Below are 72,089 nucleotides of genomic sequence, written 5' to 3'. Positions count from 1 at the left end.
TAGTTATATCATCTATAGTCCCTATAGTTATATCATCTATAGTTATATCATCTATAGTCCCTATAGTTATATCATCTATAGTCTCAATAGTTATATCATCTATAATCTATAGTTATATCATCTATAGTCCCTATAGTTATATCATCTATAGTCCTAGTTATATCATCTATAGTCCCTATAGTTATATCATCTATAGTCACTATAGTTATATCATCTATAGTTATATCATCTATAGTCTCTATAGTTATATCATCTATAGTTATATCATCTATAGTCCCTATAGTTATATCATCTATAGTCCCTATAGTTATATCATCTATAGTCTCTATAGTTATATCATCTATAGTTATATCATCTATAGTCTCTATAGTTATATCATCTATAGTCCCTATAGTTATATCATCTATAGTTTATATAATCTATAGTCCCTATAGTTATATAATCTAGAGTTGCTATAGTTATATCATCTATAATCCCTATAGTTGATATAGTCATGAATGCTATGGTGTCTATAGTCTCTATGGACTCTATGGTCTCTATAGGCTCTTTAATCTCTATAGTCTCTATAATCTCTATGGTCTCTATAGTGTCTATACTCTCTATGGTCTCTATAATCTCTATAGGCTCTAATCTCTATGGACTCTATAGTGTCTATAATCTCTATAGTCTCTATAATCTCTATGGACTCTATAGTTTCTATAATCTCTATAGTCTCTATGATCTCTATAGTGTCTATAATCTCTATGGACTCTATAATCTCTATGGCCTCTTATCTCTATGGTCTCTATAATCTCTATGGTCTCTACAATCTCTATAGTTATATCATCTATAGTTATATCATCTATAATCTCTATAGTTATATCATCTATAGTTATATAATCTATAGTCTCTATAGTTATATCATCTATAGTTATATCATCTATAGTCCCTATAGTTATATAATCTATAGTCCCTAGTTATATCATCTATAGTCTCTATAGTTATATCATCTATAGTCCCTATAGTTATATCATCTATAGTTATATCATCTATAGTTATATCATCTATAGTCCCTCTATATCTCTATAGTCTCTGGTCTCTATAATCTCCATGGTCTCTATAATCTCTATGGTCTCTAGTCTCTATAATCTCTATGGTCTCTATATCATCTATAGTCTCTATAGTTATATCATCTATAGTCCCTATAGTTATATCATCTATAGTTATATCATCTATAGTTATATCATCTATAGTCTCTATAGTTATATCATCTATAGTCCCTATAGTTATATCATCTATAGTTATATCATCTATAGTTATATCATCTATAGTCTCTATAGTTATATCATCTATAGTCCCTATAGTTATATCATCTATAGTCCCTATAGTTATATCATCTATAGTCTCTATAGTTATATCATCTATAGTCTCTATAGTTATATCATCTATAGTCTCTATAGTTATATAATCTATAGTCCCTATAGTTATATCATCTATAGTTATATCATCTATAGTTATATCATCTATAGTCCCTATAGTTATATCATCTATAGTCTCTATAGTTATATAATCTATAGTTATATCATCTATAGTCCCTATAGTTATATCATCTATAGTCTCTATAGTTATATCATCTATAATCTCTATAGTTATATCATCTATAGTCCCTATAGTTATATCATCTATAGTCCCTATAGTTATATCATCTATAGTTATATCATCTATAGTCCCTATAGTTATATCATCTATAGTCACTATAGTTATATCATCTTTAGTTATATCATCTATAGTCTCTATAGTTATATCATCTATAGTTATATCATCTATAGTCCCTATAGTTATATCATCTATAGTCTCTATAGTTATATCATCTATAGTTATATCATCTATAGTCCCTATAGTTATATCATCTATAGTCTCTATAGTTATATCATCTATAATCTCTATAGTTATATCATCTATAGTCCCTATAGTTATATCATCTATAGTCCCTATAGTTATATCATCTATAGTCCCTATAGTTATATCATCTATAGTCACTATAGTTATATCATCTATAGTTATATCATCTATAGTCTCTATAGTTATATCATCTATAGTTATATCATCTATAGTCCCTATAGTTATATCATCTATAGTCCCTATAGTTATATCATCTATAGTCTCTATAGTTATATCATCTATAGTTATATCATCTATAGTCTCTATAGTTATATCATCTATAGTCCCTATAGTTATATCATCTATAGTTATATAATCTATAGTCCCTATAGTTATATAATCTAGAGTTGCTATAGTTATATCATCTATAATCCCTATAGTTGATATAGTCATGAATGCTATGGTGTCTATAGTCTCTATGGACTCTATGGTCTCTATAGGCTCTTTAATCTCTATAGTCTCTATAATCTCTATGGTCTCTATAGTGTCTATACTCTCTATGGTCTCTATAATCTCTATAGGCTCTAATCTCTATGGACTCTATAGTGTCTATAATCTCTATGGACTCTATAGTTTCTATAATCTCTATAGTCTCTATGATCTCTATAGTGTCTATAATCTCTATGGACTCTATAATCTCTATGGCCTCTTATCTCTATGGTCTCTATAATCTCTATGGTCTCTACAATCTCTATAGTTATATCATCTATAGTTATATCATCTATAATCTCTATAGTTATATCATCTATAGTTATATAATCTATAGTCTCTATAGTTATATCATCTATAGTTATATCATCTATAGTCCCTATAGTTATATAATCTATAGTCCCTAGTTATATCATCTATAGTCTCTATAGTTATATCATCTATAGTCCCTATAGTTATATCATCTATAGTTATATCATCTATAGTTATATCATCTATAGTCCCTCTATAATCTCTATAGTCTCTGGTCTCTATAATCTCCATGGTCTCTATAATCTCTATGGTCTCTAGTCTCTATAATCTCTATGGTCTCTATATCATCTATAGTCTCTATAGTTATATCATCTATAGTCCCTATAGTTATATCATCTATAGTTATATCATCTATAGTTATATCATCTATAGTCTCTATAGTTATATCATCTATAGTCCCTATAGTTATATCATCTATAGTTATATCATCTATAGTTATATCATCTATAGTCTCTATAGTTATATCATCTATAGTCCCTATAGTTATATCATCTATAGTCCCTATAGTTATATCATCTATAGTCTCTATAGTTATATCATCTATAGTCTCTATAGTTATATCATCTATAGTCTCTATAGTTATATAATCTATAGTCCCTATAGTTATATCATCTATAGTTATATCATCTATAGTTATATCATCTATAGTCCCTATAGTTATATCATCTATAGTCTCTATAGTTATATAATCTATAGTTATATCATCTATAGTCCCTATAGTTATATCATCTATAGTCTCTATAGTTATATCATCTATAATCTCTATAGTTATATCATCTATAGTCCCTATAGTTATATCATCTATAGTCCCTATAGTTATATCATCTATAGTTATATCATCTATAGTCCCTATAGTTATATCATCTATAGTCACTATAGTTATATCATCTTTAGTTATATCATCTATAGTCTCTATAGTTATATCATCTATAGTTATATCATCTATAGTCCCTATAGTTATATCATCTATAGTCTCTATAGTTATATCATCTATAGTTATATCATCTATAGTCCCTATAGTTATATCATCTATAGTCTCTATAGTTATATCATCTATAGTTATATCATCTATAGTCCCTATAGTTATATCATCTATAGTCTCTATAGTTATATCATCTATAATCTCTATAGTTATATCATCTATAGTCCCTATAGTTATATCATCTATAGTCCCTATAGTTATATAATCTATAGTTATATCATCTATAGTCCCTATAGTTATATCATCTATAGTCACTATAGTTATATCATCTATAGTTATATCATCTATAGTCTCTATAGTTATATCATCTATAGTTATATCATCTATAGTCCCTATAGTTATATCATCTATAGTCCCTATAGTTATATCATCTATAGTCTCTATAGTTATATCATCTATAGTTATATCATCTATAGTCTCTATAGTTATATCATCTATAGTCCCTATAGTTATATCATCTATAGTTATATAATCTATAGTCCCTATAGTTATATAATCTAGAGTTGCTATAGTTATATCATCTATAATCCCTATAGTTGATATAGTCATGAATGCTATGGTGTCTATAGTCTCTATGGACTCTATGGTCTCTATAGGCTCTTTAGTCTCTATAATCTCTATGGTCTCTATAGTGTCTATACTCTCTATGGTCTCTATAATCTCTATAGGCTCTAATCTCTATGGACTCTATAGTGTCTATAATCTCTATAGTCTCTATAATCTCTATGGACTCTATAGTTTCTATAATCTCTATAGTCTCTATGATCTCTATAGTGTCTATAATCTCTATGGACTCTATAATCTCTATGGCCTCTTATCTCTATGGTCTCTATAATCTCTATGGTCTCTACAATCTCTATAGTTATATCATCTATAGTTATATCATCTATAATCTCTATAGTTATATCATCTATAGTTATATAATCTATAGTCTCTATAGTTATATCATCTATAGTTATATCATCTATAGTCCCTAAAGTTATATAATCTATAGTCCCTAGTTATATCATCTATAGTCTCTATAGTTATATCATCTATAGTCCCTATAGTTATATCATCTATAGTTATATCATCTATAGTTATATCATCTATAGTCCCTCTATAATCTCTATAGTCTCTGGTCTCTATAATCTCCATGGTCTCTATAATCTCTATGGTCTCTAGTCTCTATAATCTCTATGGTCTCTATATCATCTATAGTCTCTATAGTTATATCATCTATAGTCCCTATAGTTATATCATCTATAGTTATATCATCTATAGTTATATCATCTATAGTCTCTATAGTTATATCATCTATAGTCCCTATAGTTATATCATCTATAGTTATATCATCTATAGTCTCTATAGTTATATCATCTATAGTCCCTATAGTTATATCATCTATAGTCCCTATAGTTATATCATCTATAGTCTCTATAGTTATATCATCTATAGTCTCTATAGTTATATCATCTATAGTCTCTATAGTTATATAATCTATAGTCCCTATAGTTATATCATCTATAGTTATATCATCTATAGTTATATCATCTATAGTCCCTATAGTTATATCATCTATAGTCTCTATAGTTATATCATCTATAGTTATATCATCTATAGTCCCTATAGTTATATCATCTATAGTCTCTATAGTTATATCATCTATAGTTATATCATCTATAGTCCCTATAGTTATATCATCTATAGTTATATCATCTATAGTCCCTATAGTTATATCATCTATAGTCCCTATAGTTATATCATCTATAGTCCCTATAGTTATATCATCTATAGTCTCTATAGTTATATCATCTATAATCTCTATAGTTATATCATCTATAGTCCCTATAGTTATATCATCTATAGTCCCTATAGTTATATCATCTATAGTCCCTATAGTTATATCATCTATAGTTATATCATCTATAGTCCCTATAGTTATATCATCTATAGTTATATCATCTATAGTCCCTATAGTTATATCATCTATAGTCTCTATAGTTATATCATCTATAGTCACTATAGTTATATCATCTTTAGTTATATAATCTATAGTCTCTATAGTTATATCATCTATAGTTATATCATCTATAGTCCCTATAGTTATACCATCTATAGTCTCTATAGTTATATTATCTATAGTTATATCATCTATAGTCTCTATAGTTATATCATCTATAGTCCCTATAGTTATATCATCTATAGTCTCTATAGTTATATAATCTATAATCCCTATAGTTATATCATCTATAGTCCCTATAGTTATATAATCTATAGTCCCTATAGTTATATCATCTAGAGTTGCTATAGTTATATCATCTATAATCCCTATAGTTGATATAGTCATGAATGCTATGGTGTCTATAGTCTCTATGGACTCTATGGTCTCTATAGTCTCTATGGTCTCTATAGGCTCTTTAATCTCTATAGTCTCTATAATCTCTATGGTCTCTATAGTGTCTATAATCTCTATGGTCTCTATAATCTCTATGGACTCTATAGTGTCTATAATCTCTATAGTCTCTATAATCTCTATGATCTCTATAGTGTCTATAATCTCTATGGACTCTATAATCTCTATGACCTCTTATCTCTATGGTCTCTATAATCTCTATGTCTCTACAATCTCTATGGTCTCTATAATCTCCATAGTCTATAATCTCTATAGTCTCTAATCTCTATAGTCTCTATAATCTCTATAGTCTCTATAATCTCTACGGTCTCTATAATCTCTATAGGCTCTAATCTCTATGGACTCCATAGTGTCTATAATCTCTATAGTCTCTGGTCTCTATAATCTCCATGGTCTCTATAATCTCTATGGTCTCTATGGTCTCTATAGTCTCTATAATCTCTATAGTGTCGATAGTCTCTATGGTCTATAGTCTGTATAATCTCTATAGTCTCTATAGTCTCTATAATCTCTATAGTCTCTATAGTCTCTATAGTGTCTATGGTCTCTATGGTCTCTATAGTCTCTATGGTCTCTATAGTGTCTATAGTCTCTATAGTCTCTATAGTGTCTATAATCTCTATAGTCTCTATAGTCTCTATAGGCTCTATAGTGTCTATAATCTCTATAGTCTCTATAGTCTCTATAGGCTCTATAGTCTCTATAGGCTCTATAGTCTCTATAGGCTCTATAGTCTCTATAGTGTCTATAGTCTCTATAATCTCTATAGTCTCTATAGTGTCTATAGTCTCTATAGTGTCTATAATCTCTATAGTCTCTATAGTGTCTATAGTGTCTATAATCACTATGGTCTCTATAGTGTCTATAATCTCTATGGTCTCTATAATCTCTATGGTCTCTATAGTGTCTATAATCTCTATGGTCTCTATAATCTCTATGGTCTCTCTAGTGTCTATAATCTCTATGGTCTCTATAATCTCTATGGTCTCTATAGTGTCTATGGTCTCTATAGTGTCTATAATCTCTATGGTCTCTATATCTGCGCCAACGGTTTTCCTCGCAGACTCCCACTGGAAAGCTCCGCAGGCAGAATCAATCATGTTGTTTGTTGACGCCAAATTGTCGTGGAAATTCGTACACGGGTACACTCGAAGTCGATCTTCGACGGATCATTTGTTTATTTGTCAGCGTCCAACCAACATGCACCATAGAAAACGTGTCATCAGGAGCTCTTCCTGGGCAGTCCCAGCAGTTGTTTTATATACGGCTATACACAGACAACTTATTTTTGTTTGATTTAGCATAATTCGTTAATCATTAACGTTTTGCTTCATTCATGTGACCAACCAATACTGGGTCATAACATGTAACAGACCAATACTGGTTCATAACAGACCAATACTGGTTCATAACAGACCAATACTGGTTCATAACAGACCAATACTGGGTCATAACAGACCAATACTGGGTCATAACAGACCAATACTGGGTCATAACAGACCAATACTGGGTCATAACAGACCAATACTGGGTCATAACAGACCCAGACTGGGTCATAACAGACCAATACTGGGTCATAACAGACCAATACTGGGTCATAACAGACCCAGACTGGGTCATAACAGACCAATACTGGTTCATAACAGACCAATACTGGTTCATAACATGTAACAGACCAATACTGGGTCATAACAGACCAATACTGGGTCATAACAGACCAATACTGGTTCATAACATGTAACAGACCAATACTGGGTCATAACAGACCAATACTGGGTCATAACAGACCCAGACTGGGTCATAACAGACCCAGACTGGGTCATAACAGACCAATACTGGTTCATAACAGACCAATACTGGGTCATAACAGACCAATACTGGGTCATAACAGACCAATACTGGGTCATAACAGACCAATACTGGGTCATAACAGACCAATACTGGGTCATAACAGACCCAGACTGGGTCATAACAGACCAATACTGGTTCATAACAGACCAATACTGGGTCATAACAGACCCAGACTGGGTCATAACATGTAACAGACCAATACTGGGTCATAACAGACCAATACTGGGTCATAACAGACCAATACTGGGTCATAACATGTAACAGACCAACACCTCACCCTTGTTGCCCAGGGTTAAAGGCGCTGCGTGGTCAATCCGACGTCTGCATTGGTCGTACAGTATTTACGGTGATAGGGCCTCTGCAGAAGTCGGGGCGTTGATATTTTTTGCGCTTCGCGGAGCAGAGCTGTTGTGAAGGAAGTGAGTGTGTGTTTTTATACAGGACCTCCCCCACCTACTGTCAACCAATCAAAGCCCTCCGCATTGTTACAAAATTTGGGAGCTGCACGACAATGAGGTACGGAGCTCAATTTGGGCCTCTGCATTCCCTCCGGAGGATCCAAAGCATAAATTGGCTCTTAAGAACATTATATTTATTTTATTTCACCTTTATTTAACCAGGTAGGCAAGTTGAGAACAAGTTCTCATTTAGAATTGCGACCTGGCCAAGATAAAGCAAAGCAGTTCGACAACATACAACAACACAGAGTTACACATGGAGTAAAACAAACATACAGTCAATAATACAGTAGAAAAAAAAGTCTATATACAATGTGAGCAAATGAGGTGAGATAAGGGAGGTAAAGGCAAAAAAGGCCAACATAACTTGTAGATTCATAACACTACATCAATCTCTAAACTTATTCCACGGATCCTTTGGCCAAAATTTTATCAAATCTGTTGTCAGAAACATTCATATGAATATCTGGCTGCTGCCCCCCTTGCAGTACAGACCCCACTTTGAGAACCCCTGGTATAGGGTATAGGGTGCCATTTGGTGATGTACCCCCTTATATCTTGTAAGGGTTGTGGGTAATATCGCTCTGAGCAATGCTTCTACTGAACTGGGGTGAGTTTCTCCAGAAAACTAGCTATATTTAGCATTTAAAATCATTGTATACCACTGGATTTAAGATGGTCTTTATGTTCTTAAGAAACACACCTCTGAAATTTCCCGGACCCACATTTAGATTACTGTAGTCCAGGACTACAACATCAATTTGATAGATTACTGTAGTCCAGGACTACAACATCAATTTGATAGATTACTGTCGTCCAGGACTACAATATCAATTTGACTGTTCTTTTTAGTTGCAGATTTTAAACTTGAGGCAAGGATTCAATTCGATCGCGGGTAATATGGATTTAAATTTAAGGTAATGTTCCTGCATTCTTGGAAAACGCTACATAAACTCAGCAAAAAAAGAAATGTTCTCTCACTGTCAACTGCGTTTATTTTCAGCAAACTTGACATGTGTAAATATTTGTATGAATATAACAAGATTCAACAACTGAGACATAAACTGAACAAGTTCCACAGACGTAACTAACAGAAATGGAATAATGTGTCCCTGAACAAAGGGGGGGTCAAAATCAAAAGTAACAGTCAGTATCTGGTGTGGCCACCAGCTGCATTAAGTATTGCAGTACATCTTCTACTCATGGACTGCACCAGATTTGCCAGTTCTTGCTGTGAGATGTTACCCCACTCTTCCACCAAGGCACCTGCAAGTTCCCAGACATTTCTGGGTGGAATGGCCCTAGCCCTCACCCTCCGATCCAAAAAGGTCCCAAATGCGCTTAATGGGAATGAGATCCTGGCTCTTTGCTGGCCATGGCAGAACACTGACATTTCTGTCTTGCAGGAAATCACACACAGAACGAGCAGTATGGCTGGTGGCATTGTCATGCTGGAGGGTCATGTCAGGATGAGCCTGCAGGAAGGGTACCACATGAGGGAGGAGGATGTCTTCACTGTAACGCACAGCGCTGAGATTGCCTACAATGACAACAAGCTCAGTCCGATGATGCTGTGACACACCGCCCCAGACCATGACGGACCCTCCACCTCCAAATCGATCCCGCTCCAGAGTACAGGCCTCGGTGTAACGCTCATTCCTTCGATGATAAATGTGAATCCGACCATCACCCCTGGTGAGACAAAACCGCGACTCGTCAGAGAAGAGCACTTTTTGCCAGTCCTGTCTGGTCCAGCGACGGTGGGTTTGTGCCCATAGGTGACGTTGTTGCCGGTGATGTCTGGTGAGGACCTGCCTTACAACAGGCCTACAAGCCCTCAGTCCAGCCTCTCTCAGCCTATTGCGGAGAGTCTGAGCACTGATGGAGGGATTGTGCGTTCCTGGTGTAACTCGGGCAGTTGTTGTTGCCATCCTGTACCTGTCCTGCAGGTGTGATGTTCGGATGTACTGATTCTGTGTATGTGTTGTTACTCGTGGTCTGCCACTGCGAGGATGATCAGCTGTCCGTCCTGTCTTCCTGTAGCGCTGTCTTAGGCGTCTCACAGTACGGACATTGCAATTTATTGCCCTGGCCACATCTGCATGCCTAAGGCACGTTCACGCAGATGAGCAGGGACCCTGGGCATCTTTCTTTTGGTGTTTTTCAGAGTCAGTAGAAAGGCCTCTTTAGTGTCCTAAGTTTTCATTACAGTGACCTTAATTGCCTACAGTCTGTAAGTCTTAACGACCGTTCCACAGGTGCATGTTCATAATTTTTTTGATGGTTCATTGAACAAGCATGGGGAAACTGTGTTTAAACCCTTTACAATGAAAATCTGTTAAGTTACATGAATTATCTTTGAAAGACAGGGTCTTGAAAAAGGGACGTTTCTTTTTTTGCTGCGTTTATGTCGGCTCAATCGTAAATTGACTTTAAAAGTTGTAATGCCTACAGTATAACCTGCGTCAAGGAAACCACAATGTTTGTACATCTTTAACCTACCTAGTAAATTGTAACAGACTTTGTGCTTCATGAGTTTAACGGTTGTTTGAACAATTGATGTTTGGCAGAAATTATGGAACTCATACGAAATGCAGTAGTCTTTGCCGAGTGTCCATAAGGGGTGATCTTTGCTTAGTGTCCATAAGGGGTGGTCTTTGCTAAGTGTTCATAAGGGGTGCTTTAATGAATCTTTTGCAAACATTTGATTGACAATTGCTAGTATGAACTTCAATCCATTACTCAGTATTTGGGCTCCTGAGTAGCGCAGCGGTCGAAGGCACCACTACAGACCCTGGTTCGATTCCAGGCTGTATCACAACTGGCCATGATAAGGAGTCCCATAGGGCGGTGCGCAATTGGCCCAGCGTTGTCCGGGTTTGGCCCGGGTAGGCAGTCATTGTAAAAAATAATTTGTTCTTAACTGACTTGCCTAGTTAAAGGTTAAATAAATAAATAAAAATCTTGATTATACATGCAATAGACACCACCATGTTAGGAAAGTAGTACATGTTTGGGCAAAAAGCATTATTTTGACATGTAATGCAGTACTTGCAGCCTTGGATGCCAGGCTTAGTCAATGAACCAGATTTGGAAGGATGGCTCTGCGAGACTAATGCAACGGTCTTACAAGTACCTGTATACTAAAACTCAACTAAACTCACTGTGGATTTGATCCTGTTAGGTGACTGACTACCTGCCTTCAGGATGTTACCCACTGAGGTGCGCTGACTGACTACCTGCCTTCAGGATGTTACCCACTGAGGTGCGCTGACTGACTACCTGCCTTCAGGATGTTACCCACTGAGGTGTGCTGACTGACTACCTGCCTTCAGGATGTTTATACCTCAACAAAATGTATATCTGAAGGCACTCACCAGTCTTCCTCTTGTCCCAGTACCATTTTTATACTACGATATGTACGCCTTTTGTATGAATAAATATCTAATACTAATCACTTCCTTGTTATTCAAGGTACTATGAGATTATTTGAGGAAAACAAATGAAATAAAAAGACACATAACATAAAATATTTATTGTTATTCATCAATAAGCCGATACTGTTGCTCAAACAAAGCACATTAATTTATTTATTTTTTATATATAAGAAATTCTCCAGTACTTTTGTATACTTTTCAGCCAGTGGTTTTAAAAGTAGCACTCACAAGCCAAAAGTGGTCCCCGAATATTGTGTACTACATCACGTGTGTGCAGATGTGCACCATGTCATTGCTCCCTCTCTCGTTCTGCTGTGTTTGCATCTCGCTAGCTGTCACTCAAAAATGTCAAGGGGCTGAAGCTTACTGACTACAACTAATTGCTTGAGGGCTGGCCCATGTGACGGAAAAGGGTTAGAAACTAAGGATTTCGTGGCTAATTGAGGTAAGACAGTAATTCTACTCATAGAGATTATGCATGTTTATAAACTGGGTGGTTCAAGCCCTGAATGAGGATTGGCTGACAGCTGTGGAATACCATGGATATGACAAAACATTATTTTTGTTACTGCTCTAATTACAATTGGTAATCAGTTTATAATAGCAATAAGGCACCTCTGCATTTGTTGTATATGACCACTCCACATTGGGTTGTGGCTTAAGAACAGCCCTGAGCTGTGGTATTTAGGCCATGTGCCTTATTGATTAAACTACAGACACATACAACCTAAAGTGGGAGGTTGAACAAATAAACTCACATCCAGGATGTCTTTAAAATGTCATTTACAACTTTCAATTTGACTCACTTTCTGGAGCTAATTTCTACAAAGCATACAACGTCAAGAGATGGGTTCACTTTCAAGCAACGACAATAACGTGGACCCTCTCATCACACTAGTAACAACTTTCTAGGGAGTTTTTCCTAGCCACCGTGCTTCTTTCACATGCATTGCTTGCTGTTTGGGGTTTTAGGCTGGGTTTCTGTACAGCACTTTGAGATATCAGCTGATGTACGAAGGGCTATATAAATACATTTGATTTGATTTGAATTTTGAAGCAATTAAATATTCTGAATCAACAAAAAAAAATTATGAAATGAAACCGCCATAACTGAAATCAATGAATATATAGCGAAAAGGGATTTCTTTTGAGATTTGCTTTTTGAGCAGTTTAGCTCGCAGAAACAAAAGATTTGATTCTGAAATGAAAACAAATAGTAAGGCTAAAACACAAAATGTAGATGAAGATATGTAGTCATTCTCATCTACAGTGTGAGAAACAAAACTATATGAAGGTAAAGGAATTACAACCGACAGAAGAACACAACAGGTTAAAGAGAAGAGCACCGAGGCTGGCTCAGTCCCAAAATGGCACCCTATTCCCTATTCAGGGCACTACTTTATATCAGGGTCTATAGGTCTCTGGTCAAAACTCTTCAGTGCCTATGGGGCTCTGGTTAAAAGTAGTACACTATATAGGGAGGGAATAAGGTGTCATTTGGGATGCGGCCTGGGAATGGTGAGTAGACCTACAGGTCTAGGATCAACTTCCTCCAATCCTAACCGTAGCCACTAGTGGGGAAAATACTAAACTGACCCAATATCAGCGTCTATGAAAACAGCTTCACCCAACTGTGTGGAACTCCATCATCATCATCATCATGGCGGTAAGACCCCAATAAGACTATGAAAGTATTGAGTTGGTCACAACAACAACAAAAATACAGCAAGATGGAAACCTAAACAAGTCATTTCTGGAGACATGAACCAGTCTCTTGTACTCGCTCCAAAGGACAAGACCGACGTCGTCCCGTGCACAGTAGATCACCTGCTGGGTGGGACTGGTGTTGGGCTGTCCCTAATGCTGCCGCATACCACCAACAATAAGATCAATCTAGTTACTCAAGTTTACATTCTGTGACGTACGATACATCTGTAGTGGCCGTACAGCGTTTTTCTGCGTTGCAGCCTCTGCAGAAGTCATAGCAAAATTTACTTTTTTTGGGGGGGGGGGCGCTTCGCAGAGCTGCTGTGAAGGAAGTTGTCAAGGAAGTGAGTTTGTGTTAATACAGGACCCCGCCCCCCTCCCCTGCTTACCGTCAACCAATCATGTCAATGCGGAGATATACAGAGCACTCTGTATCGTTACAACATTTGAGAGGCGCATGGCGATGCGGTACAGTTTGATTTAGACTCCGGAGGCGCCGTAATTGCGTCACACCCTCCGACCACATTTTCCAAACGATCTTTAACTGTAAATGGTCCATTCCCTTAGCTCAGTCGCACCTAGTGTAGCAACATTACCAAAGCATTTACAAAAGTTCCAGAAATGTTCTATATTACCTCTTGTTCCCCGGGAATCTTCTAGAAAAAAATTACCCGGAATTTTGCAACCCTAATCACAGATCTGGGATCAGATTCCCCTACCTCCAAATGTAATCATTAGGAGGGGAGTGAATAAGATCTGACTCGGGCCAAACAGATCTGGGATCAGATTCCCCTCCAAATGTAATCATTAGGAGGGGCGTGAATAAGATCTGACTCTGGACAAGCCGTTAGGGCCAAACAGGTCTGGGATCAGATTCCCCTCCAAATGTAATCATTAGAGGGGGGTGAATAAGATCTGACTCGGACCAAACAGGTCTGGGATCAGATTCCCCTCCAAATGTAATCATTAGGGGGGTTAATAAGATCTGACTCTGGACAAGCCGTTGGGTTCAAATACTAGTCAACATTATTTTAATTTTTTAAAACTTTTTGTAATTGTTTGAGCCTGCCTGGAGTGCCAGATGAGCAAGGATTTTCAGTATTTTATTGGTTCAATTGTGCCAGGAATACTTCAAATCGATCCCAGATAAAGTACTTGAAATTATTCCTAAATAGTCTTTGAATCCAGGCAGGTCTGAAAGGGGCCAATGTCTACTTCCTCCCACTGGCACCTCGGGCTCCAGGATAAAGTTTCTAGGAAGACCAATCCCAATCCTAACCATATCAGCATCTAGGGGAAACTTCACCCTGCACTGGCAGCTCAGACATACTGTTGTTTCTTGTGAGCCTGTGAGGCAAGGTCTTTGGCTTTCTCTTTAGCTGCCAGAGCCGTCTCCCTGGCCCTCTCTGTAGCATGTTCAGCCAGGGTCCTGGACGGGGACTCACCTAGAGGAGAGAGGAAACGCGGTGGTTAGAGGAGAGAGAGAGAGAGAGGGGAAACGGTGGTGGTTAGAAGAGAGAGAAGGAAACGTGGTGGTTAGAGGAGAGAGAGAGAGAGAGGAAACGTGGTGGTTAGAGGAGAGAGAGAGAGAGGGGAAACGTGGTGGTTAGAGGAGAGAGAGAGAGAGAGGGGAAACGTGGTGGTTAGAGGAGAGAGAGAGAGAGAGAGGGAAACGTGGTGGTTAGAGGAGAGAGAGAGAGAGAGAGGGGAAACGTGGTGGTTAGAGGAGAGAGAGAGAGAGAGAGAGGGGGAAACGTGGTGGTTAGAGGAGAGAGAGAGAGAGAGAGAGAGAGAGGGGAAACGTGGTGGTTAGAGGAGAGAGAGAGAGAGAGAGAGAGAGAGAGAGAGGGGGGAAACGTGGTGGTAAGAGGAGAGAGAGAGAGAGGGGGAAACGGTGGTGGTTAGAGGAGAGAGAGAGAGAGGGGGGAAACGGTGGTGGTTAGAGGAGAGAGAGAGAGAGAGAGAGAGAGAGAGGGAAACGTGGTGGTTAGAGGAGAGAGAGAGAGAGAGAGAGGGGAAACGTGGTGGTTAGAGGAGAGAGAGGGGAAGAGGGAAACGTGGTGGTTAGAGGAGAGAGAGAGAGAGAGAGAGAGGGGAAACGTGGTGGTTAGAGGAGAGAGAGAGAGAGAGAGAGAGGGGAAACGTGGTGGTTAGAGGAGAGAGAGAGAGAGAGAGAGAGAGGGGAAACGTGGTGGTTAGAGGAGAGAGAGAGAGAGAGAGAGAGAGAGAGGGGGAAACGTGGTGGTTAGAGGAGAGAGAGAGAGAGAGAGAGAGAGAGGGGAAACGTGGTGGTTAGAGGAGAGAGAGAGAGAGAGGGGAAACGTGGTGGTTAGAGGAGAGAGAGAGAGAGAGAGGGGAAACGTGGTGGTTAGAGGAGAGAGAGAGAGGGGAAACGGTGGTGGTAAGAGGAGAGAGAGAGGAAACGGTGGTGGTTAGAGGAGAGAGAGAGGAAAACGGTGGTGGTTAGAGGAGAGAGAGAGAGAGAGAGAGGAAACGTGGTGGTTAGAGGAGAGAGAGAGAGAGAGAGGAAACGGTGGTGGTTAGAGGAGAGAGAGAGAGGGAAACGTGGTGGTTAGAGGAGAGAGAGGGGAAACGTGGTGGTTAGAGGAGAGAGAGAGAGAGAGAGAGAGAGGAAACGTGGTGGTTAGAGGAGAGAGAGAGAGAGAGAGAGAGAGGGGAAACGTGGTGGTTAGAGGAGAGAGAGAGAGAGAGAGAGGGGAAACGTGGTGGTTAGAGGAGAGAGAGAGAGGAGGAAACGTGGTGGTTAGAGGAGAGAGAGAGAGAGAGAGAGGAAACGTGGTGGTTAGAGGAGAGAGAGAGAGAGAGAGGAAACGTGGTGGTTAGAGGAGAGAGAGAGAGGGAAACGTGGTGGTTAGAGGAGAGAGAGAGAGAGGGAAACGTGGTGGTTAGAGGAGAGAGAGAGAGAGGAGGAAACGTGGTGGTTAGAGGAGAGAGAGAGAGGGAAACGTGGTGGTTAGAGGAGAGAGAGGAGAGGGGAAACGTGGTGGTTAGAGGAGAGAGAGAGAGGGGGGAAACGTGGTGGTTAGAGGAGAGAGAGAGAGGAAACGTGGTGGTTAGAGGAGAGAGAGAGAGAGGGGAAACGTGGTGGTTAGAGGAGAGAGAGGGGAAACGTGGTGGTTAGAGGAGAGAGAGAGAGAGAGAGAGGAGGGAAACGTGGTGGTTAGAGGAGAGAGAGAGAGAGAGGGAAACGTGGTGGTTAGAGGAGAGAGAGAGAGAGGGAAACGTGGTGGTTAGAGGAGAGAGAGAGAGAGAGAGGAGGGGAAACGTGGTGGTTAGAGGAGAGAGAGAGAGAGAGAGAGAGGGAAACGTGGTGGTTAGAGGAGAGAGAGAGAGAGAGAGGGGAAACGTGGTGGTTAGAGGAGAGAGAGAGAGAGAGAGAGAGAGAGAGAGAGGGGAAACGTGGTGGTTAGAGGAGAGAGAGAGAGAGAGAGAGGGGAAACGTGGTGGTTAGAGGAGAGAGAGAGAGGGGAAACGTGGTGGTTAGAGGAGAGAGAGAGAGAGTTAGAGGAGAGAGAGAGAGAGGGGAAACGTGGTGGTTAGAGGAGAGAGAGAGAGAGAGAGAGAGAGAGAGAGAGAGAGAGGAAACGTGGTGGTTAGAGGAGAGAGAGAGAGAGGGGGGGAAACGTGGTGGTTAGAGGAGAGAGAGAGAGAGAGGGGAAACGTGGTGGTTAGAGGAGAGAGAGAGAGAGAGGGAAACGTGGTGGTTAGAGGAGAGAGAGAGAGAGAGAGAGAGGGAAACGTGGTGGTTAGAGGAGAGAGAGAGAGAGAGAGAGGGAAACGTGGTGGTTAGAGGAGAGAGAGAGAGAGAGAGAGAGAGGGGAAACGTGGTGGTTAGAGGAGAGAGAGAGAGAGAGGGGAAACGTGGTGGTTAGAGGAGAGAGAGAGAGAGAGAGGAAACGTGGTGGTTAGAGGAGAGAGAGAGAGAGAGAGAGAGGGAAACGTGGTGGTTAGAGGAGAGAGAGGAAACGTGGTGGTTAGAGGAGAGAGAGAGAGAGAGAGAGAGGGAAACGTGGTGGTTAGAGGAGAGAGAGAGAGAGAGAGGAAACGTGGTGGTTAGAGGAGAGAGAGAGAGAGAGAGGAAACGTGGTGGTTAGAGGAGAGAGAGAGAGAGAGAGGAAACGTGGTGGTTAGAGGAGAGAGAGAGAGAGAGAGGAAACGTGGTGGTTAGAGGAGAGAGAGAGAGAGAGAGAGAGAGAGGAAACGTGGTGGTTAGAGGAGAGAGAGAGAGAGAGAGAGAGAGGGGAAACGTGGTGGTTAGAGGAGAGAGAGAGAGAGAGAGAGGGGGGAAACGTGGTGGTTAGAGGAGAGAGAGAGAGAGAGAGAGGAAACGTGGTGGTTAGAGGAGAGAGAGAGAGAGAGAGAGAGGGGAAACGTGGTGGTTAGAGGAGAGAGAGAGAGAGAGAGAGAGGGGGGAAACGTGGTGGTTAGAGGAGAGAGAGAGAGAGGGAGGAAACGTGGTGGTTAGAGGAGAGAGAGAGAGAGAGAGAGGGGGAAACGTGGTGGTTAGAGGAGAGAGAGAGAGAGAGAGAGAGAGAGGGGGGAAACGTGGTGGTTAGAGGAGAGAGAGAGAGAGAGAGAGGAGGAAACGTGGTGGTTAGAGGAGAGAGAGAGAGAGAGAGAGAGAGGGGAAACGTGGTGGTTAGAGGAGAGAGAGAGAGAGAGAGAGGGGGAAACGTGGTGGTTAGAGGAGAGAGAGAGAGAGAGAGAGAGGGGGAAACGTGGTGGTTAGAGGAGAGAGAGAGAGAGAGAGAGGGGGAAACGTGGTGGTTAGAGGAGAGAGAGAGAGAGAGAGAGAGAGAGAGAGAGAGAGAGGGGAAACGTGGTGGTTAGAGGAGAGAGAGAGAGAGAGAGGGAGGAAACGTGGTGGTTAGAGGAGAGAGAGAGAGAGAGAGAGAGAGGGAAACGTGGTGGTTAGAGGAGAGAGAGAGAGAGAGAGGGGAAACGTGGTGGTTAGAGGAGAGAGAGAGAGAGAGAGGGGGAAACGTGGTGGTTAGAGGAGAGAGAGAGAGAGAGAGGGGAAACGTGGTGGTTAGAGGAGAGAGAGAGAGAGAGAGAGGGGAAACGTGGTGGTTAGAGGAGAGAGAGAGAGAGAGAGGGGGGGAAACGTGGTGGTTAGAGGAGAGAGAGAGAGAGAGAGAGGGGAAACGTGGTGGTTAGAGGAGAGAGAGAGAGAGAGAGAGAGGGGAAACGTGGTGGTTAGAGGAGAGAGAGAGAGAGAGAGAGAGGGGAAACGTGGTGGTTAGAGGAGAGAGAGGAGAGAGAGGGAAACGTGGTGGTTAGAGGAGAGAGAGAGAGAGGGGAAACGTGGTGGTTAGAGGAGAGAGAGAGAGAGGGGAAACGTGGTGGTTAGAGGAAAGAGAGAGAGAGAGAGAGAGAGGGGAAACGTTGTGGTTAGAGGTGAGAGAGAGAGAGAGGAAACGTGGTGGTTAGAGGAGAGAGAGAGAGAGAGGGGAAACGTGGTGGTTAGAGGAGAGAGGAAACGTGGTGGTTAGAACATGGTTGGAGTCAAGGAGTCTAAATCCCTCAAATTCAAACGCGACCTGGAAGCCAGTTCCACTGCTTTGTTCCATTGTTCCCCTGTAATCAGGGACTGATTTAGACCTGGGACACCGGTCATTCTACCCCAACACAGTACCGTTTCCACCGCCCCACGGTACCGTTAATAATAAGGAACTGAACTGATCGCCCCACCTTATTTTACAGCGTAATAAAAACAACTGGCCTCCATCTTACCTTGCATTTTGGCCAGGACGTATTCAAACCCTTTCATGGTCTTTGCAACACTGGTCTTGAACCGGGCAAGGCCGAACTCCTGTAAAGTGAAGCCAGAGATTAGTGATGGTTAGGGTATGACAGACAGGGAACGCTGGTCTTGTTGTGTGGTTCCTGCCAAGGCAGCAGCTACTCTTCCTGGGGTTTATTATGGATCCCCATTAGTTCCTGCCAAGGCAGCAGCTACTCTTCCTGGGGTTTATTATGGATCCCCATTAGTTCCTGCCAAGGCAGCGGCTACTCTTCCTGTGATCCAGCAAAATTAAGGCAGTTATGAATGTAATGTTTTTAAAATTGTATAGCAGAATTCACTACAATCTGACAGCACAGTTGCAGTCATCAACGCTCTGGATAACATGAAAACAGCCTAACCAGCTCTGCTAGGGCGAGTAATATGGTCAGTGAGCTGTTCTCTCATTTGTGTCTGGAAGTAGCTAGCAAGTTAGCCAACGTTAGCAAGTTAGCTTGGGTGCTTGAACGCTCGGATCAACCCTTAAAGAGATGGGTGTGAACGATGCTGAATGGGTGGGCTCTCCAGTAGTAGCAAAAACATTTAAAGGGCAATTTTTTTCTTCAAAAGTGAGTTCACAAGTTTGTCAACTTTGAAAGCAGAATTACTTTCCCATTGTTCCTCAACTGTAGTGCATAATGTACCATTTCATACCTCTTGAGTCTTGACTTTTATCCAATGTAATTTTGCTACATAAGACCGTTTTTTTTTTAGCCGGTCTGTCACATTATAGCAGGGCGTGTAAAGCCATAACACATATGTAAGTTAACAAGACAGGGCCCCCCCCCCCCCCAATAATTTTATCATCAATTTCTCTTAGCCAATCATCAGTCATTTGTGTAAGTGCTGTGCTTGTTGTTCACTGTAAAATAGCATTGTATCTGGTCAAACACCAAACTTTACTATGGGTTGGTAACAGCTATTTGAGTCAGTCAAGTTTTATTTTTACTATTGTTAGGTAGCGGAATGACTTTTAGGAGTGGTAATATCGTCCGCTTTTATCCTCAGTAATTTTCCATCTAGATGGTCCCGTGTGGCTCAGTTGGTAGAGCATGGTGTTTGCAACGCCAGGGTTGTGGGTTCGATTCCCACGGGGGACCAGTACGGAGAAGAAAAAAAAATAAAAATGTACGAAATGTATGCATTCACTACCGTAAGTCGCTCTGGATAAGAGCGACTACTAAATTACTAAAATGTAAATTGTTAGACCCCGGTGGCTTGTCATCGTTAATAGACAATCATTTTTTCACCTCTTCCACACTCACTTTACGGAACTCAAAAGTACAATTATTGTCTTTCATAATTTGGTCAGATCTACTTGGATGTGTAGTGTCAGCGTTTGTTGCTGGCATCTCATGTCTAAATTTGCTAATCTTGCCAATTAAAAAAAAATCATTAAAAGTAGTTGGCAATGTCAGTGGGTTTTGTAATGAATGTGCTGAGTTTTTCCCCCAACATTTAAGGCGCTCTAAAGCTTTTTACTATCATTCTTTGTCATTTATTTGTTTCATAGTCTAGTTTGTTATTATTCAGTTTAGTCACATGAATTCTCAATTTGCAGTACGTTTGCCAATCGGTTGGGCAGCCAGACTTATTTGCCGTTCCTTTTGCCTCATCCCTCTCAAACATACAATTTTTCAATTCCTCATCAATCCACTGGGATTTAACAGTTTTTACTGTCATTTTCTTAAATGGGTGCTTGTTTATTGGTAACTGAAATAAGCAATTTCATAAATAAATGTGTCAAGTGCAACATTGGTTTGCTCCTCATTACACACCATGGACCAATAAATATTCTTTACATCATCAACATATGAATCACTACAAAACTTATTGTATGACCTCTTTTACACTATATTAGGCCCAGCCTTTGGTTTTCCTAGATATGGCTACTATGTTGTGATCACTACATCCGATGGATCTGGATACTGCTTTCAAGCACTTTTCTGCAGCGTTAGTAAAGATGTGATCAATACATGTTGATGATTTCATTCCTGTGCTGTTTGTAACTACCTTGGTAGGTTGACTGATAACCTGAACCAGGTTGCAGGCACTGGTTACAGTTTGAAGCTTTTTCTTGAGTGGGCAGCTTGATGAAAGCCAGTCAATATTTAAAAATCACCCAGAAAATACACCTCTCTCTGTTGATATCACATACATTATCAAGCATTTCACACATTATCCAGATACTGACTGTTAGCACTTGGTGGCCTATAGCAGCTTCCCACCAGAATCACCACCACTAGCATTTCTGTAAATGTTATAACCTTTTATTGCCCCAACTGTATCAAAAATGTATTATCTAAGTGAGTTTCAGAGATAGTAACAGATTACATTCATATTCTGACTAACAAGTTTTTTAATTTCATGAAACCTCGTTTCTTAAGCTACGCATGTTAACGTGGGCTGTTTTAAGCACTTTTCAGGGATGCTTGCTTGTTTTTAAAAATCGCTTTACTGGGAAGCTTAGCAGAAGTAGATATTTTTCATATTAGTGCAGTGATGTTAAGTTGTTGTTGTGTGGTATGACTGGCAGTGATAGTTAGTATAGACATGTCTAAACAGATTCATGTTGTCACTAACTTTCACACGGCTCAGTAAACCCAACTGGGTAGTTTAATAGCAGCTGAGGGTTTTTTTTTTATCAAAGTCAGATACCAGACAGTGAATCATTCAACAACTTCTACACAGGCTGAACAGGCAAACTGCCAGCTTGTGGTTCTTTTACAACAGTCTTTCTGTAACTCATAGATGGCAACATATCTACATACTATAGATGGCGGTAGAAAGATTGTCAAGTCAGGGACTTTCTAGGGATCCCACCCTTCCAGTAGACACTTAGTTCCCCACTGGCCTTTAACCCCACTGACCTGTATAAAACACACATACACACACCTGTATAGCTCTGGAAAGCCCGTAGAGGTTAGACGAGATCCAGGCCTCTCTGTTAATCTCCGTCCAGCTGGTGTTGTCAGGGTTAATTCTGTACTCACAACGCTCCTCCACAGACTGACAGGGGAATCAAAACATAGACCTTATTATGACTACAGTATGGTGAATATAGTGCATTCGGAAAGTATAACGTTACAGCCTTATTCTAATGGATTAAATTAATTGTTTTCCCTCATCAATCTACACACAATACCCCATAATAACAAAGCGAAAAACAGGTTTAGACATTTTTGCAAATGTATTAAAAATAGAAATACCTTTACATAAATATTCAGACCCTTTGGTATGAGACTCGAAATTGACCTTAGGTGCATCCTGTTTCCATTGATCATCCTTGAGATGTTTCTACAACTTGATTGGAATCCACCTGTGGTAAAATCAATTGATTGGACATGATTTGGAAAGGCACACACCTGTCTGTATAAGGTCCCACATTTGACAGTTCATGTCAGAGCTAAAACCAAACCATGAGGTCGAAGGAATTGTCCGTAGAGCTCCGAGACAGGATTGTGTCGAGGTACAGATCTGTGGAAGGGTACCAAAACATTTCTGCAGCATTGAAGGTCCCCAAAAACATAGTGGCCTCCATCATTCTTAAATGGAAGAAGTTTGGAACCACCAAGACTCTTCCTAAGAGCTGGCCGCCCGGCCAAACTGAGCAATCGGGGGAGAAGGGCCTTGGTTAGGGAGGTGACCAAGAACCTGATGGTGACTCTGACAGAGCTCCAGACTTCCTCTGTGGAGATGGGAGAACCTTCCAGAAGGACAACCATCTCAGCAGCACTCCACCAATCAGGCCTTTATGGTAGAGCGGCCAGACGGAAGCTACTCCTCAGTAAAAAGTACATGACAGCCCGCTTGGAGTTTGCCAAAAGGCACCTAAAGGACTCAGACCATGAGAAACAAGATTCTCTGGTCTGAAGAAACCAAGATTGAACTTTGGCCTGAATGCCAAGCGTCACTTCTGGAGGAAATCTGGCACCATCCCTAAAGTGAAGCATGGTGGTGGCAGCATCATGCTGTGGGGATGTTTTTCAGCGGCAGGTACTGGGAGACAGGATCAGCATCGAGGGAAAGATGAACGGAGCAAAGTACTGAGAGATCCTTGATGAAAACCTGCTCCATAGCGCTCAGGACCTCAGACTGGGGCGAAGGTTCACCTTCCAACAGGACAACAACCTTATGCGCACAACCGGGACAAGTCTCAATGTCCTTGAGTGGCCCGGACTTGAACACCATCGAACATCTCTGGAGACCTGAAAATGGCTGTGCAGAGACTCTCCCCATCCAACCTGACAGAGCTTGAGAGGATCTGCAGAGAAGAATGGGGAGAAATTCCCCAAATACAGATGTGCCAAGCTTGTAGCGTCATACCCAAGAACACTCGAGGCTGTAATCGCTGCCAAAGGTGATTCAACAAAGTACTGAGTAAAGGGTCTGAATACTTATGTAAATGTGATAGTTTATTTGTAATACATTTGTAACAATTTCTAAAAACCTGTTTTTGCTTTGTCATTATAGGATATTGTGTGTAGATTGATGTGAGGGGGGGGGAAAAAACAATTTAATCCATTTTAGAATAAGGCTGTAACAAAATGTGGTAAATGTCAAGGGGCCTGAATACTTTTCGAATGCTGGATGTATACAGTAATCAGTCATTTTTATTAGTCATTTTTTTAAGGATCCCCATTCGCTAACGCCAGCTAATCTTCCTGGGGTCCTTCCTGGTTTACAGTGTAGATTAGTATTAAGAGCTGGTTCATGTCTTCATAGTGACTTCAGGTGAACTCCCACCAGAGAAATACTACTCAAATTCAAATACACTAGCCAAAAGTATGTGGACACTCCTTCAAATTAGTAGATTTGGCTATTTCAGCCAAACATGTTGCTGACAGGTGTATATTTTTTAAATAATAAATACATTTAAAATCGAGCTCACAGCCATGCAATCTCCATAGACAAACATTGTCAGTCAAATGTCCTTACTGAAGAGCTCAGTGACTTTCAACGTGGCACCGTCATAGGATGCCAACTTTCCAACAAGTCAGTTCGTCAAGTTTCTACCCTGATAGAGCTCCGGTCAACTGTAAGGGCCGTTATTGTGCAGTGAAAACGTCTAGGAGCAACAACGGCTCAGCCACGTAGTGGTAGGCCACACAAGTTCACATAACAGGATCGCCGAGTGCTGAATCGCGTAAAAATTGTCTGTCCTCGTTTTGCAACACTCACTACTGAGTTCCAACCTGCCTCTTGAAGCAACGCCAGCACAATAACTGTTCATCGGGAGCTTCATGAAATGGGTTTCCACGACCGAGCAGCCGCACACAAGCCTAAGATCACCATGCACAATGCCAAGCATCGAGTAGTGTAAAGCTCGCCGCCATTGGACTCTCGAGCAGTGTTTCTCTGGAGTGATGAATCACGCTTCACCATCTGGCAGTCCGATGGACAAATCTGGGTTTGGTGGATGCCAGGAGAACGCTACCTGCCCCAATGCATAGTGCCAACTGTAAAGTTTGGTGGAGGAGGAATAATGGTCTGGGGCTGTTTTTCATTGTTCAGGCCCCTTAGTTCCTGTGAAGGGAAATCTTAACGCTACAGAATACAATGACATTCTAGATGATTCTGTCCTTCCAACTTTGTGGCAACAGTTTGAGGAAGGCCCTTTCCTGTTTCAGCATGACAATGCCCCCGTGCACAAAGCGAGGTCCATACAGAAATGGTTTGTCAAGTTCGGTGTGGAAGAACTTGACTGGCCTGCACAGAGCCCTGACCTCAACCCCATTGAACACCTTTGGAATGAATTGGAACGCCGACTGCGAGCCAGTCCTAATCGCCCAATATCAGTGCCCGACCTGACACTAATACTCTCGTGGCTGAATGGAAGCAAGTCCCCACAGCAATGTTCCAACATCTAGTGGAAAGCCTTCCCAGAAGAGTGGAGGCTGTTATAGCAGCAATGTTCCAACATCTAGTGGAAAGCCTTCCCAGAAGAGTGGAGGCTGTTATAGCAGCAATGTTCCAACATCTAGTGGAAAGCCTTCCCAGAAGAGTGGAGGCTGTTATAGCAGGAATGTACCAACATCTAGTGGAAAGCCTTCCCAGAAGAGTGGAGGCTGTTATAGCAGCAATGTTCCAACATCTAGTGGAAAGCCTTCCCAGAAGAGTGGAGGCTGTTATAGCAGCAACAGGAGGGGACCAACTCCATATTAAAGCCCATGATTTTGGAATGAAATGTACGACAAGCAGGTGTCCACATACTTTCGGTCATGTAGTGTATATTCAAAAGATGAAGATTTGCGTTGGCTCCCTGAGCTAATGCCAAGGCTTTAGCTCAACGGGCTAACACAGTCACAGTACGAATCCCAGTCGATCCCACGTACCATCATGCGTGCGTGGCTGATGTTCCAAGTCAGCGTTGTCATGGTTCTGTTCTGGGGATCCACGATGGAATCCTCGATGATGTAGGCGTGCCTGGCCATGGTAACCGGCAGGTACTTCTCCATCCAGCGAGGGGCGCGGTTAGTTTTGGTCAGCAGTCGCCTAGAGACCAGACGGTTACCGGGAGTTACCTCCCTGAAGATGATATCCTCTGTTAGGACATGGTTACTGTGGGGAGAGAGGAGAGGAAATTGTAATATTGTATTACAGTTAGAGACTAGGGAGAGAGGAGATGGGAGGGGTGAATTAAGTGTGATTCAGAAACACTTAACAGCTTAAAAAGATGCTACAACGTTGATGTCTATACGTCTCTATGCTACAACGTTGATGTCTATACGTCTCTATGCTACAACGTTGATGTCTATACGTCTCTATGCTACAACGTTGATGTCTATACGTCTCTATGCTACAACGTTGATGTCTATACGTCTCTATGCTACAACGTTGATGTCTATACGTCTCTATGCTACAACGTTGATGTCTATACGTCTCTATGCTACAACGTTGATGTCTATACGTCTCTATGCTACAACGTTGATGTCTATACGTCTCTATGCTACAACGTTGATGTCTATACGTCTCTATGCTACAACGTTGATGTCTATACGTCTCTATGCTACAACGTTGATGTCTATACGTCTCTATGCTACAAACGTTGATGTCTATACGTCTCTATGCTACAACGTTGATGTCTATACGTCTCTATGCTACAACGTTGATGTCTATACGTCTCTATGCTACAACGTTGATGTCTATACGTCTCTATGCTACAACGTTGATGTCTATACGTCTCTATGCTACAACGTTGATGTCTATACGTCTCTATGCTACAACGTTGATGTCTATACGTCTCTATGCTACAACGTTGATGTCTATACGTCTCTATGCTACAACGTTGATGTCTACACGTCTCTATGCTACAACGTTGATGTCTACACATCTCTATGCTACAACGTTGATGTCTACACATCTCTATGCTACAACGTTGATATCTACACATCTCTATGCTACAACGTTGTTGTCTACACATCTCTATGCTACAACGGGGAAAGAATGAGGAAGTGGATAGAATCTAATTTCTTATGTTTATCAGTGAAATTAACATGATAACATATTGATACTATCACGATACTCGATACCACAACAACAAAAAGGTGTATTAGCCAAAGTCCCAGAATGCCACTTGATCCTGACAGGTAAACTCAGCTACTGCTCTGTTCAATCGTTGGGCATCTTTTGAGTTAAGTATCATTATATAGATTTTTTTAAATACATCAAAACAATTCAGAGACAGCAATGTATGCATTAATTAATAAATTATACAAATCTAAGTACAGTGAGGGAAAAAAGTATTTGATCCCCTGCTGATTTTGTACGTTTGCCCACTGACAAAGAAATGATCAGTCTATAATTTTAATGGTGGGTTTATTTGAACAGTGAGAGACAGAATAACAAAAAAATCCAGAAAAACACGTCAAAAATGTTACAAAATTATTTTCATTTTAATGAGGGAAATAAGTATTTGACCCCCTCTCAATCAGAAAGATTTCTGGCTCCCAGGTGTCTTTTATACAGGTAACGAGCTGAGATTAGGAGCACACTCTTAAAGGGAGTGCTCCTAATCTCAGTTTGTTACCTGTATAAAAGACACCTGTCCACAGAAGCAATCAATCATATTCCAAACTCTCCACCATGGCCAAGACCAAAGAGCTCTCCAAGGATGTCAGGGACAAGATTGTAGACCTACACAAGGCTGGAATGGGCTACAAGACCCTCGCCAAGCAGCTTGGTGAGAAGGTGACAACAGTTGGTGCGATTATTTGCAAATGGAACAAACACAAAAGAACTGTCAATCTCCCTCGGCCTGGGGCTCCATGCAAGATCTCACCTCGTGGAGTTGCAATGATCATGAGAACGGTGAGGAATCAGCCCAGAACTACATGGGAGGACCTTGTCAATGATCTCAAGGCAGCTGGGACCATAGTCACCAAGAAAGCAATTGGTAACACACTACGCCGTGACGGACTGAAATCCTGCAGGGCCCGCAAGTTCCCCCTGCTCAAGAAAGCACATATACATGCCCGTCTGAAGTTTGCCAACGAACATCTGAATGATTCAGAGGACAACTGGATGAAAGTGTTGTGGTCAGATGAGACCAATGGAGCTCTTTGGCATCAACTCAACTCGCGTGTTTGGAGGAGGAGGAATGCTGCCTATGACCCCAAGAACACCATCCCCACCGTCAAACATGGAGGTGGAAACATTATGCTTTGGGGGTGTTTTTCTGCTAAGGGGACAGGACAACTTCACCGCATCAAAGGGACGATGGACGGGGCCATGTACCGTCAAATTTTGGGTGAGAACCTCCTTCCCTCAGCCAGGGCCACTACTCAGTAAAAGGCACATGACAGCCCGCGAGTTTGCCAAAAGGCACCTAAAGGACTCTCAGACCATTTGAAACCAAGATTGAACTCTTTGACCTGAATGCCAAGCGTCACGTCTGGAGGAAACCTGGCACCTTGCCTACGGTGAAGCATGGTGGTGGCAGCATCATGCTGTGGGGATGTTTTTCAGCGGCAGGGACTGGGAGACTAGTCAGGGTCGAGGGAAAGATGAACAGAGCAAAGTAAAGAGATCCTTGATGAGAACCTGCTTCAGAGCGCTCAGGACCTCAGACTGGGGCGAAGGTTGACCTTTCAACAGGTCAATGACCTTAAGCACACAGCCAAGACAACGCAGGAATGTCCTCGAGTGGCCGAGCCAGAGCCCAGACTTGAACCCAATCTCTGGAGACCTGAAAATAGCTGTGCAGTGACGCTCCCCATCCAACCTGACAGACCTTGAGAGGATCTGCTGAGAAGAATGGGAGAAACTCCCCAAATACAGATGTGCAATGATTGTAGCGTCATACCCAAGAAGACTCGAGGCTGTAATCGCCGCTTCAACAAAGTACTGAGTAAAGGGTCTGAATACTTGCGTAAATGTTATTTCAGTTTTCTATATATAACCTTTATTTAATAAATTTGCACAAAAGAAAAAGTTTTTGCTTCGTCAATATGGGTTAGTGTGTGTAGATTAATGTTTAAATTTTTTTTTAAAATCCATTTTAGAATACAGCTGTAACGTAAGAAAATGTGTTAAGTCTGAAGGTCTGAATACTTTATAAATGCACTGACATAATGGTATTGATTTATTTAAATGGTAAATCTATTGATAAACTGGGCAAATCAAGATGTAGCTTGTGAGTTTTAGCTGATTTCATGGGGCTACAGATGAGTCTGTTTTTTCCCCCCTTCGGGACTTAATTGATCAACAACATTTGCATAGAAGTAGCTTATTTTATAGAAATGCGTGCTCTCTCTTTTACCAGTAATGACATAATTCATGAGGCAAGAGGTGGGCGGCCTGTCGGAGCAGTCAGTTCGCTGAGGCAGTAGTATCTTGGTGGAGACGTGCGAGAGAAACCGAATAAATAAATTGATAAAGTTTGTGGCTATCAGCTCTGAAAATATGCATATTTTGCTTTATGGTTTGCATATTATCACAAAGTACCAGAGCGGTGGATTGATGTTAACTTTCCTAGCTAGCTGACAGCTGAAGCTATCCTACAAAGATGGAAGATACTGGTATCTTCTTGCATTGTAAAGGGTTCTAGCCAGTAGGACATTGTTTTGCGAACAGTAATGAACAGTTTCAAAATTTCTACATGCCGTGTTACATTATTCAAGCGTGTTAACTTCTGTGCAGCACGAGAGGAGAGCTAACACATGCGCTCACGCTATAAAAAAGGGGGACATCTGCTGCGCTGATAGACCGGTTCAATCCGTGAGACACATTTGACAGAAGTACCGAAAGTTCAAAATTAAAATCTAGTACCAAACCAGTGGAGGCCCGGCTTATAATAATGCCTTGAAATTAAGTCAATGGACATGTGGTTGATGCCATTCCCTTGACTCCTTTCTAACCATTACTATGAGCCGTCCTCCACTGCACCAAACCATTTTTTCATGTTTTAGTACAGGGAGATTTCCAGTAATTGTGCTAAGTTAACGATATCCTAACTTCAAATCATCTCCAAACTGCACGCAGACACAGGAATACAATTGGTTACCATGAGTTCGTCTGACTGGCTAAGTATCTTGCAGTAACTCTTGAAATCACTGACAGTGAATGTGTGCACTAACAATGCTTCAACTTCACCATGGCTTTAAGTGATACAGCAAATAACCTGTTTTACAGGATGGGCATTTATATATAGGTTTGTCTAGGACTATTTATAGTACAGCCTAGTCACATTAGGAGGGTTAGTCTAGGACTATTTATAAACTGGGTAGTTCGAGCCCTGAATGCTTATTGGCTGACAGCTGTGGTATATCAGACCGTATACCACGGGTATGTATTTTTATTTATTTTTACTGCTCTAATTACGTTGCCCGGACGGTATATGGTTCTCTCTTCTTCTATTTTCAAATCACTTGATGCATTCGCATCTGATGCACACTACGTAAACAATAGCCAAACGTAAACCGTGAAAAATACTAAGCTACAGATAATTATATTAGACCAGCGTTCTGGAAGTCAGTTTAATAACACTTGCCTGTGGATCAATTTTGTCTCATATTTCCACCCGACTAAGGATGAAAAATCAGCAGACAACAGGTTCAAATGAAGTTTATTCAACGTTGACGTGAAAATGGGACTTCTGGGGATTTCTGAACGTATAGGTGGGCACGGGTGGAGAAAGTGCCCAACTGGCATACTTCAGTAAACTTAAAGATACATTAATAGAAAGTTGCTCAAGTAAAAGTCACCCCAGTAAAATACTACTTGAGTAAAAGTCCAAAAGTATTATTATTTTTTTTTTTAAATACACTGAAGTATCAAAATTAAAAAAGTATTAATCATTTAAACTTTCTTATTTTAAGCAAAGCAGATGGCACCGTTTAAAACATTTACAGATAGCCAGGGGCACACTCCAACACTCAGACATTATTTACAGATAGCCAGGGGCACACTCCAACACTCAGACATCATTTACAGATAGCCAGGGGCACACTCCAACACTCAGACATTATTTACAGATAGCCAGGGGCACAATCCAACACTCAGACATAATTTACAGATAGCCAGGGGCACACTCCAACACTCAGACATCATTTACAGATAGCCAGGGGCACACTCCAACATCATTTACAGATAGCCAGGGGAACACTCCAACACTCAGACATAATTTACAGATAGCCAGGGGCACACTCCAACACTCAGACATCATTTACAAAAGATGCATTTATGTTTAGTGAGGCCGCCAGAACAGAGGCCGTAGGGATGACCACGTGTTCTCTTGATAAGTGCGTGAATTTCACCATTTTCCTCTCCTACTCAGCGTTCAAAATGTAACGAGTACTTTGGGTTGTCAGGGAAAATGTATGGAGTAAAAGTCAAATATTTTCTTTAGGAATGTAGTGAAGTAAAAGTTGTCAAAAAATATAAATAGTAAAGTACAGATAAACCCCAAAAAACTACTTAAAGTACTTTTACACCACTTACCTGTAGGGCTATCTTTCTTACCTGTAGGGCTACCTGTAGGGCTATCTTTCTTCTTTCTTACCTGTAGGGCTATCTTTCTTCTTTCTTACCTGTAGGGCTATCTTTCTTACCTGTAGGGGTTGGGGTATCGCTCCCAGAAAGCGATGCAGACTTGGTCCCAGGAACTTTTCAGAAGACCCACACAGGCAAAGTACTTTACCATTGTTCCCGTAAAAAGACGACTTTATATGTACACTTTGGTAAATACCTGTTAGAAGAATAGTACACAGTGAGTAAGCTCAAATTACCTAGGATATCATCAATTGCATGCACATTTGCCCAATTAATCGTGAAATTAGAAGGCTGCACTAAAAAGCGAAACTCCTAGATAAAAGCATAGAAAGTGGAATGCTGCGCTTTAAAATGACAGCTGTCAAATCAACTTTGGTTAAATTAAAAATACATAAAAAAACAGTAAACGTGCGCAAAAAGCCATAGTTAACGTTTACCCGTCTGTCCATAATTATTATCGCTATATGCATGTCCACATACCGCTCGATATGCAACCCCAGTTCCGTTAACGGAATCGTTAGTGACAGGAAATGGAACAAAACTGAAACGGTCACGTCTGCACTCAGTCTCGCTAGAATGCTATGGTAACGAGCTAGTTAGCATAGCTTAGCATAGCATAGAGTGGTGGTCAACGCCATCAATTCATTAGCTATATAGCTAAAGTGACCCATTTTCATATGAGGGGAAAAATAAATAAAAATCTAAACATCTTTCCGCTTGAATATGAAACGGTAAGAAAGCCACTTACCTCGTTGGCAATACCATTTACAGCGGAGATAAGTGCATTTTCTACTACTTTTAGAAGAATGTAGCTTGAAGCTACACGACAGACTGATTCCGGCCAATTGAAAAGGGAAGGTCAAGAACAACGACATATCCGGTGCGACCAAAAGCAGAGAGGAAGTGAGAGCGACCCAACATCTGGCTTCTCCACAGCAGGTGGCGTTGTTTCGGGGGAAAGGAGGATGGCGGAAGCAGAGAAGGCGCTTGAATCTGATGGCGGTGGAAATAAGGATGAATGGACTTTTGTCTAAAATGATTTGAAAAAATTGGGTAAAATTATTGTGGGAAAGGAATCCTTCTAGTGTTGGTTTTACCCCTTTGTATCTGGTAGGAGTTGGTTTTCTGGGAGTATTGGGGCAGTTCTTATTATACCACAGTGATTGGGGCCTGATTGGGTGGATTAGGGAGAGTATCCAAAACGGTGAAAAAAAGTATTGTGTAAAGTAGTCAGTGAAATACAAGAGTGTGCTTGCATTGATTTGGTGTGTTTCAGCTGATCAGAAGGAACATTTGTTGGCCTCACTCAAGTTAATTATTATCCTGTGTCGTGTTTTGAGCTACAGAGCAGGGCACCCGTCAAAGGAATAACGCGAAAGAAAATTCCTGGAGTGGTCGATGTTCATAGGATGAATCGTGTGGTTAATTGAAGGAAGGAGAAGAGTTTGTCTGTTCTGTTTTTCGATGTGGTATCCTACACCGATTGCAGCTATGCTATGTGTACTACTCTGTTAGAGCTTTTGTATCAAACCAAATTGTATTTGTCACATGCGCCGAATACAACAAGTGTAGACTTTACTGTGAAATGCTTACTTTACAAGCCCTTAACCAACAGTGCAGTTCAAGAAGAAGAAAATATTTACCAATTAGACTAAAACAAAAAGTAATAATAAAAAGAAACACAATAAGAATAACAATAACGAGGCTATATACAGGGGGCACCGGTACCGAGTCAATGTGCAGGGATACAGGCTTGTTGAGGTAATCTGTACATGTAGGTGGGGGCAAAGTGACAATGCACTGGTAACAAACAACAGCGAGTAGCAGCAGAGTGCAAGGGGGGTGGGGTCAATGTAAATTGTCCGGTGGCGTTTTATGAATTGTTCAGCAGTCTTATGGCTTGGGGGTAGAAGCTTTTAAGGAGCCTTTTGGTCCCAGACTTGGCGCTCCGGTACCGCTTGCCATGCGGTAGCAGAGAAAACAGTCTATAACTTGGGTGACTGGAGTCTGACAATTTTATAGGCTTTCCTCTGACACTGTTATATAGGTCCTGGATGGCAGGAAGCTTGGCCCCGGTGATGTATAGGGATGTTCGCATTACCTTCTGTAGCGCCTTACGGTCAGATGCCGAGCAGTTGCCATACCAGGCGGTGATGCAACCGGCCAGGAGGCTCTCTATGGTGTAGCTGTAGAACCTTTTGAGAATCTTTTCTGTCTCCCGAGGGGGAAAAGGGGGTTTAGTGCCCTCTTCACGACTGTTTTGGTATGTTTGGACCATGATAGTTCATTGGTGATGTGGACACCAAGGAACTTGAAAGTCTCGACCCGCTCCACTACAGCCCCGTCGATGTTAATGGGGCCGTATTCGGCCGGCCTTTTCCTGTAGTCCACGATCATCTCCTTAGTCTTGCTCACATTGAGGGAGAGGTTTTTGTCCTGGCACCACACTGCCAGTTCTCTGACCTCCTCCCTATAGGCTGTCTCATCGTTGTCGGTGATCAGGCCTACCACTGTTGTGTTGTCAGCAAACTTAATGATGGTGTTGGAGTCGTGTTTGGCCATGCAGTTGTGGGTGAACAGGGAATACAGGAGGGGACTAAGTACACACCCCTGAGGGGCCCCAATGTTAATGATCAGCGTGGCAGACGTGTTGTTGCCTACCCTTACCACCTTGGGGCGGCCCGTCAGGAAGTCCAGGATCCAGTTGCAGAGGGAGGTGTTTAGTCCCAGAGTCCTTAGCTTAGTGATGAGCTTCTTGGGCACTATGGTGTTGAACGCTGAGCTGTAGTCAATGAACAGCATTCTCACATAGGTGTTCCTTTTGTCCAGGTGGGAAAGGGCAGTGTAGAGTGCGATTGAGATTGCGTCATCTGTGGATCTGTTGGGGCGGTATGCGAATTGGAGTGGGTCTAGGGTATGCGGGAGGATGCTGTTGATGTGAGCCATGACCAGCCTTTCAAAGCATTTCATGGCTACGGACGTGAGTGCCACAGGGCGGTAGTCATTTAGGCAGGTTACCTTCGCTTCCTTGGATACAGGGACTATGGTGGTCTGCTTGAAACATGTAGGTATTATAGACTCAGTCAGGGAGAGGTTGAAAATGTCAGTGAAGACACTTGACAGTTGGTCCGCGCATGCTCGGAGTACACGTCCTGGTAATCCGTCTGGCCCCGCGGCTTTGTGAATGTTGACCTGTTTAAAGGTTTTGTTCACATCGGCTACTGAGAGCGTTATCACACAGTCATCCAGAACAGCTGGTGCTCTCGTGCATGCTTCAGTGTTGCTTGCCTCGAAGCGAGCATAAAAGGCATTTAGCTCGTCTGGTAGGCTCACGTCACTGGTCAGCTCGCGTCTAGGTTTCCCTTTGTAGTCCGTAATAGTTTCCAGGCCATTGCAGTGTAAGAGATGTGGACATTTGGGTCATGCGGAGAGTGTCTGCAGATGGAAGAAGCCCAGATTTGGGACATGTGGGGAAGATCAATTTAATGGAGACTGTATAGAAGAAGAGAATTTGCAAATGAATAAAGTATTGTAACTGTGGAGGAGAACCTGAGGCAACATCTTTTGAATGCCCAAATAAGGTGAAAGAGATGGAGGTTGCCAAAATCTGTCTCCTATTATCTATGCGGAGGCAGTAGAAAGGTGTAGAAAGAGCAGAAGGCCCGATGGTAGTGAATAAGAGCTGGCTACATTCACACAATGACATCGAACGCTACTTCTTCACACCTACAGGTAGTAGTGACGTGTAGTGGAGGAGCTATACAGCAACATGCATCCTGGCCTGCGTGTCACCAGCAGGATCCAGACATGTGAAGAAAGTGGACTTTGTTGCTTTTATAGCAATGGTGATAAATGTACGGCGCAAGTAATTTTTTATTTTTTTTTAAAGTTACGAAAGATTGACATTATTGTTTCTGCAGCGGGGATGAACATATTGAACATCTGATGAGCTAAATGGATTACTGCCTCATACAGTCCCACCCTCTCAGGCCCCAGAGCCTGAAGAGGGGATTTGAGCTTTCAAATGACTGAAGGAGGGGGAATATATATAAACGTAAATTATTTCGTAGTTTGTGTGGATTAATGTTAATTTTCTCTTCCGTGTAGTGGAATTTACTTTTATTTTAGTAAAAAAATTTCACCCCCGTCCAGTTGGTGGCGACAATAGACCCTTGCGTGTTATTTCGCCAATACACCCGAAGAAGAAGAAGAAGTAGAAGGCGACGTTGTTTTGTTTCGTTCACCAAGCTAGGTTTTAAAAAATTTTTTTTTAATGGATGTCAATGAGAGGGTTGAATTCGATCAACAACAAAAAATGAATAGCTTTTGTGCTACTTGAGGCTTATTTGATCGAATAAACATTTTGGAACGCTGAAGTTGTCACGAGTGTATTGACTTAAGTGGGACACGTGACACCCCAGCAACTTTTGAGAAAAAAACGCATGAAGGAACCAGAGATCCTTTCGCTCATATCTCTGATTGTGCCTGTTCTCCACATGCGTATCTGCCCTCTAATTGTCTAGAATGGTCCCACCTGACCTTGCCTCCTGACCGCCTTCCATTTCTCAAGACATTTCATTGTTAGAGCGGCCTCTTAACTGGGTTATCGATGTGGGTACACAGACCCACGAGCCACTGCAGCTCCTTATGATGAGTTTTTTTTTTTGTGGCCCTCACTACCCATCAAAGTTGTCCATCCCTGGTGTAGAGAATCATTGTGCCATCTAAACCGCTGTGAAATATATTTTCCATAACCAAAAATATTGTATTTTCAGCTGTTTGAAGCTGGTGAACAAAACCCGAAAGTAAAAGACGCAAAAACGAAACTTAAAAACGGGAAGCAGAGAAATAGAGCACATAGAACAGATCTACAGCTTCTTATACTGGCTTTCAATGAGAATGACAGATCTACTGCTTCTTAGACGTTTCTATGCGAATATTACAGTATTAAAATGCTTTTTCCTGGTCAATATAATGCATAATCTGTGGCAAAAGCCATCCCTGTGCATCCTCATATTAACTGCCAGGTGGCAGTATATGACCTGTTAACATCTGTTATCCTCATATTGACCAGCAGGTGGCAGTATATGACCTGCTAACATCTGTTATCCTCATATTGACCAGCAGGTGGCAGTATATATATATATATGACCTGTTAACATCTATTATCCTCATATTGACCAGCAGGTGGCAGTATATGACCTGATAACATCTATTATCCTCATATTGACCAGCAGGTGGCAGTATAAGACCTGATAACATCTATTATCCTCATATTGACCAGCAGGTGGCAGTATATGACCTGATAACATCTATTATCCTCATATTGACCAGCAGGTGGCAGTATATATATATATATATGACCTGTTAACATCTATTATCCTCATATTGACCAGCAGGTGGCAGTATATGACCTGTTAACATCTATTATCCTCATATTGACCAGCAGGTGGCAGTATATATTAGACCTGTTAACATCTATTATCCTCATATTGACCAGCAGGTGGCAGTATATGACCTGATAACATCTATCATCCTCATATTGACCAGCAGGTGGCAGTATATTATATATGACCTGATAACATCTATTATCCTCATATTGACCAGCAGGTGGCAGTATATGACCTGTTAACATCTATTATCCTCATATTGACCAGCAGGTGGCAGTATATATATATATATATATGACCTGTTAACATCTATTATCCTCATATTGACCAGCAGGTGGCAGTATATGACCTGTTAACATCTATTATCCTCATATTGACCAGCAGGTGGCAGTATATATATATATATGACCTGTTAACATCTATTATCCTCATATTGACCAGCAGGTGGCAGTATATGACCTGATAACATCTATTATCCTCATATTGACCAGCAGGTGGCAGTATAAGACCTGATAACATCTATTATCCTCATATTGACCAGCAGGTGGCAGTATATGACCTGATAACATCTATTATCCTCATATTGACCAGCAGGTGGCAGTATATGGACCTGTTAACATCTATTATCCTCATATTGACCAGCAGGTGGCAGTATATGACCTGTTAACATCTATTATCCTCATATTGACCAGCAGGTGGCAGTATATGACCTGTTAACATCTATTATCCTCATATTGACCAGCAGGTGGCAGTATATATATATATATATTGACCTGTTAACATCTATTATCCTTATATTGACCAGCAGGTGGCAGTATATATGTATGACCCTGTTAACATCTATTATCCTCATATTGACCAGCAGGTGGCAGTATATATGTATATTGACCCTGTTAACATCTATTATCCTCATATTGACCAGCAGGTGGCAGTATATATATATATATATATATATGACCTGTTAACATCTATTATCCTCATAGTGACCAGCAGGTGGCAGTATATATGTATATATATATATATATATATATATGACCTGTTAACATCTATTATCCTCATATTGACCAGCAGGTGGCAGTATATGTATATATATGACCTGTTAACATCTATTATCCTCATAGTGACCAGCAGGTGGCAGTATATATGTATATATATATATATATGACCTGTTAACATCTATTATCCTCATATTGACCAGCAGGTGGCAGTATATGACCTGTTAACATCTATTATCCTCATATTGACCAGCAGGTGGCAGTATATGACCTGTTAACATCTATTATCCTCATATTGACCAGCAGGTGGCAGTATATATATATATATATATATACTGTTAACATCTATTATCCTCATAGTGACCAGCAGTCATATATGTATATATATATATATCATAACATCTATTATTCATATTGACCAGCCATATATATATATATATATATATATATATATATATATATATATGACCTGTTAACATCTATTATCCTCATATTGACCAGCAGGTGGCAGTATATATGATAGACCTGTTAACATCTATTATCCTCATATTGACCAGCAGGTGGCAGTATATATTTATATATATTAATTTTATATATATATATATATATATGACCTGTTAACATCTATTATCCTCATATTGACCAGCAGGTGGCAGTATATGACCTGTTAACATCTATTATCCTCATTTTGACCAGCAGGTGGCAGTATATATATATATGACCTGTTAACATCTATTATCCTCATATTGACCAGCAGGTGGCAGTATATATGACCTGTTAACATCTATTATCCTCATATTGACCAGCAGGTGGCAGTATATGACCTGATAACATCTATTATCCTCATATTGACCAGCAGGTGGCAGTATATAGACCTGTTAACATCTATTATCCTCATATTGACCAGCAGGTGGCAGTATATATGACCTGTTAACATCTATTATCCTCATATTGACCAGCAGGTGGCAGTATATGACCTGTTAACATCTATTATCCTCATATTGACCAGCAGGTGGCAGTATATGACCTGTTAACATCTATTATCCTCATATTGACCAGCAGGTGGCAGTATATATATATATATATATATATATATATGACCTGTTAACATCTATTATCCTCATAGTGACCAGCAGGTGGCAGTATATATGTATATATATATATAACCTGTTAACATCTATTATCCTCATATTGACCAGCAGGTGGCAGTATATGTATATATATATATATATATGACCTGTTAACATCTATTATCCTCATATTGACCAGCAGGTGGCAGTATATTATAGACCTGTTAACATCTATTATCCTCATATTGACCAGCAGGTGGCAGTATATGACCTGTTAACATCTATTATCCTCATATTGACCAGCAGGTGGCAGTATATATATATATATGACCTGTTAACATCTATTATCCTCATATTGACCAGCAGGTGGCAGTATATGACCTGTTAACATCTATTATCCTCATATTGACCAGCAGGTGGCAGTATATATATATATATATGACCTGTTAACATCTATTATCCTCATATTGACCAGCAGGTGGCAGTATATGACCTGTTAACATCTATTATCCTCATATTGACCAGCAGGTGGCAGTATAAGACCTGATAACATCTATTATCCTCATATTGACCAGCAGGTGGCAGTATATGACCTGATAACATCTATTATCCTCATATTGACCAGCAGGTGGCAGTATATGTATATATATATATGACCTGTTAACATCTATTATCCTCATATTGACCAGCAGGTGGCAGTATATGACCTGTTAACATCTATTATCCTCATATTGACCAGCAGGTGGCAGTATATGACCTGTTAACATCTATTATCCTCATATTGACCAGCAGGTGGCAGTATATATATATATATATATATGACCTGTTAACATCTATTATCCTCATATTGACCAGCAGGTGGCAGTATATATGTATATATATATATGACCTGTTAACATCTATTATCCTCATATTGACCAGCAGGTGGCAGTATATATGTATATATATATATATGACCTGTTAACATCTATTATCCTCATATTGACCAGCAGGTGGCAGTATATATATATATATATATATGACCTGTTAACATCTATTATCCTCATATTGACCAGCAGGTGGCAGTATATATGTATATATATATATATATATATATATATATATATATATATATGACCTGTTAACATCTATTATCCTCATATTGACCAGCAGGTAGCAGTATATGTATATATATGACCTGTTAACATCTATTATCCTCATAGTGACCAGCAGGTGGCAGTATATATGTATATATATATATTATGACCTGTTAACATCTATTATCCTCATATTGACCAGCAGGTGGCAGTATATGACCTGTTAACATCTATTATCCTCATATTGACCAGCAGGTGGCAGTATATGACCTGTTAACATCTATTATCCTCATATTGACCAGCAGGTGGCAGTATATATATATATATATATATGACCTGTTAACATCTATTATCCTCATAGTGACCAGCAGGTGGCAGTATATATGTATATATTATATGACATGTTAACATCTATTATCCTCATATTGACCAGCAGGTGGCAGTATATATATATATATATATATATATATATATATATATATAATGACCTGTTAACATCTATTATCCTCATATTGACCAGCAGGTGGCAGTATATATGTATATATATATATATGACCTGTTAACATCTATTATCCTCATATTGACCAGCAGGTGGCAGTATATGACCTGTTAACATCTATTATCCTCATATTGACCAGCAGGTGGCAGTATATATGTGTATATATATATATGACCTGTTAACATCTATTATCCTCATATTGACCAGCAGGTGGCAGTATATATGACCTGTTAACATCTATTATCCTCATATTGACCAGCAGGTGGCAGTATATGACCTGATAACATCTATTATCCTCATATTGACCAGCAGGTGGCAGTATATGTGTATATATATTGACCTGTTAACATCTATTATCCTCATATTGACCAGCAGGTGGCAGTATATATGACCTGTTAACATCTATTATCCTCATATTGACCAGCAGGTGGCAGTATATGACCTGTTAACATCTATTATCCTCATATTGACCAGCAGGTGGCAGTATATGACCTGATAACATCTATTATCCTTATATTGACCAGCAGGTGGCAGTATATATATATATATATATATATGACCTGTTAACATCTATTATCCTCATAGTGACCAGCAGGTGGCAGTATATATGTATATATATATATAACCTGTTAACATCTATTATCCTCATATTGACCAGCAGGTGGCAGTATATGTATATATATATATGAGCTGTTAACATCTATTATCCTCATATTGACCAGCAGGTGGCAGTATATGACCTGTTAACATCTATTATCCTCATATTGACCAGCAGGTGGCAGTATATATATATATATATATATATTGACCTGTTAACATCTATTATCCTCATATTGACCAGCAGGTGGCAGTATATATATATATATATGACCTGTTAACATCTATTATCCTCATATTGACCAGCAGGTGGCAGTATATGACCTGTTAACATCTATTATCCTCATATTGACCAGCAGGTGGCAGTATATGACCTGATAACATCTATTATCCTCATATTGACCAGCAGGTGGCAGTATATATATATTATTTGACCTGTTAACATCTATTATCCTCATATTGACCAGCAGGTGGCAGTATATGTATATATATATTGACCTGTTAACATCTATTATCCTCATATTGACCAGCAGGTGGCAGTATATATGTATATATATATATGACCTGTTAACATCTATTATCCTCATATTGACCAGCAGGTGGCAGTATATATGTATATATATATATATGACCTGTTAACATCTATTATCCTCATATTGACCAGCAGGTGGCAGTATATATATATATATATATGACCTGTTAACATCTATTATCCTCATATTGACCAGCAGGTGGCAGTATATGACCTGTTAACATCTATTATCCTCATATTGACCAGCAGGTGGCAGTATATATGTATATATATATATATGACATGTTAACATCTATTATCCTCATATTGACCAGCAGGTGGCAGTATATATATATATATATATATATATATATATATATATATATATATATATATATATATATATATATATATATATATATGACCTGTTAACATCTATTATCCTCATATTGACCAGCAGGTGGCAGTATATATGTATATATATATATATGACATGTTAACATCTATTATCCTCATATTGACCAGCAGGTGGCAGTATATATATATATATATATATATATATATATATATATATATATATATGACCTGTTAACATCTATTATCCTCATATTGACCAGCAGGTGGCAGTATATATGTATATATATATATGACCTGTTAACATCTATTATCCTCATATTGACCAGCAGGTGGCAGTATATATTTATATATATATATATATATAATATATATATATATGACCTGTTAACATCTATTATCCTCATATTGACCAGCAGGTGGCAGTATATGACCTGTTAACATCTATTATCCTCATATTGACCAGCAGGTGGCAGTATATATGGATATATATATATGACCTGTTAACATCTATTATCCTCATATTGACCAGCAGGTGGCAGTATATATGACCTGTTAACATCTATTATCCTCATATTGACCAGCAGGTGGCAGTATATGACCTGATAACATCTATTATCCTTATATTGACCAGCAGGTGGCAGTATATATATATATATATATATAGACCTGTTAACATCTGTTATCCTCATATTGACCAGCAGGTGGCAGTGTATATATATATATGACCTGTTAACATCTATTGTCCTCATATTGACCAGCAGGTGGCAGTATATGACCTGTTAACATCTATTATCCTCATATTGACCAGCAGGTGGCAGTATATGACCTGTTAACATCTATTATCCTCATATTGACCAGCAGGTGGCAGTATATGTATATATATATATATATATATATATATAGACCTGTTAACATCTATTATCCTCATAGTGACCAGCAGGTGGCAGTATATATGTATATATATATATAACCTGTTAACATCTATTATCCTCATATTGACCAGCAGGTGGCAGTATATGTATATATATATATATGACCTGTTAACATCTATTATCCTCATATTGACCAGCAGGTGGCAGTATATGACCTGTTAACATCTATTATCCTCATATTGACCAGCAGGTGGCAGTATATATGTATATATATATATGACCTGTTAACATCTATTATCCTCATATTGACCAGCAGGTGGCAGTATATATATATATATATATGACCTGTTAACATCTATTATCCTCATATTGACCAGCAGGTGGCAGTATATGACCTGTTAACATCTATTATCCTCATATTGACCAGCAGGTGGCAGTATATGACCTGTTAACATCTATTATCCTCATATTGACCAGCAGGTGGCAGTATATGTATATATATATATATATGACCTGTTAACATCTATTATCCTCATATTGACCAGCAGGTGGCAGTATATATGTATATATATATATGACCTGTTAACATCTATTATCCTCATATTGACCAGCAGGTGGCAGTATATATGTATATATATATGACCTGTTAACATCTATTATCCTCATATTGACCAGCAGGTGGCAGTATATATAATATATATGACCTGTTAACATCTATTATCCTCATATTGACCAGCAGGTGGCAGTATATATATATATATATATATGACCTGTTAACATCTATTATCCTCATATTGACCAGCAGGTGGCAGTATATGACCTGTTAACATCTATTATCCTCATATTGACCAGCAGGTGGCAGTATATGACCTGTTAACATCTATTATCCTCATATTGACCAGCAGGTGGCAGTATATGTATATATATGACCTGTTAACATCTATTATCCTCATAGTGACGAGCAGGTGGCAGTATATATGTATATATATATATATGACCTGTTAACATCTATTATCCTCATATTGACCAGCAGGTGGCAGTATATAAATATATATATATATATGACCTATTAACATCTATTATCCTCATATTGACCAGCAGGTGGCAGTATATGACCTGTTAACATCTATTATCCTCATATTGACCAGCAGGTGGCAGTATATGACCTGTTAACATCTATTATCCTCATATTGACCAGCAGGTGGCAGTATATGTGTATATATATATGACCTGTTAACATCTATTATCCTCATAGTGACCAGCAGGTGGCAGTATATATGTATATATATATATATGACCTGTTAACATCTATTATCCTCATATTGACCAGCAGGTGGCAGTATATGACCTGTTAACATCTATTATCCTCATATTGACCAGCAGGTGGCAGTATATATGTATATATATATATATGACCTGTTAACATCTATTATCCTCATATTGACCAGCAGGTGGCAGTATATATGACCTGTTAACATCTATTATCCTCATATTGACCAGCAGGTGGCAGTATATGACCTGATAACATCTATTATCCTTATATTGACCAGCAGGTGGCAGTATATATATATATATATATTGACCTGTAAACATCTGTTATCCTCATATTGACCAGCAGGTGGCAGTATATGACCTGTTAACATCTATTATCCTCATATTGACCAGCAGGTGGCAGTATATGACCTGTTAACATCTATTATCCTCATATTGACCAGCAGGTGGCAGTATATGTATATATATATATATATATATATATATATATATGACCTGTTAACATCTATTATCCTCATAGTGACCAGCAGGTGGCAGTATATATGTATATATATATATAACCTGTTAACATCTATTATCCTCATATTGACCAGCAGGTGGCAGTATATATATATATATATATATATATATATATGACCTGTTAACATCTATTATCCTCATATTGACCAGCAGGTGGCAGTATATGACCTGTTAACATCTATTATCCTCATATTGACCAGCAGGTGGCAGTATATGACCTGTTAACATCTATTATCCTCATATTGACCAGCAGGTGGCAGTATATGTATATATATATATATATATGACCTGTTAACATCTATTATCCTCATAGTGACCAGCAGGTGGCAGTATATATGTATATATATATATATAACCTGTTAACATCTATTATCCTCATATTGACCAGCAGGTGGCAGTATATATATATATATATATATATATATGACCTGTTAACATCTATTATCCTCATATTGACCAGCAGGTGGCAGTATATGACCTGTTAACATCTATTATCCTCATATTGACCAGCAGGTGGCAGTATATGACCTGTTAACATCTATTATCCTCATATTGACCAGCAGGTGGCAGTATATATATATATATATATGACCTGTTAACATCTATTATCCTCATATTGACCAGCAGGTGGCAGTATATATGTATATATATATATGACCTGTTAACATCTATTATCCTCATATTGACCAGCAGGTGGCAGTATATGACCTGTTAACATCTATTATCCTCATATTGACCAGCAGGTGGCAGTATATGACCTGTTAACATCTATTATCCTTATATTGACCAGCAGGTGGCAGTATATGTATGACCCTGATAACATCTATTATCCTCATATTGACCAGCAGGTGGCAGTATATGTATGACCCTGATAACATCTATTATCCTCATATTGACCAGCAGGTGGCAGTATAAGACCTGTTAACATCTATTATCCTCATATTGACCAGCAGGTGGCAGTATATGTATATATATGACCTGTTATATATAATTAACATGTCATATATATATATATACATATATGCACCTGCTGGCATATATATTGAACAGGTCATATATATATATATATATATATATGACCTGTTAACATCTATTATCCTCATATTGACCAGCAGGTGGCAGTATATATGTATATATATATATATATGACATGTTAACATCTATTATCCTCATATTGACCAGCAGGTGGCAGTATATATATATATATATATATATATATATATATGACCTGTTAACATCTATTATCCTCATATTGACCAGCAGGTGGCAGTATATATGTATATATATATATGACCTGTTAACATCTATTATCCTCATATTGACCAGCAGGTGGCAGTATATATTTATATATATATGACCTGTTAACATCTATTATCCTCATATTGACCAGCAGGTGGCAGTATATGACCTGTTAACATCTATTATCCTCATATTGACCAGCAGGTGGCAGTATATATGTATATATATATATGACCTGTTAACATCTATTATCCTCATATTGACCAGCAGGTGGCAGTATATATGACCTGTTAACATCTATTATCCTCATATTGACCAGCAGGTGGCAGTATATGACCTGATAACATCTATTATCCTTATATTGACCAGCAGGTGGCAGTATATATATATATATATATATGACCTGTAAACATCTGTTATCCTCATATTGACCAGCAGGTGGCAGTATATGACCTGTTAACATCTATTATCCTCATATTGACCAGCAGGTGGCAGTATATGTATATATATATATATATATATGACCTGTTAACATCTATTATCCTCATAGTGACCAGCAGGTGGCAGTATATATGTATATATATATATACCTGTTAACATCTATTATCCTCATATTGACCAGCAGGTGGCAGTATATATATATATATATATATATATGACCTGTTAACATCTATTATCCTCATATTGACCAGCAGGTGGCAGTATATGACCTGTTAACATCTATTATCCTCATATTGACCAGCAGGTGGCAGTATATGACCTGTTAACATCTATTATCCTCATATTGACCAGCAGGTGGCAGTATATGACCTGTTAACATCTATTATCCTCATATTGACCAGCAGGTGGCAGTATATATATATATATATGACCTGTTAACATCTATTATCCTCATATTGACCAGCAGGTGGCAGTATATTTATGTATATATATATATGACCTGTTAACATCTATTATCCTCATATTGACCAGCTGGTGGCAGTATATATATATATATATATGACCTGTTAACATCTATTATCCTCATATTGACCAGCAGGTGGCAGTATATATATATATATGACCTGTTAACATCTATTATCCTCATATTGACCAGCAGGTGGAAGTATATATATATATATATATATATGACCTGTTAACATCTGTTATCCTCATATTGACCAGCAGGTGGCAGTATATATATATATATATATATATATATATATATATATGACCTGATATCATCTATTATCCTCATAGTGACCAGCAGGTGGCAGTATATGTATATATATATATATGACCTGTTAACATCTATTATCCTCATATTGACCAGCAGGTGGCAGTATATGACCTGTTAACATCTATTATCCTCATATTGACCAGCAGGTGGCAGTATATATATATATATATATATATATATATATATATATATATATATATATATATGACCTGTTAACATCTATTATCCTCATATTGACCAGCAGGTGGCAGTATATATATATATATATGACCTGTTAACATCTATTATCCTCATATTGACCAGCAGGTGGCAGTATATGACCTGTTAACATCTATTATCCTCATATTGACCAGCAGGTGGCAGTATATGACCTGTTAACATCTATTATCCTCATATTGACCAGCAGGTGGCAGTATATAAATATATATATATATATATGACCTGTTAACATCTATTATCCTCATATTGACCAGCAGGTGGCAGTATATGACCTTTTAACATCTATTATCCTCATATTGACCAGCAGGTGGCAGTATATATATATATATGACCTGTTAACATCTATTATCCTCATATTGACCAGCAGGTGGCAGTATATGACCTGTTAACATCTATTATCCTCATATTGACCAGCAGGTGGCAGTATATATGTATATATATATATATATGACCTGTTAACATCTATTATCCTCATATTGACCAGCAGGTGGCAGTATATATATATATATATATGACCTGTTAACATCTGTTATCCTCATATTGACCAGCAGGTGGCAGTTTATATATATATATATATATATATGACCTGTTAACATCTATTATCCTCATATTGACCAGCAGGTGGCAGTATATGACCTGTTAACATCTATTATCCTCATATTGACCAGCAGGTGGCAGTATATATATATATATATATATATATAACCTGTTAACATCTGTTATCCTCATATTGGCCAGCAGGTGGCAGTATATATATATATGACCTGTTAACATCTGTTATCCTCATATTGACCAGCAGGTGGCAGTATATATTTAAATGACCTGTTAACATCTATTATCCTCATATTGACCAGCAGGTGGCAGTATATATATGTATATATATATATGACCTGATAACATCTATTATCCTCATATTGACCAGCAGGTGGCAGTATATATATGTATATGACCTGTTAACATCTGTTATCCTCATATTGACCAGCAGGTGGCAGTATATATATATATATGACCTGTTAACATCTGTTATCCTCATATTGACCAGCAGGTGGCAGTATATATATATATATGACCTGTTAACATCTATTATCCTCATATTGACCAGCAGGTGGCAGTATATATATATATATATATATGACCTGTTAACATCTATTATCCTCATATTGACCAGCAGGTGGCAGTATATATATATATATGACCTGTTAACATCTATTATCCTCATATTGACCAGCAGGTGGCAGTATATGACCTTTTAACATCTATTATCCTCATATTGACCAGCAGGTGGCAGTATATGACCTGTTAACATCTATTATCCTCATAGTGACCAGCAGGTGGCAGTATATGTATATATATATATATATGACCTGTTAACATCTATTATCCTCATAGTGACCAGCAGGTGGCAGTATATGTATATATATATATATGACCTGTTAACATCTATTATCCTCATATTGACCAGCAGGTGGCAGTATATATGTATATATATATATATATGACCTGTTAACATCTATTATCCTCATATTGACCAGCAGGTGGCAGTATATATGTATATATATATATATATGACCTGTTAACGTTTCAGAAACGCAACACTTTTTTTCTTTTTTTTTTGGAACAACTGAGTTGTGAATACAAATGTCCAAAATGGTGTTTTATACCTAATAAGGAAATATATTTAATCTCACAGCCTATTAGACCATTTTCCTATTACAACAACAATGGTTTGGTTTTGAAATTTACCTTAACAAGCGTTTTATTGGAGGAAACAGAGACGAGACCTACTTTACCTGGGTCTGTACTGATCAATCATTCAAGGTGTTTTGATGGATCCAGCTCTATAAAGTTCAGTGACCTAGCTGTCTTACCTGTCTATTTTAAAGGTTTAAGATATGACCGTGACTGTGCAATAAAACAATGAGTCAGGATCATTCTCCTAACCATATTAAACCTCTCTTACTCGACGTAGCTACCTCAGTTCAGAATAAAACTTTTTTTTTTTTTTACCTCTTCCTTGTCTGCTTGTTTCAAACTGTGTGGAATGTTGGCTAGTTAAAAGTGTTTGTTTAATCTTCACTTTATTGTTGAGGTATATGTTGTATAGTTGACGTGACTAGCAACATTAAAGAGGACAACTTCGTTTGACTACCACACCATCTCTCACAATGTCTCTTTCTATCCGTGACAGATATACTACACATAAGAAATGGACTGGCGTGCTTGTTCCTCTTAGCCTGGTCCCAGCTCTGTTAGTTCCCTTAGTTCCTCTTAGCCTGGTCCCAGCTCTGTTAGTGCTATCATGCAGATTGTTCCCTTAGTGCTATCATGCAGATAGTTCCCTTAGTTCCTCTTAGCCTGGTCCCAGCTCTGTTAGTGCTATCATGCAGATAGTTCCCTTAGTTCCTCTTAGACTGGTCCCAGCTCTGTTAGTGCTATCATGCAGATAGTTCCCTTAGTTCCTCTTAGACTGGTCCCAGCTCTGTTAGTGCTATCATGCAGATAGTTCCCTGATCTCTATTATTCCAAATTCCCAGTACATCCAGCAGATTCTGCATTGCACTGAGTTCAATTAATGAAAGCCTAGTTGTATCTGATGACTTAATCAGATAATATGAATTCCTTCTTCATGTCTGCAATGCCAGAGGCGTCAGCCTGCAGTTGTGAGAGAATCCCCACAGTGAGGATTGAGGGCTCTTTTCTCTGCTTTTTATACAAATGAAGCCTACGACTCTGGAGGCCCCCAACGCTGAAGGCCCGCGACGCTGGAGGCCCCCGACGCTGAAGGCCCGCGACGCTGGAGGCCCGCGACGCTGAATGGCCCGTGACGCTGGAGGCCCGCGACGCTGAAGGCCCCCGACGCTGAAGGCCCCCAAACGCTGGAGGCCCCCGACGCTGGAGGCCCCCGACGCTGGAGGCCCCCAAACGCTGGAGGCCCCCGACGCTGGAGGCCCCCGACGCTGGAGGCCCCCGACGCTGGAGGCCCCCGACGCTGAAGGCCCCCGACGCTGGAGGCCCGCGACTCTGAAGGCCCCCGACGCTGGCTAATATATGAGCCACATCCTGTTGTGAAGTGAACGTTGTAGAGCGTTGACACTGGCTGAGTGTCAAATGACACGCTATTCCCTTTCTAGTGCACTACTAATGACCAGGCTCTGATCTAAAGAAGTCCACTATATAGGGAACAGGGTGCCGTGTGGGACTCGCACACAGTGAATAGCAAATCAACTTCATTATGCTGCCAATTATATCCCTTTGTCTAACGATGCCACTCCGCCTGGATTGGGCGTGAACATTTATACTGTGTGTACCTTAGCGAACAGTGACAGGGTCTACCTCCAAAATGGCGCCCTACTCTATATATATATAGTGCACTACCTTAGCCCGTAGGACTCTGGTCAACAGTAGTGCACTATATAGGGAATAGGGAGCCATTTTGGACGCGAGTCACTAATTTAAATAAGTCTGTTTTTCCATGAATGTAAATAACCACCTGTTCTCTCTGCTCCATCCTGTTACAGTCAGTTTTAATGAGTTTCTGTTACAACCAAATATAACGGCTTGATCGATCAACACGGCTTTGAATTCATTGGACAAGAGTAGTTAATTATTTAGAAGTACCATAGACAGTTAGATGAAGTAGCGAAACATTAAAAACATTTACACACACACAATGCCTTCTTTCAACTTTGAACCTCAGTCAGTCAGTAATCTTAAGGTAGAAGACAGATAGTCAAGGTTAGGCCATTCAATTCAGACAGTTTCACCACAACCTTATTAAGGTCCTTTATAAAGTCTCATATTAATCCTGAAATAGGACCAGGAGTTTTTCCCTGATCCATACCACATGATCTGACCAAGGCTATATAATTAGGACCCAGAGTTCATCCCAGTTATACCACATGTTCAGGTAACTGTAGGGTCCAGAGTTCATCCTAGTTATCCCACACGGTCAGGTAACTGTAGGACCCAGAGTTCATCCTCGTTATCCCACACGGTCAGGTGACTGTAGGACCCAGAGTTCATCCTAGTTATACCACACGGTCAGGTAACTGTAGGGTCCAGAGTTCATCCTAGTTATACCACACGGTCAGGTAACTGTAGGGTCCAGAGTTTTTCTTGCTCAGTTCAGTTGTGAGGTCAGGAAAAACTCCTGGTCCTAGTCAAAACTCCTGGTCCTAGCAGTATAGTGTCCTGTCCAGGGGGTGTACTCCATACAGCAGTATAGTGTCCTGTCCAGGGGGTGTACTACATACAGCAGTATAGTGTCCTGTCCAGGCGGTGTACTCCATACAGCAGTATAGAGTCCTGTCCAGGCGGTGTACTACATACAGCAGTATAGTGTCCTGTCCAGGGGGTGTAATCCACAAAGCAGTATAGAGTCCTGTCCAGGGGGTGTACTCCACAAAGCAGTATAGAGTCCTGTCCAGGCGGTGTACTACATACAGCAGTATAGTGTCCTGTCCAGGCGGTGTACTCCACAAAGCAGTATAGTGTCCTGTCCAGGCGGTGTACTACATACAGCAGTATAGAGTCCTGTCCAGGCGGTGTACTCCACAAAGCAGTATAGTGTCCTGTCCAGGGGGTGTACTCCACAAAGCAGTATAGTGTCCTGTCCAGGGGGTGTACTCCATACAGCAGTATAGTGTCCTGTCCAGGGGGTGTACTCCATACAGCAGTATAGAGTCCTGTCCAGGGGGTGTACTCCATACAGCAGTATAGTGTCCTGTCCAGGGGGTGTACTCCATACAGCAGTATAGTGTCCTGTCCAGGGGGTGTACTCCATACAGCAGTATAGTGTCCTGTCCAGGGGGTGTACTACATACAGCAGTATAGTGTCCTGTCCAGGGGGTGTACTCCATACAGCAGTATAGTGTCCTGTCCAGGGGGTGTACTTATACATCAATATACACTGCTCAAAAAAATAAAGGGAACACTTAAACAACACATCCTAGATCTGAATGAATGAAATAATCTTATTAAATACTTTTTTCTTTACATAGTTGAATGTGCTGACAACAAAATCACACAAAAATAATCAATGGAAATCCAATTTATCAACCCATGGAGGTCTGGATATGGAGTCACACTCAAAATTAAAGTGGAAAACCACACTACAGGCTGATCCAACTTTGATGTAATGTCCTTAAAACAAGTCAAAATGAGGCTCAGTAGTGTGTGTGGCCTCCACGTGCCTGTATGACCTCCCTACAACGCCTGGGCATGCTCCTGATGAGGTGGCGGATGGTCTCCTGAGGGATCTCCTCCCAGACTTGGACTAAAGCATCCGCCAACTCCTGGACAGTCTGTGGTGCAACGTGGCGTTGGTGGATGGAGCGAGACATGATGTCCCAGATGTGCTCAATTGGATTCAGGTCTGGGGAACGGGCGGGCCAGTCCATAGCATCAATGCCTTCCTCTTGCAGGAACTGCTGACACACTCCAGCCACATGAGGTCTAGCATTGTCTTGCATTAGGAGGAACCCAGGGCCAACCGCACCAGCATATGGTCTCACAAGGGGTCTGAGGATCTCATCACGGTACCTAATGGCAGTCAGGCTACCTCTGGCGAGCACATGGAGGGCTGTGCGGCCCCCCAAAGAAATGCCACCCCACACCATGACTGACCCACCGCCAAACCGGTCATGCTGGAGGATGTTGCAGGCAGCAGAACGTTCTCCACGGCGTCTCCAGACTCTGTCACGTCTGTCACGTGCTCAGTGTGAACCTGCTTTCATCTGTGAAGAGCACAGGGCGCCAGTGGCGAATTTGCCAATCTTGGTGTTCTCTGGCAAATGCCAAACGCCCTGCAAGGTGTTGGGCTGTAAGCACAACCTCCACCTGTGGACGTCGGGCCCTCATACCACCCTCATGGAGTCTGTTTCTGACCGTTTGAGCAGACACATGCATATTTGTGGCCTGCTGGAGGTCATTTTGCAAGTATAGTGATCCTCCTTGCACAAAGGCAGAGGTAGCGGTCCTGCTGCTGGGTTGTTGCCCTCCTACGGCCTCCTCCACGTCTCCTGATGTACTGGCCTGTCTCCTGGTAGCGCCTCCATGCTCTGGACACTACGCTGACAGACACAGCAAACCTTCTTGCCACAGCTCGCATTGATGTGCCATCCTGGATGAGCTGCACTACCTGAGCCACTTGTGTGGGTTGTAGACTCTGTCTCATGCTACCACTAGAGTGAAAGCACCGCCAGCATTCAAAAGTGACCAAAACATCAGCCAGGAAGCATAGGAACTGAGAAGTGGTCTGTGGTCACCACCTGCAGAACCACTCCTTTATTGGGGGTGTCTTGCTAATTGCCTATAATTTCCACCTGTTGTCTATTCCATTTGCACAACAGCATGTGACATTTATTGTCAATCAGTGTTGCTTCCTAAGTGGACAGTTTGATTTCACAGAAGTGTGATTGACTTGGAGTTACATTGTGTTGTTTAAGTGTTCCCTTTATTTTTTTGAGCAGTATATTATATTAACAGACGCTTTAATCCAAAGTGACTTATGGGCCGTTCTGGTTCACTCTACAGAAACAGGAGATGGACTCCTGCCCTATGGGCCGTTCTGGTTCACTCTACAGAAACAGGAGATGGTCTTCTTCCCTATGGGCCGTTCTGGTTCACTCTACAGAAACAGGAGATGGACTCCTGCCCTATGGGCCGTTCTGGTTCACTCTACAGAAACAGGAGATGGACTCCTGCCCTATGGGCCGTTCTGGTTCACTCTACAGAAACAGGAGATGGACTCCTGCCCTATGGGCCGTTCTGGTTCACTGTACAGAAACAGGAGATGGACTCCTGCCCTATGGGCCGTTCTGGTTCACTCTACAGAAACAGGAGATGGACTCCTGCCCTATGGGCCGTTCTGGTTCACTCTACAGAAACAGGAGATGGACTCCTGCCCTATGGGCCGTTCTGGTTCACTCTACAGAAACAGGAGATGGACTCCTGCCCTATGGGCCGTTCTGGTTCACTGTACAGAAACAGGAGATGGACTCCTGCCCTATGGGCCGTTCTGGTTCACTCTACAGAAACAGGAGATGGACTCCTGCCCTATGGGCCGTTCTGGTTCACTCTACAGAAACAGGAGATGGACTCCTGCCCTATGGGCCGTTCTGGTTCACTGTACAGGAACAGGAGATGGACTCCTGCCCTATGGGCCGTTCTGGTTCACTCTACAGGAACAGGAGATGGACTCCTGCCCTATGGGCCGTTCTGGTTCACTCTACAGGAACAGGAGATGGACTCCTGCCCTATGGGCCGTTCTGGTTCACTCTACAGAAACAGGAGATGGACTCCTGCCCTATGGGCCGTTCTGGTTCACTGTACAGAAACAGGAGATGGACTCCTGCCCTATGGGCCGTTCTGGTTCACTCTACAGAAACAGGAGATGGACTCCTGCCCTATGGGCCGTTCTGGTTCACTCTACAGAAACAGGAGATGGACTCCTGCACTATGGGCCGTTCTGGTTCACTCTACAGAAACAGGAGATGGACTCCTGCCCTATGGGCCGTTCTGGTTCACTCTACAGAAACAGGAGATGGACTCCTGCCCTATGGGCCGTTCTGGTTCACTCTACAGAAACAGGAGATGGACTCCTGCCCTATGGGCCGTTCTGGTTCACTCTACAGAAACAGGAGATGGACTCCTGCCCTATGGGCCGTTCTGGTTCACTCTACAGAAACAGGAGATGGACTCCTGCCCTATGGGCCGTTCTGGTTCACTCTACAGAAACAGGAGATGGACTCCTGCCCTATGGGCCGTTCTGGTTCACTGTACAGAAACAGGAGATGGACTCCTGCCCTATGGGCCGTTCTGGTTCACTCTACAGGAACAGGAGATGGACTCCTGCCCTATGGGCCGTTCTGGTTCACTCTACAGGAACAGGAGATGGACTCCTGCCCTATGGGCCATTCTGGTTCACTCTACAGAAACAGGAGATGGACTCCTGCCCTATGGGCCGTTCTGGTTCACTGTACAGAAACAGGAGATGGACTCCTGCCCTATGGGCCGTTCTGGTTCACTCTACAGAAACAGGAGATGGACTCCTGCCCTATGGGCCGTTCTGGTTCACTCTACAGAAACAGGAGATGGACTCCTGCCCTATGGGCCGTTCTGGTTCACTGTACAGAAACAGGAGATGGACTCCTGCACTATGGGCCGTTCTGGTTCACTGTACAGAAACAGGAGATGGACTCCTGCCCTATGGGCCGTTCTGGTTCACTCTACAGGAACAGGAGATGGACTTCTGCCCTATGGGCCGTTCTGGTTCACTCTACAGAAACAGGAGATGGACTCCTGCCCTATGGGCCGTTCTGGTTCACTCTACAGAAACAGGAGATGGACTCCTGCCCTACGGGCCGTTCTGGTTCACTCTACAGAAACCGGAGATGGACTCCTGCCCTACGGGCCGTTCTGGTTCACTCTACAGAAACAGGAGATGGACTCCTGCCCTACGGGCCGTTCTGGTTCACTGTACAGAAACCGGAGATGGACTCCTGCCCTATGGGCCGTTCTGGTTCACTCTACAGAAACAGGAGATGGACTCCTGCCCTATGGGCCGTTCTGGTTCACTCTACAGAAACAGGAGATGGACTCCTGCCCTATGGGCCGTTCTGGTTCACTCTACAGAAACAGGAGATGGACTCCTGCCCTACGGGCCGTTCTGGTTCACTGTACAGAAACCGGAGATGGACTCCTGCCCTATGGGCCGTTCTGGCTCGGACAAGGCTTATTTTTAATTTTTACAGCAGCCTCAGATTCTCTTTCTAATGGTGCTAATATCACTCCATACAGCAGCCTCAATCAGACGGCAAATCAATCAATCAACCAATCAGACGGCAGTAGGAGGGTTTCCTCCGTTCCTCCTGTTCAGAGACATCCTCCTTAGTGACCGGGTCCTGAAGGATCCCTCAGGGTGAATACTGTCTGGTTTATCCTCACACCTGAACACCGTGAGGAACCCATTCCTGTAGTTCTTATTCATCCAGCCGTACAGGAGCGGGTTGGCGAAGGTGGAGCACATGGCTACGATGTGGAAGAGAGTATAGATGAGCTTGTATTGTCTTAAGCTGAGCACCAGGTCTAGGTCACTGGCTAGTTGAAACACGTGGAAGGGCAGCCAGCATGTGGCGAAGACCACAACCACCATAACCAGCATCTTGGTGGTCTTCTTCCTGCGCTGGACGGCGTCGATGCGGCTCGCCGGACTCACGTGGTTCTTCAGCTTCACCCAGATGCAGATGTAAGCATAACTGATGATGGAGAGTGGCAGCACGTACTGCAGCAGTAACATAGACAGGCTGTAAATGACTCCGTCTCTGCTGCTGCCGTAAGGCCACTTCTCATAGCAGACCGAGATCCTCAGGTTGATGGACGGGATCTCCTCCTGACGGTACTCTCTGAAGATGGCGAGCGGGCTGGCCAGCACGGCGGACAGCGTCCAGGTGAAAGCCATGATGAGCAGGCTGCTTCGCCAGGTGAGGCGCTGGCCCAGGTGGAACACAATACACCTGTAGCGCTCCAGAGCGATGACGGCCAGCGTCAGGATCGACACGTGCACGCTCAACGCCTGGGCGAACGGGACCATGTGACACAGCACTGCGCCGAACTTCCACTCGTCGAGCAAAGTATAAACCAGTGTGAACGGTAAACACAAAGTATCCACCAACAGGTCGGCCAGGGCCAGGTTAGCTATGAAGAAGTTAGTGACTGTCCTCATGTTCCGGAAGTGGATGATCATGTAGATGACTAGGGCGTTGCCTACTAGACCCAGTAAGATGATCAGACTATACGCTGTGATCAAAGCAGCCTGGACTCCTACATGCTTGGTGACGTCAGAGTGGAACCCCGGCCGGTCGAGGTGGAGGCCGAGACTGTCGTTACCCAGGATGCCTTGCTGCCAGTGGGTGGAGGCGGTGTCCATGTGGACTGGCTGTTGGAGAGGTCTGGGTTTAAAGGGTCTGAGGGGTCATGTTGCCTGCTGGGAGGGAAGGAGGGAGGGAGGCTCACTGGAGCTGGTCAGTCAGTCCAAATACAGTCTATATAGTCCAATACTGATGGTACCACTGCAGAGTCTGGGACACTGAGGCCAAATAGTCCAAATGGTCCAGTCCAGATACACTGGGAGCACTGCCTGGTCTGGTCTGGTCATTCAGTCTACTGGTAGGGAAGACAACACTGCAGGGTCTGTTAGTCAGCTGGGAAGTTCAGATACCTGCAGTGGGAGAAACAACAGATGGAACATTCTCAGTGATAAGAGGAGAGGGGTCAGGGGTCAGGTGAAAGACAAATAAAACCTCGACCAGAGTAAAACAAGAGCCTAATATGGGTTGTTAGCTCTCTGAGTCTGCAGGAGGCTACAGCTAACGTAGGGAGGTTCCTAGATAGCCCTGCAGGAGGCTGTAGCTAACATAGGGAGGTCCCTAGATAGCCCTGCAGGAGGCTACGGCTAACATAGGGAGGTTCCTAGATAGCCCTGCAGGAGGCTACAGCTAACATAGGGAGGTTCCTAGATAGCCCTGCAGGAGGCTACAGCTAACATAGGGAGAATCCTAGATAGCCCTGCAGGAGGCTACAGCTAACATAGGGAGGTTCCTAGATAGCCCTGCAGGAGGCTACAGCTAACATAGGGAGAATCCTAGATAGCCCTGCAGGAGGCTACAGCTAACATAGGGAGAATCCTAGATAGCCCTGCAGGAGGCTACAGCTAACATAGGGAGGTTCCTAGATAGCCCTGCAGGAGGCTACAGCTAACATAGGGAGGTTCCTAGATAGCCCTGCAGGAGGCTACAGCTAACATAGGGAGAATCCTAGATAGCCCTGCAGGAGGCTACAGCTAACATAGGGAGGTTCCTAGATAGCCCTGCAGGAGGCTACAGCTAACATAGGGAGGTTCCTAGATAGCCCTGCAGGAGGCTGTAGCTAACATAGGGAGGTTCCTAGATAGCCCTGCAGGAGGCTACAGCTAACATAGGGAGGTTCCTAGATAGCCCTGCAGGAGGCTACAGCTAACATAGGGAGGTTCCTAGATAGCCCTGCAGGAGGCTACAGCTAACATAGGGAGGTTCCTAGATAGCCCTGCAGGAGGCTACAGCTAACATAGGGAGGTTCCTAGATAGCCCTGCAGGAGCCTACAGCTAACATAGGGAGGTTCCTAGATAGCCCTGCAGGAGGCTACAGCTAACATAGGGAGGTTCCTAGATAGCCCTGCAGGAGGCTACAGCTAACATAGGGAGGTTCCTAGATAGCCCTGCAGGAGGCTACAGCTAACATAGGGAGAATCCTAGATAGCCCTGCAGGAGGCTACAGCTAACATAGGGAGGTTCCTAGATAGCCCTGCAGGAGGCTACAGCTAACATAGGGAGGTTCCTAGATAGCCCTGGCTTCTCAATATACACCCTGATATACATTACTCATCTCCCTCTCTCTGGTCTATCTCTCTGTCTGTCTCAGGTCTGTCTTTCTTTCTCTCTCTCTCTCTGTTGGTCTCTCTCTCTCCCCCCCCTCTCTCTCTCTCTCTCTCTCTCTCTCTCTCTCTCTCTCTCTCTCTCTCTCTCTCTCTCTCTCTCTCTCTCTGTGTACCTACAATATTGTGCTGTTCGTTCTAGGTTGTAATTTGTGGAAGTCTATATAATTCATGATCAGTGGGCATCCGTCCTGTAGTACCCTACGGTCCGGGTTTATAGTTTATGTGTGTGTTTATAATTCATGATCAGTGGGCATCCCTCCTATCCTTCCTCACTGTGTGTTTATAGGAGAGGGCTTGAGGAGAGAGATATACTGCTGCATGGCGCACAATGTTTACTGTCTCTGTGTCCTGTGTCTCCACCACAAAACCAGAACACTGTTTACTGTCTCTGTGTGTCCTGTATCTCCACCACAAAACCAGAACACTGTTTACTGTCTCTGTGTCCTGTATCTCCACCACAAAACCAGAACACTGTTTACTGTCTCTGTGTCCTGTATCTCCACCACAAAACCAGAACACTGTTTACTGTCTCTGTGTGTCCTGTATCTCCACCACAAAACCAGAACACTGTTTACTGTCTCTGTGTCCTGTATCTCCACCACAAAACCAGAACACTGTTTACTGTCTCTGTGTCCTGTATCTCCACCACAAAACCAGAACACTGTTTACTGTCTCTGTGTGTCCTGTATCTCCACCACAAAACCAGGACACTGTTTACTGTCTCTGTGTGTCCTGTATCTCCACCACAAAACCAGAACACTGTTTACTGTCTCTGTGTCCTGTATCTCCACCACAAAACCAGAACACTGTTTACTGTCTCTGTGTGTCCTGTATCTCCACCACAAAACCAGAACACTGTTTACTGTCTCTGTGTCCTGTATCTCCACCACAAAACCAGAACACTGTTTACTGTCTCTGTGTCCTGTATCTCCACCACAAAACCAGAACACTGTTTACTGTCTCTGTGTCCTGTATCTCCACCACAAAACCAGAACACTGTTTACTGTCTCTGTGTCCTGTATCTCCACCACAAAACCAGAACACTGTTTACAGTCTCTGTGTCCTGTATCTCCACCACAAAACCAGAACACTGTTTACTGTCTCTGTGTGTCCTGTATCTCCACCACAAAACCAGAAACCTGAAATGACACTAGTGTTGGCAAAAACATTTCCCAGATCCAGAAATCTTGGTCAGTTTGGAAGATTCCTGATTCCCAAGAATCAGAAGGGAGTAAGCATGAAATCCAGAATACTCCCATTTCTGGAAAATCTGGGAATTTTAGGAAAGTTACTGGTATTTTGCAACCCCAAATTACACCCTAATCCCTAAGTAGTGCACTACTTTAAAGCCCAAGTAGGGTGTTATTGTATTACTTTCACACCTCCCCTTGATCAGCACTAAATTAGCCAGGAGAGGAGTTAATAATTTTATTGTATTTTTATTTAACTTTCATTTAACTAGGCAAGTCAATTAAGAACAAATTCTTATTTACAATGACGGCCTGCCAGGAGCCAAGGACCTCCTAAAGGTGACGGGGGCTGGGATTAAATATCCAATCTAAAACAGTTGTGCATTTTAAAGTACCTTTAAATATCCAATCTAAAACAGTTTTAAAGTAACTTTAAATATCCAATCTAAAACAGTTTTAAAGTACCTTTAAATATCCAATCTAAAACAGTTTTAAAGTAACTTTAAATATCCAATCTAAAACAGTTTTAAAGTAACTTTAAATATCCAATCTAAAACAGTTTTAAAGTAACTTTATATATCCAATCTAAAACAGTTTTAAAGTAACTTTAAGACTGCATCTCAATTTGCACCTTATCCCCCTAAATAGGGTCTCTGGTCAAAATTGGTGCACTATACAGGGGACAGGTGGACTATACAGGGGACAAGTGACCTATACAGGGGACAGGAGGACTATACAGGGGACAGGTGCACTATACAGGGGACAGGTGCCCTATACAGGGGACAGGAGGACTATACAGGGGACAGGTTCCCTATACAGGGGACTGGTGGACTATACAGGGGACAGGTGACCTATACAGGGGACAGGTGCACTATACAGGGGACAGGTGCACTATACAGGGGACAGGTGAACTATACAGGGGACAGGTGCACTATACAGGGGACAGGAGGACTATACAGGGGACAGGTGCACTATACAGGGGACAGGTGACCTATACAGGGGACAGGTGACCTATACAGGGGACAGGAGGACTATACAGGGGATAGGTGCCCTATACAGGGGACAGGTGCCCTATACAGGGGACAGGTGACCTATACAGGGGACAGGTGCACTATACAGGGGACAGGTGAACTATACATGGGACAAGTGAACTATACAGGGGACAGGTGAACTATATAGGGGACAGGTGACCTATACAGGGGACAGGTGGACTATACAGGGGACAGGTGCACTATACAGGGGACAGGTGGACTATACAGGGGACAGGTGAACTATACAGGGGACAGGTGGACTATACAGGGGACAGGTGAACTATACAGGGGACAGGTGGACTATACAGGGGACAGGTGACCTATACAGGGGACAGGTGCACTATACAGGGGACAGGTGGACTATACAGGGGACAGGTGACCTATACAGGGGACAGGTGAACTATACAGGGGACAGGTGACCTATACAGGGGACAGGTGAACTATACAGGGGACAGGTGCCCTATACAGGGGACAGGTGAACCTCCACCCTCTCCGAGCTGGGCATCTCCGGCGCGGCCCATGCTTGGATTGCATCCTACCTGACAGGTCGCTCCTACCAGGTGGCGTGGCAAGAATCTGTCTCCGCACCACGTGCTCTCACCACTGGTGTCCCCCAGGGCTCTGTTCTAGGCCCACTCCTATTCTCGCTATACACCAAGTCACTTGGCTCTGTCATATCCTCACATGGTCTCTCATATCATTGCTATGCAGATGACACACAATTAATCTTCTCCTTTCCCCCTTCTGACAACCAGGTGGCGAATCGCATCTCTGCATGTCTGGCAGACATATCAGTGTGGATGACGGATCACCACCTCAAGCTGAACCTCGGCAAGACGGAGCTGCTCTTCCTCCCGGGGAAGGACTGCCCGTTCCATGATCTCGCCATCACGGTTGACAACTCCCTTGTGTCCTCCTCCCAGAGTGCTAAGAGCCTCGGCGTGACCCTGGACAACACCCTGTCGTTTCTCCACTAACATCAAGGCGGTGACCCGATCCTGTAGGTTCATGCTCTACAACATTCGCAGAGTACGACCCTGCCTCACACAGGAAGCGGCGCAGGTCCTAATCCAGGCACTTGTCATCTCCCGTCTGGATTACTGCAACTCATTGTTGGCTGGGCTCCCTGCCTGTGCCATTAAACCCCTACAACTCATCCAGAACGCCGCAGCCCGTCTGGTGTTCAACCTTCCCAAGTTCTCTCACGTCACCCCGCTCCTCCGCTCTCTCCACTGGCTTCCAGTCGAAGCTCGCATCCGCTACAAGACCATGGTGCTTGCCTACGGAGCTGTGAGGGGAACGGCACCTCCGTACCTTCAGGCTCTGATCAGGCCCTACACTCAAACAAGGGCACTGCGTTCATCCACCTCTGGCCTGCTGGCCCCCCTACCTCTGAGGAAGCACAGTTCCCGCTCAGCCCAGTCAAAACTGTTCGCTGCTCTGGCACCCCAATGGTGGAACAAGCTCCCTCACGACGCCAGGACAGTGGAGTCAATCACCACCTTCCGGAGACACCTGAAACCCCACCTCTTTAAGGAATACCTAGGATAGGATAAAGTAATCCTTCTAACCCCCCCCTTAAAAGATTTAGATGCACTATTGTAAAGTGCTTGTTCCACTGGATATTATAAGGTGAATGCACCAATTTGTAAGTCGCTCTGGATAAGAGCGTCTGCTAAATGACTTAAATGTAAATGTGAACTATATAGGGGACAGGTGAACTATATAGGGGACAGGTGAACTATACAGGGGACAGGTAAACTATACAGGGGACAGGTGACCTATACAGGGGACAGGTGACCTATACAGGGGACAGGTGCACTATACAGGGGACAGGTGCCCTATACAGGGGACAGGTGAATTATACAGGGGACAGGTGAACTATACAGGGGACAGGTGACCTATACAGGGGACAGGTGAACTATACAGGGGACAGGTGAACTATACAGGGGACAGGTGCACTATACAGGGGACAGGTGAACTATACAGGGGACAGGTTCCCTATACAGGGGACAGGTGAACTATACAGGGGACAGGTGAACTATACAGGGGACAGGTGCACTATATAGGGGACAGGTGCCCTATACAGGGGACAGGTGAATTATACAGGGGACAGGTGATTTATATAGGGGATAGGTGTCATGGTTCCACCTGCCACCAGAGGGCAGCAGAGACCGTCCTAGAGACATTAACAACACTCAGGTTGTCATGGTAATACCCTGTCACCAGAGGACAGCAGAGACATTAACAACACTCAGGTTGTCATGGTAATACCCTGTCACCAGAGGACAGCAGAGACCTCATTAACAACACTCAGGTTGTCATGGTAATACCCTGTCACCAGAGGACAGCAGAGACGGAGAGAATTAACGACACTCAGGTTGTCATGGTAATACCCTGTCACCAGAGGACAGCAGAGACATTAACAACACTCAGGTTGTCATGGTAATACCCTGTCACCAGAGGACAGCAGAGACCGTCCTAGAGACATTAACAACACTCAGGTTGTCATGGTAATACCCTGTCACCAGAGGACAGCAGAGACATTAACAACACTCAGGTTGTCATGGTAATACCCTGTCACCAGAGGACAGCAGAGACATTAACTACACTCAGGTTGTCATGGTAATACCCTGTCACCAGAGGACAGCAGAGACATTAACGACACTCAGGTTGTCATGGTAATACCCTGTCACCAGAGGACAGCAGAGACCGTCCTAGAGACATTAACAACACTCAGGTTGTCATGGTAATACCCTGTCACCAGAGGACAGCAGAGACCGTCCTAGAGACATTAACAACACTCAGGTTGTCATGGTAATACCCTGTCACCAGAGGACAGCAGAGACGTTAACGACACTCAGGTTGTCATGGTAATACCCTGTCACCAGAGGACAGCAGAGACCGTCCTAGAGACATTAACAACACTCAGGTTGTCATGGTAATACCCTGTCACCAGAGGGCAGCAGAGACCGTCCTAGAGACATTAACAACACTCAGGTTGTCATGGTAATACCCTGTCACCAGAGGACAGCAGAGACCGTCCTAGAGACATTAACAACACTCAGGTTGTCATGGTAATACCCTGTCACCAGAGGGCAGCAGAGACCGTCCTAGAGACATTAACGACACTCAGGTTGTCATGGTAATACCCTGTCACCAGAGGGCAGCAGAGACGTTAACGACACTCAGGTTGTCATGGTAATACCCTGTCACCAGAGGACAGCAGAGACATTAACGACACTCAGGTTGTCATGGTAATACCCTGTCACCAGAGGACAGCAGAGACATTAACGACACTCAGGTTGTCATGGTAATACCCTGTCACAAGAGGACCGCAGAGACATTAACGACACTCAGGTTGTCATGGTAATACCCTGTCACCAGAGGACAGCAGAGACATTAACGACACTCAGGTTGTCATGGTAATACCCTGTCACCAGAGGACAGCAGAGACGTTAACGACACTCAGGTTGTCATGGTAATACCCTGTCACCAGAGGACAGCAGAGACGTTAACGACACTCAGGTTGTCATGGTAATACCCTGTCACCAGAGGGCAGCAGAGACCCCAACATTAACGACACTCAGGTTGTCATGGTAATACCCTGTCACCAGAGGGCAGCAGAGACGTTAACGACACTCAGGTTGTCATGGTAATACCCTGTCACCAGAGGACCGCAGAGACATTAACGACACTCAGGTTGTCATGGTAATACCCTGTCACAAGAGGACCGCAGAGACATTAACGACACTCAGGTTGTCATGGTAATACCCTGTCACCAGAGGACAGCAGAGACATTAACGACACTCAGGTTGTCATGGTAATACCCTGTCACAAGAGGACCGCAGAGACATTAACGACACTCAGGTTGTCATGGTAATACCCTGTCACAAGAGGACCGCAGAGACATTAACGACACTCAGGTTGTCATGGTAATACCCCTGTCACCAGAGGACCGCAGAGACATTAACGACACTCAGGTTGTCATGGTAATACCCTGTCACCAGAGGACAGCAGAGACATTAACGACACTCAGGTTGTCATGGTAATACCCTGTCACCAGAGGACAGCAGAGACATTAACGACACTCAGGTTGTCATGGTAATACCCTGTCACCAGAGGACCGCAGAGACATTAACGACACTCAGGTTGTCATGGTAATACCCTGTCACCAGAGGACCGCAGAGACATTAACGACACTCAGGTTGTCATGGTAATACCCTGTCACCAGAGGACAGCAGAGACATTAACGACACTCAGGTTGTCATGGTAATACCCTGTCACCAGAGGACAGCAGAGACATTAACGACACTCAGGTTGTCATGGTAATACCCTGTCACCAGAGGACAGCAGAGACATTAACGACACTCAGGTTGTCATGGTAATACCCTGTCACCAGAGGACAGCAGAGACATTAACGACACTCAGGTTGTCATGGTAATACCCTGTCACCAGAGGACAGCAGAGACGTTAACGACACTCAGGTTGTGTCCTAATTTACCCCTTATATTTCCCTGTTAAAAGAGGTGTGTTTCCTGTGTGCGGGCGTTTCCTGAGTGAGGTTTTTGAGACCTAGTGGTTTTATCTTTTCGTTATTTAATTAATTGTCTTCCTTCTCTTCTTCTTCTTCTTCTTCACAATTGTACTGTGATCCCGCGGCTACCGTTTCCCAGTAAAGTATTATGTTAATCCTTAACCACTGATTCCGCGCGTCTCGTCTTTTCTCTGCACCTGGGTCCAACCTCGACACGTCACAATAGGGTGCCATTTGGGACTCGCAAAAAAAAAAACACAGCGTGAAGAAAGCTCCTTGATTATGTGCACAAGGAAAAACTCTGTAGATGGTCTGTAAATAGAATCTATTAATTAAAATTCAGTTCACACCACACGCATGCTGGTCGACTCTCAGTACAGCGCTCTCACCATCCTCCTGCCAGGTAGCTTGCTCAATAGCTGATGATGTCAAATTAAATGTACACGTTAAATTGTGTGCAAGTTTTGAAGGTGTTCTTGGACCGTGAGTTTGGGGAAACGGAATCATTACTGGCTCAAAAAACGATCAAATACTGTGTGTCCCAAATCGTACCCTATGTCATGTACACTTCACTACTTTGGTATGACCTATTATCTGATATGACCTATTATCTGATATGAATTGTGATCTGATATGATATAATCTGATATGATTTGATCTGATATAATCTGATATGATATAATCTGATATGATCTGATCTGATATGATATGATCTGTGATCTGTTATCTGATATAATCTGTGATCTGTTATCTGATCTGATATGATATAATCTGATATGATCTAATATGATTTGATCTGATATAATCTGATATGATATAATCTGATATGATATAATCTGATATGATATGATCTGTGATCTGTTATCTGATATAATCTGTGATCTGTTATCTGATATAATCTGTGATCTGTTATCTGATATAATCTATTATCTGATATCTGTTATCTGATATGATCTGTGATCTGTTATCTGATCTGATATGATATAATCTGATATGATCTAATATGATCTGATCTGATATGATCTGATATGATATGATCTGATATGATATAATCTGATATGATCTGATATGATATGATCTGATATAATCTGATATGATATGATCTGATATAATCTGATATGATATGATCTGTGATCTGTTATCTGATCTGATATGATATAATCTGATATGATCTAATATGATCTGATCTGATATGATCTGATATGATATGATCTGATATGATATAATCTGATATGATCTGATATGATATAATCTGATATGATCTGATCTGATATGATATGATCTGATATAATCTGATATGATATGATCTGATATAATCTGATATGATATGATCTGTGATCTGTTATCTGATATAATCTGTGATCTGTTATCTGATATGATCTGTTATCTGATATAATCTGATATGATCTGATATAATCGGATATAATATGATATAATCTGATATGATCTGATATGATCTGTGATCTGTTATCTGATATGGTCTGATATGGTCTGATATGATATAATCTGATATAATCTGATATGATCTGATATGACCTATTATCTGATATTAGGGGTGAGCAAAGTTATCTACCTTCCCAGCCTCCAACCCTCCCAGCACCTTATCCTTCCCAGCCTCACCCTCCAACCCTCCCAGCACCTTATCCCTCCCAGCCTCACCCTCCAACCCTCCCAGCACCTTATCCCTCCCAGCCTCCAACCCTCCCAGCACCTTATCCCTCCCAGCCTCACCCTCCAACCCTCCCAGCACCTTATCCCTCCCAGCCTCACCCTCCAACCCTCCCAGCACCTTATCCCTCCCAGCCTCCAACCCTCCCAGCACCTTATCCCTCCCAGCCTCCAACCCTCCCAGCACCTTATCCCTCCCAGCCTCCAACCCTCCCAGCACCTTATCCCTCCCAGCCTCCAACCCTCCCAGCACCTTATCCCTCCCAGCCTCCAACCCTCCCAGAAATTCAGCTCCAGGGGAGACAAACACAGATACAATGGAAGGCCAGAAGGAATTGAGACTGAAATATGGAATCAGAAGCAGCCTGCATGTGTCTGGGTCAGAAATAAGGCTTGTGGATTAATACATCTATCTGGGTTGGTGGGTTTGTGTTTATTATGCAGGCTATACTGAGATTGGGACCATAACAACTGCCTACCTACACCTTAGCATTATAAAACAACCTTCCTTCGTTCTCAGCTCTAATCACTCTTTGTCAATGTGTCGCTGTCAGCAGACATATGGTAATAGCATTCAGACAGACAGGGGGACAGACAGACAGGGAGACAGACAGACAGACGGACAGACGGACAGACGGACAGACAGGGGGACAGGGGGACAGACGGGGGGACAGACGGACAGGGGGACAGACAGACAGACAGGGGGACAGACAGGGAGACAGGGGACAGACGGGGGGACAGACAGACAGACAGGGGGACAGACAGACAGACAGGGGGACAGACAAGGAGACAGGGGACAGACAGACAGACAGACAGACAGACAGACAGACAGACAGACAGACAGACAGACAGACAGACAGACAGACAGACAGACAGACAGACAGACAGACAGACAGACAGACAGACCGATGGGTTGATAGAGAATGGGTGCAGTTTATCTGAAGTATTAGGTGCTTAGTAATTGTCTCCAAGGCTTTCTAAAGAGCAGGCATTTGTCTGCAATAAGCTGTAACCTGCCGTCAACCCACACAACAAAAAAAAAAAAACTATGCTATAGACTTTTGATGTAGACTTTACTATCGATATGTAAATCTCAGGATTTATATACGCCACTAAAGTAAACTCACCATCGTAGACCCTTATTCATGATCTAATGACAGCGTCTATTACTGTGTTAGGTTTAGGCTATATGGTTGTTTATTTCGTTATGTCTCATTAGCCTCTATTTACCAAAGACAGTGCTAATACATTTAATCAGAATCCATCACGCTGTAATCGGTGAAAATTGGGAGGTGATGAAAGTGCGTTGCGTTAAAGCTACGGACGTAACTTCTGATCCCTAAACTATTAACCGTGATATATCACCGTCACGCTTTGGTCATCGCATTATAAAACCGATCGATCAAGAGTCATTTTTTAAATTTTAAATTTTATTTTTTAATCATGTATGCTCCAAATCAGTTCTATATTATTGTACAGGTAAACTGCATACATCTTCAGTAACCTATCCAATCATTCAATTACTCACCTTTCCCCCTCTTAGTCGCAGGCGTTAGCTCCTTGGTAAACGAGTCTTCAAATGAGATGTTGCACGGAACAAGTGAAAATCCTGAAGCTCCTCCTGAGCAGAGAGTGGAGTGAAGCGCACATATGCTGTGTGTGCTCTCTCTCTCTCCTTTTATTTCTCTCTCTCTCTCTCCTTTATCTCTCTCTCTCCGTTTATTTCTCTCTCTCTCTCCGTTTATTTCTCTCTCGCTCTCTCCTTTATCTCTCTCTCTGCTTTTATCTCTCTCGCTCCTTTTATTTCTCTCTCTCTTTCTCTCTCTCTCTCCTTCATCTCTCTCTCTCTTTCTCTCTCTCTCCTTTATCTCTCTCTCTCTCCTTTTATTTCTCTCTCTCTTTCTCTCTCTCTCCTTCATCTATCTCTCTCTCCTTTATCTCTCTCTCTCTCCGTTTATTCATCTCTCTCGCTCGCTCTCTCCTTTTATCTCTCTCTCTCTCTCTCTCGCTCCTTTTATTTCTCTCTCTCTCCTTTTCCCTCTCTCTCCTTTTATTTCTATCCTCTCCTCCTTTTATTTCTCTCTCTCTCTCTCTCCTTTTATTTCTCTCTCTCTCTCTCTCTCCTTTTCTTTATCTCTCTCAACGCACGGAACCCACACAGACCTCGTATATAGAGTGGATAGATTGCCCTGACTATATAACAATAATATATTATTTTCCTATTGATTTTAAACATGAACCCAAGCAATGCATGTCAAATCAAATTATGCCTAATGCTTCTTTCAATGCTAGTTCTCTCTCTCTCTCTCTCTCTCTCTCTCTCTCTCTCTCTCTCTCTCTCTCTCTCTCTCTCTCTCTCTCTCTCTCTCTCTCTCTCTCTCTCTCTCTCTCTCTCTCTCTCTCTCTCTCTCTCTCTCTCTCTCACACACACACACACACAGTTTTGACCTTGCTGGAGTTTTCATCATGTCAGATCCAGAAGGAAACACCAAAGTGGTCAACTGTTTTTCCATTACTGTGGTTGATGCATAATTTAACCTACAAATCAGGTAGCATACCTCTGGAACTCTTCTTCTTCAAGTTTCTGGGTCCACAGTGTTACGGCACACAGACAGATACTGTGTTTTTGTTACCGTTACCTTGCTGGTCGTTTACTACACCATGGACTGTGCCTCTGTTGTGTAAAGTGGATACCAGCACCAAAACAGGATCATTTCTACAATTGTTTGTGTCACCAAAGCTAGGGAATCTCGGCCCTGCAATCTCTGATCAAAATAGTCACTAGACCAGTACATTGTAATATAAGAAGATCATGCAGACAGAGCTCTCAGAAGATCACGAAAACAGATTAATTGATTAATGCGCATAAATCCTACATGGCACCTTATTATCTCTCTTGTGCAGAGCCCTGGTCAAAAGTAGTGCACTAAATAGGGAATAGGGTGCATTTGGGAGACAGTAAATATCAGATGCTGGAGTTTTCCACCTCACCTTCACATATTCAGAATGGGTCTGCTGTCTACATCACAACATGTGTGGGTGTTTCATTCCCTGAAACAAGGTACTGAGATGTAATAACAGCCCTGGGTGGAATCACTCCGTTGCATGTTCCAAATGGCACCCTATTCCCTATGGGATCTGGTCAAATGGCACCCTATTCCCTATGGGATCTGGTCAAATGGCACCCTATTCCCTATGGGATCTGGTCAAATGGCACCCTATTCCCTATGGGCCCTGGTCAAATGTAGTGCACTATATAGGGAATAAATCAAATCAAATCACAGTTTGTTTCTCAGGTGCGCTGAATACAACAGGTGTAGTAGACCTCACAGTGAAATGCTGAATACAACAGGTGTAGTAGACCTCACAGTGAAATGCTGAATACAACAGGTGTAGTAGACCTCACAGTGAAATGCTGAATACAACAGGTGTAGTAACCTCACAGTGAAATGCTGAATACAACAGGTATAGTAGACCTCACAGTGAAATGCTGAATACTACAGGTGTAGTAGACCTTACAGTGAAATGCTGAATACAACAGGTGTAGTAGACCTCACAGTGAAATGCTGAATACAACAGGTGTAGTAGACCTCACAGTGAAATGCTGAATACAACAGGTGTAGTAGACCTTACAGTGAAATGCTGAATACAACAGGTGTAGTAGACCTTACAGTGAAATGCTGAATACAACAGGTGTAGTAGACCTCACAGTGAAATGCTGAATACAACAGGTGTAGTGACCTCACAGTGAAATGCTGAATACAACAGGTGTAGTAGACCTCACAGTGAAATGCTGAATACAACAGGTGTAGTAGACCTCACAGTGAAATGCTGAATACAACAGGTGTAGTAGACCTTACAGTGAAATGCTGAATACAACAGGTGTAGTAGACCTCACAGTGAAATGCTGAATACAACAGGTGTAGTAGACCTCACAGTGAAATGCTGAATACAACAGGTGTAGTAGACCTCACAGTGAAATGCTGAATACAACAGGTGTAGTAGACCTCACAGTGAAATGCTGAATACAACAGGTGTAGTAGACCTCACAGTGAAATGCTGAATACAACAGGTGTAGTAGACCTCACAGTGAAATGCTGAATACAACAGGTGTAGTAGACCTCACAGTGAAATGCTGAATACAACAGGTGTAGTAGACCTCACAGTGAAATGCTGAATACAACAGGTGTAGTAGACCTCACAGTGAAATGCTGAATACAACAGGTGTAGTAGACCTCACAGTGAAATGCTGAATACAACAGGTGTAGTAGACCTCACAGTGAAATGCTGAATACAACAGGTGTAGTAGACCTCACAGTGAAATGCTGAATACAACAGGTGTAGTAGACCTCACAGTGAAATGCTGAATACAACAGGTGTAGTAGACCTCACAGTGAAATGCTGAATACAACAGGTGTAGTAGACCTCACAGTGAAATGCTGAATACAACAGGTGTAGTAGACCTCACAGTGAAATGCTGAATACAACAGGTGTAGTAGACCTCACAGTGAAATGCTGAATACAACAGGTGTAGTAGACCTCACAGTGAAATGCTGAATACAACAGGTGTAGTACCTCACAGTGAAATGCTGAATACAACAGGTGTAGTGACCTCACAGTGAAATGCTGAATACAACAGGTGTAGTAGACCTCACAGTGAAATGCTGAATACAACAGGTGTAGTAGACCTCACAGTGAAATGCTGAACACAACAGGTGTAGTAGACCTCACAGTGAAATGCTGAATACAACAGGTGTAGTAGACCTCACAGTGAAATGCTGAATACAACAGGTGTAGTAGACCTCACAGTGAAATGCTGAATACAACAGGTGTAGTAGACCTCACAGTGAAATGCTGAATACAACAGGTGTAGTAGACCTCACAGTGAAATGCTGAATACAACAGGTGTAGTAGACCTTACAGTGAAATGCTGAATACAACAGGTGTAGTAGACCTCACAGTGAAATGCTGAATACAACAGGTGTAGACCTCACAGTGAAATGCTGAATACAACAGGTGTAGTAGACCTCACAGTGAAATGCTGAATACAACAGGTGTAGTAGACCTCAC

General features: G+C 41.9%; 2 protein-coding genes across 2 annotated transcripts; both read right to left on the bottom strand.

Moving 5' to 3' along the window:
• Positions 1-11,867: 11,867 nt before the first annotated feature.
• LOC106604118 (PRELI domain-containing protein 1, mitochondrial) lies at positions 11,868-32,184 on the bottom strand. Its single transcript, XM_045717815.1, has 6 exons — positions 32,034-32,184; positions 31,345-31,481; positions 25,630-25,855; positions 22,190-22,303; positions 19,246-19,324; positions 11,868-14,936 (listed from the first exon to the last, which is right to left on the bottom strand). The coding sequence occupies exons 2-6, from the start codon at positions 31,434-31,436 to the stop codon at positions 14,812-14,814; spliced, it is 636 nt and encodes a 211-aa protein (XP_045573771.1). The 5' UTR covers positions 31,437-31,481; positions 32,034-32,184; the 3' UTR covers positions 11,868-14,811.
• A 23,357-nt stretch (positions 32,185-55,541) lies between these two features.
• Positions 55,542-68,664, bottom strand: LOC106604122 (neuropeptide Y receptor type 2-like). The gene is made up of 2 exons (XM_014198525.2): positions 68,548-68,664; positions 55,542-57,339 (listed from the first exon to the last, which is right to left on the bottom strand). Exon 2 carries the CDS (start codon positions 57,046-57,048, stop codon positions 55,957-55,959), a length of 1,092 nt encoding a protein of 363 aa, XP_014054000.1. The 5' UTR covers positions 57,049-57,339; positions 68,548-68,664; the 3' UTR covers positions 55,542-55,956.
• Between the last annotated feature and the right edge of the window lie 3,425 nt (positions 68,665-72,089).

Source organism: Salmo salar, chromosome ssa05 (genome assembly GCF_905237065.1).
Source record: "Salmo salar chromosome ssa05, Ssal_v3.1, whole genome shotgun sequence".
In the NCBI taxonomy this organism is placed as follows: Eukaryota; Metazoa; Chordata; class Actinopteri; order Salmoniformes; family Salmonidae; genus Salmo; species Salmo salar.
The sequence above is the reverse complement of the archived record's forward strand: the minus strand, read 5'-3'. Positions and strand labels throughout refer to the sequence as shown.

Coding starts and splice junctions, on each gene's coding strand:
- LOC106604118 (XM_045717815.1), bottom strand. CDS start 31,436: ATGGTAAAGTACTTTGCCTGTGTGGGTCTTCTGAAAAGTTCCTGGGAC. Junction 22,304..25,629: donor TCAGCCACGCACGCATGATG/GTACGTGGGATC, acceptor TTCCCCTGTCAG/TCTGTGGAGGAGCGTTGTGA. Junction 14,937..19,245: donor CGTCCTGGCCAAAATGCAAG/GTAAGATGGAGG, acceptor TCTCTCCTCTAG/GTGAGTCCCCGTCCAGGACC.
- LOC106604122 (XM_014198525.2), bottom strand. CDS start 57,048: ATGGACACCGCCTCCACCCACTGGCAGCAAGGCATCCTGGGTAACGAC.